Source organism: Rutidosis leptorrhynchoides, chromosome 2 (genome assembly GCF_046630445.1).
Source record: "Rutidosis leptorrhynchoides isolate AG116_Rl617_1_P2 chromosome 2, CSIRO_AGI_Rlap_v1, whole genome shotgun sequence".
Classification (NCBI taxonomy): domain Eukaryota; kingdom Viridiplantae; phylum Streptophyta; class Magnoliopsida; order Asterales; family Asteraceae; genus Rutidosis; species Rutidosis leptorrhynchoides.
Window position 1 is genome coordinate 48,703,125 of NC_092334.1, and position 72,089 is coordinate 48,775,213.

Sequence of the window (72,089 nt, forward strand, 5' to 3'; positions counted from 1 at the left end):
GTTGAATCTCAAAATTTTTAAACTATTCAATTACCTTTCGATTGTTCTCAACGATTCGCGAACAATTATAGGTAAACAGATACATATATATACCATAACTTTAAAACGTAACAAAGTGTTGAGTATATGATACTGTGCATTAAACTTATTGGTTTGATTATCTGATTGATATATTTAGATACAGAGTTAAAAGATTATGCCAAACGATTGAATTGAAAGATAATTATTAAGTCCCTTAAAGATTATGATATTATTACGGGTCTCTGTTGTAAGGTCCACGTTGATTTGGGAAATCATTAATTCTTAACGGTATTCGGAATAAATGGTAAAGTGTTTGTTTAAATAATGTAATTTGGACACATACAATAATAAGAAATATCAACTGTTGGAATTAGATATATGAATAACTTGCGATATGTATTTTAAAACGTGTTTATTAATATTGATAATATATATTTAACAATACGATAAAATATAATATTAACTTAGTCATAAAAATGAATTGTTATTATATATATATATATATATATATATATATATATATATATATATATATATATATATATATATATATATATATATATATATATATATATATATATATATATATATATTAACAAATAGCGAGACGATGATTTATAGAAGTAAATGATCAAAATACTCGAAAGTTTCAGATATACTTTGAGTGGTATAGTTTAGGGATAATTTAAGGCTATATTTTGACAAAGGTACGTGACACGAAATGCAAAATACAAGTTTTCTTAGCGTACGAAAGGACATTTGAAAAACCGAAACCGGAACATAAGTCGAGTGATGACGTACGACTTATCGGAACAAAAATTACAAGTCAACTATGCATGTGAATTTAATATAATATATAATTAATTATATAAATTAAATATATTATATATATTATATAAAATTATGTCGACAATCAAAAAGTTAAAAGTTTGTGAGCTGGATCAGAGGACCATGCAATCGCATGGCCTTGAAGCACAAATCCCATGCGATCGCATGGGGTACTTTTTCAGAAAAGGTTCTTTAAATTGAGCGATTTTTGGCTCAAACTGAATCTATCTCTCTTTCTCTAGTATTATTACTCCATAATATTTATTTAATTTATTTTATTATTATTATTATTATTATTATTATTATTATTATTATTATTATTATTATTATTATTATTATTATTTATATTATTAAGATTAATATTATTATTAATCTTATTATTATTAGTATTATTAATTATGTATTATACATAAAATACTACGACGAGGTAATGAGTGGGTTATTTTCAAAATGGTTTTCAAGCGGGATAGAGCTAAGGAAATTATGGGTTATTGCCGAGGAGGTTATGGGTAATGTTCGGGGGTATATTTGTGAATCAAACTTAGTGTTTATCATCTCCGTTACGTCTACGTACTTTTCTACAATATTGAATCTCAATATTAATACGTAAGCATTTATATTTTATATTTTATAAATTAATAGTGTATACATACTAGTGCTCGAGTGTATATATTTATACATGCTTGTATGCTAAATTTCGTCATTAAACAATTTATAATAAATCACGAATTAAATACATATATTACGGGTAAAAGGTATATGATATACATGTTTTCGGAAAGCTGGCGAAAAATCAATAACTTTTCATTTAGATATCGAATAGTTTCGAGGAACGAATCAAAAGATATGGTCAACTGAATTATAATTGACATTAATTGGAATTGCTTTTTGAATCTGCAATTAATACTTAAATAACTTGTTTACGAGATTGATAAAATAGATTTTTGAATATTACCAACCGAGTAAATGAATCCTTATATAAGGTACGTCTCGTTTGTTGAACTATTGTCAAATTTGACTTTTTGAAACAACTTTGGATAACTTTTGTATGTCAATTTCGAGCATTAGGATTGTGATACACAATGACCTGACCTAGCTTGATAGACATTTATTGACCAACATATGTTCTCTAGGTTGAGATCTACGATTATTTGATATACCGAGTTTCGGTCACATTACGATGAACAACTGATAATGCTAAAAACGAACATATAATTCATAGCATTATTCCTCAAGAAAGACAAGCTTTTAGTTGCAATTGTTCTATTTACAAGTGATATTCGTTTAAATAATAAAAGGTGAAGACAAAAGACAGATTCGACGAATTGAAGACGCAAACGACCAAAAAGCTCAAAAGTACAAAGGACAATCAAAAAGGTTCCAATTATTGATAAGAAACGTCTCGAAATTACAAGAGTACAAGATTCAAAACGCAAAGTACAAGATATTAAATTGTACGCAAGGACGTTCGAAAATCCGGAACCGGGACATGAGCCAACTCTCAACGCTCGACGCAACGGACTAAAAATTACAAATCAACTATGTACATAAATATAATATAATATTTAAATAATTCTTATAATTATTTAATATATTATATATATTTATAAATCCGTCGGCAAGAAAGACTCCAAAGTATCTGAGCTGTAATTTCAAACTCCGCAACTCGCGGAGTTTGAAGGCCAAAAAGGCCGCGAGTCGCGGAGCCCCAATTTCAGAAAATCCCTATAAAGCTCGCGCATTCTGATCGTAATCATCCATCTTTTTCTTCTTCTCCTCATACGTAAAATATATATATATATATATATATATATATATATATATATATATATATATATATATATATATATATATATATATATATATATATATATATATATATATATATATATATATATATTTATAATTTATATTTTAATTTTAATTATAATTCTAATAATAAGGGTATGTTAGCGAATGTTGTAAGGGTGTAAGTCGAAATTCTGTCCGTGTAACGCTACGCTATTTTTAATCATTCTAAGTTATGTTCAACCTTTTTACATTAATGTCTCGTAGCTAAGTTATTATTATGCTTATTTAAAACGAAGTAATCATGATGTTGGGCTAATTACTAAAATTGGGTAATTGGGCTTTGTACCATAATTGGGGTTTGGACAAAAGAACGACACTTGTGGAAATTAGACTATGGGCTATTAATGGGCTTTATATTTGTTTAACTAAATGATAGTTTGTTAATGTTAATATAAAGATTTACAATTGGGCGTCCCTATAAATTACCATATACACTCGATCGGACACGATGGGCGGGGTATTTATATGTACGAATAATCGTTCATTTAACCGGACACGGGAATGGATTAATAGCCACTAGAATAATTAAAACAGGGGTGAAATTATGTACAAGGACACTTGGTATAATTGATAACAAAATATTAAAACCTTGGATTACACTCAGTCGACATCCTGGTGTAATTATTAAACAAAGTATTAAAATCTTGTTACAGTTTAAGTCCCCAATTAGTTGGAATATTTAACTTCGGGTATAAGGATAATTTGACGAGGACACTCGCACTTTATATTTATGACTGATGGACTGTTATGGACAAAAACCAGACGGACATATTAAATAATCCAGGACAAAGGACAATTAACCCATGGGCATAAAACTAAAATCAACACGTCAAACATCATGATTACGGAAGTTTAAATAAGCATAATTCTTTTATTTCATATTTAATTTCCTTTATTTTATATTTAATTGCACTTCTAGTTATCGCATTTTTATTGTTATTGTATTTAATTGCACTTTTAATTATCGTACTTTTTAATTATCGCAAGTTTATTTTATCGCACTTTTATTATTCGCAATTTCATTATCGTTATTTACTTTATGCTTTAATTTAAGTCTTGTATTCATTTTTAATATTTTACATTTGGTTTTAACTGCGACTAAAGTTTTAAAATCGACAAACCGGTCATTAAACGGTAAAACCCCCCTTTATAATAATAATATTACTTATATATATATATTTGTATTTTTATAAAAGTAAACTAATATAGCGTTAAGCTTTGTTTAAAAAGATTCCCTGTGGAACGAACCGGACTTACTAAAAACTACACTACTGTACGATTAGGTACACTGCCTATAAGTGTTGTAGCAAGGTTTAAGTATATCTGTTCTCTAAATAAATAAATATCTTGTGTAAAATTGTATCGTATTTAATAGTATTTTCTGCTAAAATTAATAACTATTTTATACCACTCCGCTACCACATCAAGTATTTTTGGCGCCGCTGCCGGGGACTATCTTAAAAGCCGGAAGCGCAACGCTATATATAAAAAAAAAAGGATTTTTACTTTTAGTACGTTTTTGTAAAAATACGTTTGAAATATTCGAAAATATAAAAAAAAAACAGAAAATTTGTATATTTTTAAGATTTTGTTAAATATTTAAGTTTTATAAAGTATATTTAGTTTGTAAAAATATAAGTTTTTATATATAACTTTTAGATTATAAAACAGAAAATTATAAAACAGAAAATAGAAAATAAAAAAAAAGAAAAAGAAAAACGCGTCGAGTTTTAAACTGTTTCAGAGTTGAAATTCTGAACCCCGCGACTCGCGGGGTTTACTGCCTTGAGTACCGCAACTCGCGGAGAAAACCTGACACGCGACAGAAGCCCTAATCCTGCATTTATTACGGGGTAATTAATTATTATTATTATTATTTAACCCTAATTATTATTATTATTATTATTATTATTATTATTATTATTATTATTATTAGTTTTATTTTAACTTTTACTTTTTAATTAATTTATGTATTTAGTATTAATTAGTTTAATTAATTTGTAAAATTAGTAGTTTTAATAAATAAATAATATAAAAATAATATTTATAAAAATTGTATTTTTTTTACAACTTTTTGTATATTTTTATATTTTGTCCCTTTTTAATCGTTTTAACGTAATATTTGTATTTTTCGCTCATATTTAATTTTAAACTTAGTTTTTGCCATAGTCATTTTTACTCCTAGATTTTTAGGCTTTGCCGTAGAATTCCTTAAGTGTTTTTTCTCCAGACTAAGATTTAGGTACTTTAGAATTTTGCGACGCCTTTTTAAGTTTTAGTTTCTTTTTAAGTTAATTCCATTTGGGATTTAGTTTTTCTTGTAAACTTTAATATTTTTAGACGACTTTTACCTATGTATCAATTATCATTCCAATTAGTAATCTCAATTTGCGATTATAATTTTAAGTTAGTTGTAGTAATAAGGTTAGGTTAGTCAAGTATTTTTAAGTTTTTATATGTTTCTTTTATTTTTCCGTCACCTTTTATTTTTCAACCATTTTTCTTTTTCAACCTTTTTCCGACGAACTCTTTTTCTTTCTTATTTCTCGCTATTCTAGTTTTAGGACATAGATTTTTATTCTACTTCTTATCTAAATTTCTTAAAATTACGAAAATTTATTTTAAGTGGTTAAATTAATAGACATCAAAATTTTCTGGTTCGTAGTAATAGTTGGATTTGTACGTGGACCGGGTTATTGGAGCCAAACAGTCCTCAATTATATTGAGACCAAACGAATCCTGCCCCTCTGCTGCATCTTTTGTTTATTCGAAACGTGGGCAAAATCAGAAAAGTCTATTGGTTGGATAACTTATTATAATTTTTCTTTCCTTTTAAAAACTAATAGGATATTCAGTGAATGCACCGAGCAAGACGTTCACCACCTTTTGTACGTTCACCACCTGTAACTAGATCAAGACATTTAGCAAATATAACCGCCGTTGATTTTTCTTTAAAATCGTCATCCAGTCGACCAAGTACTTCAGTTCAAATTTCCGATAATCCATTTTTTGAACCCGACCTCACAATTGAGAATCCGGAGAATATTCAGGAACGGTTCGTAGATCCTGAACCACTAAACTTTCCTCCGGAACCACCAATCATTCAAACAGAGATTGTTGAGGAACGAACCATTAAATCAGAATCCTCTAGTGATTCCGATTCAACAAATTCAATTATGGAAAATCTGGAACCTTTAAGTATGGAAGACCGAATGAGAGCTAAACGCACTGGCCAAGGTCACGCAATTACTCATCCAGACATTAATGCGCCAGATTATGAAATCAAAGGACAAATTCTACACATGGTGACTAATCAATGCCAATTTAGTGGTGCGCCGAAGGAAGATCCAAATGAACATCTACGTACCTTTAATAGGATCTGCACACTATTTAAAATCCGAGAAGTGGAGGATGAACAGATATATCTCATGTTATTTCCCTGGACTTTAAAGGGAGAAGCCAAAGATTGGTTGGAATCGTTACCTGAAGGGGCGATTGATACATGGGATGTTTTAGTTGAAAAATTTCTTAAACAATTCTTTCCTGCATCTAAAGCCGTAAGACTTCAAGCAGAAATTGTTACGTTTACACAGAAGCCAAATGAAACTCTATATGAGGCATGGACAAGATATGGAAAGTTGTTAAGAGGATGTCCGCAACATGGTTTAGACACCTGTCAAATAGTACAAATATTCTACCAAGGATGCGACATCACTACAAGGAAAGACATAGATATATCAGCTGGTGGTTCTATTATGAAGAAAACCGAAACTGATGCTTACAAAATTATTGATAACACTGCTTCCCACTCACATGAGTGGCACCAAGAAAAAGATATCATTAGATCATCTAAAGCAGCTAGAGCCGATTCTAGCCATGACTTAGATTCCATTTCCGCAAAGATAGATGCTGTGGAGAGATGAATGGAAAAGATGACTAAGGATATTCACTCAATACGAATTAGTTGTGAGCAGTGTGGAGGACCACATTTGACAAAAGATTGTCTCAGTATTGAATTAACAATGGAACAAAGAGAGAATATTTCATACATAAACCAAAGGCCTGGAAATAATTATCAGAATAATTATCAACCGCCAAGACCGATTTACAATCAAAACCAGAATTATAACCGAAATATTCCATACAACAACCAACAAGGTCCTAGCAATCAACAAGTATCCAATAATACTTACAATCAGCAAAAACCAAATTTTCAAAACAAACCACCACAACAAACCGATGATAAAAAGCCGAATTTAGAAGATATGATGACGAAGCTAGTTGAAACTCAAACGCAGTTTTTCACATCTCAAAAACAAACCAATGAACAAAATGCTCAAGCATTTAGAAATCAACAAGCTTCTATTCAAAATCTGGAACAAGAAGTAAGTAACCTAGCAAGGTTAATAGGTGAAAGAAAACCGGGAAGTCTACCTAGTGATACAAATGCTAACCCCCGGAATGAAACAGCTAAAGCCATTACCACAAGAAGTGGTACAACACTTAAACCACCTGAAATACCTGTAACTTCTGATGAAGCCATTCCTACTCCACAAGAACCACAACCTGATCAAGATAAGGAAAAAGAACCGGTAGTTGAAAAGGTTAATGAAGATAACACAGCTAAGGCTAAACCTTATGTTAAACCATACCAACCACCACTTCCTTACCCGAGTAAAATGAAGAAAGAGAAACTTGAAGCCGAGCAATCCAAATTCTTGGATATGTTTAAACAGATAAATGTAAATCTTCCTTTCATTGATGTGATTTCAGGAATGCCTAGATATGCTAAATTCTTGAAAGATCTAATCTCAAATAGAAAGAAAATGGAAGAACTCTCGGCTGTTACTATGAATGCTAATTGTTCAGCAGTGCTGTTGAATAAGATACCAGAAAAACTATCTGATCCAGGAAGTTTCACAATTCCATGTTTTCTGGGTAGTCTTAGTTCAATAGAAGCATTGGCAGACTTAGGTGCTAGTATAAATCTAATGCCGTATTCACTATACGCTAAACTAGACCTTGGAGAATTAAAACCAACCAGAATAAGCATACAACTAGCCGATAGATCAATAAAATATCCTAGAGGGATAATGGAGAACATGCTAGTTAAAGTTGGTACTTTAGTATTTCCAGTAGATTTTGTTGTTCTGGACATGGAAGAAGATTCTCAAGTTCCTCTCATATTAGGAAGACCATTCTTAAACACGGCTAAAGCAATGATAGACGTGTTCGGTAAGAAACTGACCCTAAGTATAGAGAATGAGAGTGTTACCTTTTCAGTTGATAGAGCAATGCAACAACCACAATCTGCAGATGATACATGTTATTATATTCAAACTATAGATGCACGTGCAGAATTATTAGAAGAATTTCCAGAATTACAAGGAACAGGAGAATGTTCTTTAGGAGAAGGTAATGAACCAATTGATGAAGCTGAAATGTTAGCTACACTTATAGCTAATGGATATGAACCAACAACGGAAGAAATTCAAATGCTAAAAGAAGAAGACAGATATCGATATAAATCATCGATAGAAGAACCTCCGAAATTAGAGTTAAAGCCTCTTCCAAACCATTTGGAATACGCTTATTTACATGGTGAATCCGAATTACCTGTAATAATATCGTCTTCTCTTACTGAAAATGAGAAATCACAACTCATTTCTGTGTTGAAAGCTCATAAACCAGCCATTGCATGGAAGATTCATGATATTAAAGGAATAAGTCCTTCGTATTGCACACATAAAATCCTTATGGAAGAAGGTCATAAAACGTATGTGCAATGCCAACGAAGACTAAATCCTAATATGCAAGATGTAGTTAAGAAAGAGATTATTAAACTGCTAGATGCAGGTCTAATTTATCCAATCTCTGATAGTCCATGGGTAAGCCCAGTTCAATGCGTACCTAAGAAGGGTGGCATGACTGTCATTACAAATGAGAAAAATGAGCTTATTCCTACTAGGACTGTAACAGGATGGCGTGTGTGTATTGATTATAGAAAATTAAATGACGCCACCAGAAAAGATCACTTTCCCTTACCTTTCATAGATCAAATGTTGGAAAGATTAGCCGGAAATAGTTACTATTGTTTTCTAGATGGATTTTCCAGATATTTTCAAATTCCAATAGCACCCGAGGACCAAGAGAAAACCACATTCACGTGCCCTTATGGTACTTTTGCTTACAAACGCATGCCATTTGGACTTTGCAACGCCCCTGCAACCTTTCAAAGGTGTATGATGGCGATTTTTCATGACATGATAGAAGAATGCATGGAAGTTTTCATGGATGACTTTTCAGTCTTCGGTGATACATTTGAATCATGTCTAGTTAATCTTAAACGAATGCTTATTAGATGCGAACAATCAAATCTAGTACTTAATTGGGAGAAATGCCATTTCATGGTTAAAGAAGGCATCGTTCTTGGACATAAAATTTCAAAAGAAGGAATTGAAGTGGATAGAGCTAAAGTAGATGTAATTTCTAAACTTCCACATCCCACCAATGTTAGAGGAATTAGGAGTTTTCTAGGGCATGCCGGTTTTTACCGACGTTTCATAAAAGATTTTTCTAAAATTGCCACCTCTATGAATAAACTCCTAGAAAAGGATGCTCCATTCATCTTTTCAGATGAGTGTATCAAATCTTTTAATATTCTTAAAGAGAAACTAACTAATGCGCCGATCATGATAACACCAAATTGGAATCTACCATTTGAACTAATGTGCGATGCAAGTGATTTTGCAATGGGAGCCGTTTTAGGACAAAGGATTGAAAAACGATTTCAACCTATATATTATGCTAGTAAGACGTTACAAGGAGCACAAATGAACTATACAACTACTGAAAAAGAACTCCTTGCTATTGTCTTTGCTTTTGACAAATTTCGATCATATCTCGTTCTAGCAAAAACGGTGGTCTATACCGACCATTCTGCTCTTAGATACCTATTTTCGAAACAAGATGCTAAACCAAGATTAATTCGTTGGATCTTACTCTTACAAGAATTTGATATTGAAATCCGAGATAAAAGAGGAGCAGAAAATCTCGCCGCTGATCATCTTTCTCGCCTTGAAAATCCCGAATTAAAAGTTCTAAATGAATCAGCCATACAAGACAACTTTCCTGATGAATATCTATTGAAGATAGATTATAAAGAAATCCCATGGTTTGCAGACTATGCAAATTATTTAGTATGTGGATTCCTTGAAAAAGGATTATCGTACCAAAGACGAAAGAAATTCTTCAGTGATATAAAACACTATTTCTGGGAAGATCCACATCTGTTTAAAAGTTGTCCCGATGGAATAATACGCCGATGTGTATTTGGAGATGAAGCTAGTAAAATATTAAACCATTGTCACACAGGACCAACAGGAGGGCATTATGGGCCTCAACTAACAGCAAGAAAAGTTTATGATGCTGGATTCTATTGGCCTACAATTTACAAAGATGCACACCTTCTTTGCAAATCCTGTGATGCATGTCAAAGGGCCGGAAAAATAAGTCAACGTGATGAAATGCCACAAAATGTCATCCAAGTATGTGAAGTATTTGACAATTGGGGTATTGACTTTATGGGTCCATTTCCAAAATCTCATAATAATCTATATATACTCGTAGCCATTGATTATGTATCTAAATGGGCGGAAGCACAAGCTCTCCCAACTAACGATGCACGAGTTGTAGTCAACTTTTTAAAACGTCTTTTTGCAAGGTTTGGAACACCGAAAGCTTTAATAAGTGATCGGGGTACTCATTTCTGTAATAATCAACTTGAGAAAGTTCTTAAAAGATATGGAGTAACTCATAAAATCTCCACCGCATATCATCCACAAACAAGTGGACAAGTTGAAAATACCAACCGAGCTTTAAAACGTATTCTAGAGAAAACCGTAGGATCAAATCCGAAGGAATGGTCCATTAAATTGGAGGATGCACTCTGGGCTTTTAGAACAGCCTACAAAACTCCAATTGGAACCACACCTTTTAGACTTGTTTATGGAAAAGCATGTCATCTTCCAGTAGAAATTGAACACAAAGCATTTTGGGCTTTGAAGACATGTAATCTTGATTTACATGAAGCCGGACGTCTACGATTAAGTCAACTAAACGAATTAGAAGAATTAAGACATGAAGCATACGAAAATTCGTTAATCTATAAAGAAAGAACGAAGAATTGGCATGATAAAAGAATCAGAAGTTCAAAAGAATTTAAAGAAGGAGACAGAGTTCTTCTTTTCAATTCACGATTCAAGCTATTTCCTGGAAAATTGAAATCAAGATGGTCTGGACCATTCATAGTTAAAAGAGTTTTCCCATACGGAACGATAGAATTAATAAATTCAAATGGGATTGAATTTAAAGTTAATGGTCACAGAGTTAAACATTACATACATGGTCCGATGGAAGTCGACAACGAAGTTAATCACAATTTCGACACCACAGCTAACTAAGTGTGGGGAGAATCAAGTCTTTAAAGGATAATATGTATTTCTGTTAGAGTTAGATTGTCTGTTTTCGTGTAGTTCTCAAAAATGAAACCCGAATGGTCTTTCCCTAGCAGACCCTAAAGAACTAGTCTTCTCCCCCCATTCTGAATTTTTATTTTTTTAGGTTTTTACAAAATGAAGACTGCCTGTGAACTAAACCATGGTCTAATGCTACACGCTTTGATCACTAAACGTAATAATGACATACTCCCGAGTGAATTAGTATTAGTAATCAGAGAAAGAATGGACGGAGTTAGAAAAGAATCCAGATGCGAAGATAATAAGTTACAATTTGGTAAAGGAAAATCAAAATCCGCAGCGAAAAGAAGAGCACGACACCTAGAACGATGTCACAAATGCGGAAAATGGTCACATGGAGGTAAATGTTCAAATAATCAAACCTATTCAAATACCGAATTTGTTACTTTATGCAGAGACGGACCGTTCATATGTTTAGAAGAAAAGACACTGAATGCTCGAGGTTACGCCTATGTAGCCATGGAAAACCAATTAAACCGACTATCTTATGAATGAGATAGATCATATAACTAAGAAATCTATTTCACAGGTATGTCTGTACAGTTTTTATTTTTATTTTTATTTTTAACCTTTTGATAATAAACGCTAATTTGTTCGCTAAAAAGTATTAAATTGGTATTGAATAAAATTAGGTTTGGCAACCGAAATTATTGATATCATTCAAAAATTTATTACATCACTGCGAAATTTAACGTTTATTCTTAAGGTATAAATATCTTTAAACAATCAACCCAAAATATTTCAAAAATTCGTCATGAGTTAAATTAGGTTTTGGAACCGAAATTACTTTACCGAAAAGAGGGGTGCATATTTTTGATAATATTTGATTGATTAAAGTGGGATAAAAAGACAAAAAGATTTTTAATTTTATTTTTACCATGTTTTTAAAATTAATATTTAAATCTTAAATTAATATTGTAAACTTTGTAAAAACAATATATTTAAAATTGTAAATATTTGAAAAATTAATATAAGTTTGGTGTGAATTTATAATATGAATTTTTAAATTAAGTTTGGTGTGAATTTTTAAAATATGAATTTTTAATTTTATGCATTTCAAATTTTAAGTTTGGTGTGAATTTTTAATATTAATTTTGAATTTTATATTTAAGTTGTGTGAATTTTAAAACAAAAATTTACTTTATCTCATTAAGTTAAAAATATGATTTTTAAAATTCGTCGTAAGTTGAAGACTAGGTCTTTGAACCGAAATTGCTTTACCCGAGGGAGGGACGAGAACTTTTATTATCATTGTTTTTAATCTTATTGAATTAAAGTATGTCAAAAACATTAAAAAAAAACCCAAAAATCTTAGCTTAATAGCTACAAAAAGAAAAATTTTAAAAATTTTGTCGAGGGACGGACTAGGACATCGATCCAAAACGACCTCGTCCTAAATAACAAGGGAAACAAAATTTTAAAATTAAGTACTTAATTGTTTTATAAGTTAATGATTATAAAAAAAAAAAAAAAAAAAAAGCAAACTCCGCGAGTCGCGGAGGTTGAAGGCTTAATAGGCCGCGACTCGCGAGAGGACCGGATTACAAAAAAAAAAAAAAAAAAAAAACGAGCTGAAACAGCTCAGTTTCACTCCCCAAAACCGAAAACCTGCGAAATACTCCGAAAAAAATACCTAAAAACACCCCCAAAATCACAATTTTTAACCGTTAATCACCAAATCTTTTACTAAAATCATGTTGAGAAAGATGCTATCTAGGAATTACTCAAGAAAAACGGTAAATTTCTACACCTAAACACCATTTAATCCGAAATTAGTGTTCTTGAGCAATTTTTTTTCCCAATTTGATTTTGATGCTTTTTAGTGTAATTAGGCTTAAATTGTTTATGTATTATGCTTGTATAACCTAGATTGATGCTGTTTAACATGATTAGAAGCCTTAAACTTCAAATTTTGAGTAATCTAGGGTTTGTGTTCTTGAGCAAATTTGGGGCTTTTTGATATAAACAGGTTATGGCCGATTTTTGTCATGAATTGTTGCTAAATTAAGTAGTGTAACATGTCTAGGTAGTTAAATGATCCAAACTTTGAGCCTAAACATGATTTTGAGAATTAAAGTGGACTTTTTCAAGTCTAAAATTTATGAACTTGATTTTTGAAAGATAATGCCATTTGAAACTTGTTTAATTGCTAGTAATGATTATTTTAACATGTTATTTGAGTTGAATGCTTATGAACTTGGCGAACATTTTCGTATATGCTTATTTGAAAAAGTGTAGATTTGATAAAAATGTGAAAATGAGCTTAAGTTTGATATAAATTGATCATGTCATTGTAATTATTTTGATTGATGATTTTGCTAACACTAATGCATATTTGGATGCACAAAAATTGTGTTTGATGTGTTTTGCAGACTGAAAGGGGTGAATCTTCATCCCAAGCTCGCAATGCTCCTGCTGAGAATGCAGGACAACAGGAAGTGGATAACTACTACAAGCAGGATATACCTCATCCAGTCATGACCTTTTCTGATATGCACTTGGAAGAGTTGCACCCGAACCTGAGATTTGACAGACTTTGGATAGATTATCCAAAATATCAAAGGGGTTTGCATACTCTTCATTCTAAGGTTGTTGAGGTACCAAGGGTCATAGAATGGGGACCCTTAGAAGCTGTAGAATTGGCCGGGCCAATTAGGGAATTACTTGTACAGAGGTATGGTAATTCTTCTTTTAATGACTGGGTACGTTTATTCACCATGCGTAGACCTGTATATAAAGTATGGTGTGAAGAATTGTTATGTAGTATAGAGTTGAATGATCGGGTAGCTAGTTTAACCGATCGTTCTTTTATTAGATTTTTGTTAGGCGGTTCGATGCGCCACATGTCTTTACTGGACATGGCTCAGGCTTTACGTATATATACGCCTGAGGAGTTAGCATCTGCCGATTGTAGATGGTTGATACTAAACGGTAGAAAGATAGATGAAAATTTTGATACACACGGTGTGTGGAGTCAAATGACAAGCCATCACCGTTTCAAAGGGGGAAATTACTCTTATTTGGATATAGATAGAGCCGAATTAAGAGTGATTCATAGGTTTTTAGCTAATTCGATTACACAAAGGGGTAAAAACAAGGAAAAGGTAAATGAACAGGATTTGTTTTACCATATGTGTATTCGAGACCCACAAAGCGCTGTAAGTATACCGTATTGTGTGGGTTATTATTTATCAGCTATGGTTCGGGGGATGCGACCGCATAGCATAATAGGAGGTGGTATTTTTATTACTTTGATTGGTGAATATCTCGGTGTGGATATAAGTCGGGGGGGATTATTAGTAGAAGAACCAGAACCCCGCGATACTATAGGTTTAAATGTATACCATGGTGCGAAAGTTTTGAAAAGGCGAAATAACGCCGCAGTACCATACCATGGTAGACATCCACAGGTTGAGAGAAACCAACAGCAAGGTAATGTAGGAGGGGGGAATGAGATGCAAGAAATGCAAAGGTTTATAGCTTCTCAGGAGTACGAAAATGCTAGACAGAGAGCATTTGAAGATTGGCAAGTTCATCAGAACCAAATCATAGCTCATTGCCAACATATAGGTAGAAACTATATTCCTACACCGAAACCCATCTTCCCTCCCTGGTCTATAGAGATGCAGCCACCGTATCCTACGTATGACCCTGCCGAAGCATTCTATAGCACCTATGGTTATGCCTGGAACACCTATTGGTACCAGTATCATCCCTAGTATACTTAGTTTTATTTATTTTGTAATTTGTAATGATTGATACGTTTAATACTTTTGTTAATATTGTAATAGTTTTTATAATTGTCTAACTTTTATTCTTAGATTTTAATAATTTTTGAATGTGGGGTAATATACCAAACTTCAAAAATATGTATATATGTTTGCAGTTTATCTTATGTACACAACAGGGTAAAACAACGCATTTTGAAAGACTGGCATTAAGTTCAGCAAAAGCAACTAATTTTGACGACAAGATGCAAAATATATGTGAAATAACAACAAGACGGAATGAACAAATGATGTGCACCATTTATCATTCAGCAAACAAACGCCAATATATTTGGAAACTTTGGTAAAAATTTAATGATTTTCACACAAATCACCCTCAATAATTTAAATTATTCCTGATTTCTTGCAAATGAGGGCATTGCAAGATCTTAAGTGTGGGAAGGGGTTAAACTCTTTCGGATTTTAAAATTTTTTACTTTATACACTTGGTTACCATTAAAAATACTAGTAAAGCAGTAGTTGTATTAGAATCTAGTGCTCTCTGATAATAAAGAACAGCCCTGGTCTTATATACTGACTACCCAATTCTAGTAAAATTTTTCAAAATTTTCAATTAAATGAACTCAAAATCACGTTTATACATATTTATGAACGATAAAACTAGGTTTTAACACCGAAATTATTGTTACCTCGGAAAGGACATAAATTGAGAAACAAACCAAAATGTTAAAATTCATTTAAAATGGAATAGAGGACGATAAAAAGGAAAATAAAAGCCAAGTGTGGGAAAATTTACCAAGTTATCTTAAACATATGTCACATATATCTGTAACAAATAACTGAAAATACTTTTGCTTTGGACTAAACTAAACTGTTTTACCCGATGAAAGAAAAGAAGAGATGGATCTACACGATGAATCAATTCCATCATTAAAAGGAAGTAAAGTCTTCCAAAAAAGAAACGCGCTTCTTGATTTAGGTCATGAAGTTGTCGTCCAGGCCAGCTGTAGGTTGACAAAAAATCCAGAAAAGTCATCACTAAAATCAGCAGGAAATCCACGGACTTCAGCATTAAACATGGTCGCCAAGTGGTCAGATTTATCCTAACCATGAGAAGGATTTATCTCGTACAATGGGGGGGCACCATGCAAATTAGCTGGATAAGACTAATGAATCAGATCCCCAGAAAGGATAATCTCCTTAAAGATTAAAAATCAGCTTTTAAGACTGATATTACTCAATCCTAGAGATTGACCTTAAAGATTGAGAATTCAAACTCATGGAATTCAATGATATCTAAACTCGAGCTTGAACGAGAAAATATTTTGATCAAAATTACAAACCGATTTGTTTTCTGAAAACCCTATTTTCAATGCGTTCATTACCATTGAACGTAAAATCCTAGGAATTCACCTGGAATTCATTAGGTCACCTGAACTAAATCGGGTGTCAACCGTAAGAACGGTGGTTGCATAGCATGGTCAACGACAGGACCTTGTGCCATACCGAAAAAAAATTATAAGGGTGAGCTTTACTATTGCTCCTACCAAGGATAGTGATTGCGTCCGACACGTTATAGACCATAATTAAAAGCATGTCAGGGGACATTGCCTTAACAGTTGCTTGTTCAACGCTTTCCTTTACAACCGGACGGTAGTTTACCAAAAGGTAATATACGGGACAAGTAAACTGGACGTGTTGCTTTCCAAATACAAGGTTAGCAAGTGGGTGACACAAAACCGCAAGTTTTGAGCTAAAATTTTCAAATCTGAAACCCACCAAACCCACAAAAATATTTTGCAAACACCGGTAAAGGGTTATTCCGGAAAACTTATCTAGGGTAAAAACTAGATTTAATTTTCAAAAGATCAAATGTTTTCATAAAGATCCAATTTCCTTAATGGATCTAAATTTTTATAGTCATGTGGGACTGTAAACCATATCGTTACTACCATTGTTTATACCGCCGTATAGAAAATCACTTATGTACAAAGTGTGAAGAATAAAGAAGTGATTCTAGTATTTCAAGACGATATTGCTTGAGGACAAGCAACGCTCAAGTGTGGGAATATTTGATAATGCTAAAAACGAACATATAATTCATAGCATTATTCCTCAAGAAAGACAAGCTTTTAGTTGCAATTGTTCTATTTACAAGTGATATTCGTTTAAATAATAAAAGGTGAAGACAAAAGACATATTCGACGAATTGAAGACGCAAACGACCAAAAAGCTCAAAAGTACAAAGGACAATCAAAAAGGTTCCAATTATTGATAAGAAACGTCTCGAAATTACAAGAGTACAAGATTCAAAACGTAAAGTACAAGATATTAAATTGTACGCAAGGACGTTCGAAAATCCGGAACCGGGACATGAGTCAACTCTCAACGCTCGACGCAACGGACTAAAAATTACAAATCAACTATGCACATAAATATAATATAATATTTAAATAATTCTTATAATTATTTAATATATTATATATATTTATAAATCCGTCGGCAAGAAAGACTCCAAAGTATCTGAGCTGTAATTTCAAACTCCGCGACTCGCGGAGTTTGAAGGCCAAAAAGGCTGCGAGTCGCGGAGCCCCAATTTCAGAAAATCCCTATAAAGCTCGCACATTCTGATCGTAATCATCCATCTTTTTCTTCTTCTCCTCATACGTAAAATATATATATATATTTATAATTTATATTTTAATTTTAATTATAATTCTAATAATAAGGGTATGTTAGCGAATGTTGTAAGGGTGTAAGTCGAAATTCTGTCCGTGTAACGCTACGCTATTTTTAATCATTGTAAGTTATGTTCAACCTTTTTACATTAATGTCTCGTAGCTAAGTTATTATTATGCTTATTTAAAACGAAGTAATCATGATGTTGGGGTAATTACTGAAATTGGGTAATTGGGCTTTGTACCATAATTGGGGTTTGGACAAAAGAACGACACTTGTGGAAATTAGACTATGGGCTATTAATGGGCTTTATATTTGTTTAACTAAATGATAGTTTGTTAATGTTAATATAAATATTTACAATTGGGCGTCCCTATAAATTACCATATACACTCGATCGGACACGATGGGCGGGGTATTTATATGTACGAATAATCGTTCATTTAACCGGACACGGGAATGGATTAATAGCCACTAGAATAATTAAAACAGGGGTGAAATTATGTACAAGGACACTTGGTATAATTGATAACAAAATATTAAAACCTTGGATTACACTCAGTCGACATCTTGGTGTAATTATTAAACAAAGTATTAAAATATTGTTACAGTTTAAGTCCCCAATTAGTTGGAATATTTAACTTCGGGTATAAGGATAATTTGACGAGGACACTTGCACTTTATATTTATGACTGATGGACTGTTATAGACAAAAACCAGACGGACATATTAAATAATCCAGGACAAAGGACAATTAACCCATGGGCATAAAACTAAAATCAACACGTCAAACATCATGATTACGGAAGTTTAAATAAGCATAATTCTTTTATTTCATATTTAATTTCCTTTATTTTATATTTAATTGCACTTCTAATTATCGCATTTTTATTGTTATTGTATTTAATTGCACTTTTAATTATCGTACTTTTTAAGTATCGCAAGTTTATTTTATCGCACTTTTATTATTCGCAATTTCATTATCGTTATTTACTTTATGCTTTAATTTAAGTCTTGTGTTCATTTTTAATATTTTACATTTGGTTTTAACTGCGACTAAAGTTTTAAAATCGACAAACCGGTCATTAAACGGTAAAAACCCCCCTTTATAATAATAATATTACTTATATATATATATATTTGTATTTTTATAAAAGTAAACTAATATAGCGTTAAGCTTTGTTTAAAAAGATTCCCTGTGGAACGAACCGGACTTACTAAAAACTACACTACTGTACCATTAGGTACACTGCCTATAAGTGTTGTAGCAAGGTTTAAGTATATCTGTTCTCTAAATAAATAAATATCTTGTGTAAAATTGTATCGTATTTAATAGTATTTTCTGCTAAAATTAATAACTATTTTATACCACTCCGCTACCACATCAACAACTTTATGTGCTGCTAAGGTGAGTTTCATTTGCTCCCTTTTTAATTGCTTTTGCAATATATATTTTTGGTCTGAGAATACATGAACTTTATTTTAAATGCAATGGATACAAGTACATACTAAATTCTACACTGAGTTTGAATCGAAAATCCCTTAGCTTTGGTAACTAGTAATTGCCAGTTATAAGAACTGGTGGGCGCGAGTATTAGTATATGGATCCATAGGGCTTGATATCCCCGTCCGAGCTAGAGTGCTAGCCTTTTAACGGACGTATGCTATTTGATAAGCGTACACGTTGGTTTGCGTGTATTATTAAGATGATTATACAAAGGGTACAAATTATATATACGTTAAGTTTAGTTACCAGGGTGCTCAATTTTGTAGAATATTTTGATAAACGTTTCGGATGAAACAACTGAAATCTTGTGATCCACCTTTATATACAGATTATACGATACATTAAAACTATGAACTCACCAACCTTTGTGTTGATACTTGTTAGCATGTTTATTCTCAGGTTTCCTAGAAGTCTTCCGCTATTTGCTTATATGTTAGACAAGCTATGTGCATGGAGTCTTACATGGCATATTTTTCAAGGAAACGTTGCATTCACCAAATTATCACCATGTATCTTATTTTGACTGCATTGTCAACGGAAGTACTATTGTAAACTATTATTTACGGTGATTGTCTATATGTAGAAATCATGAGATGTCGAAAACCTTTGATTTAAATATTCATTTATGGTGTGCCTTTTCAAAAGAATGCAATGTTTACAAAACGTATCATATAGAGGTCAAATAACTCGCAATGAAATCGATGAATGATGTGTTCGTCCATATAGATTTGGAGCGATCGTCACAAACTCTGCCCAAGATAACCCCATGATGTGTGCGAGTTGTACTAGGAAATAGTATTATTTTTACAAGGAAATACTATTAAATATGATACAATTTTACACAAGATATTTATTTATTTATAGAATGGATATACCTAAACCTTGCTACAACACTTATAGGCAGTGTACCTAATCGTACAGTAGTGTAGTTTTTAGTAAGTCCGGTTCGTTCCACAGGGAAATCTTTTAAACAAGCTTAACGCTATATTAGTTTTAATTTATAAAAATACAAATATATATATATATATATATATAAGTAATATTATTATTATAAAAGGGGGGTTTTTACCATTTAATGACCGGTTTGTCGATTTTTAAAACTTTAGTCACAGTTAAAACCTAATGTAAAATATTAAAAATAAATACAACTTAATTTAAAACGTAAAGTAAATAAAGATAATGAAATTGCGATAAATAAAAGTGCAAAAATTAAAAAGTACGATAATTAAAAGTGCAATTAAATACAATAACAGTAAATAAAAGTGCGATAATTAAAAGTGCAATTAAATATAAAATAAAGGAAATTAAATATGAAATAAAGGAATTATGCTTATTTAAACTTCCGTAATCATGATGTTTGACGTGTTGTTTTTAGTTTATTCCCATGGGATAATTGTCCTTTGTCCTGGATTATTCGATATGTCCATACGGATTTTTCCATAATAGTCCATCAGTCATAAATATAAAGTGCAAAAGCCTTCGTCAAATTATTCTTATTCCCGAAGTCAAATATTCCAACTAATTGGGGATTCGAATTGTAAGAAGGTTTTAATACTTTGTTTAATGAATACACCAGGTTATCGACTGCGTGTAAACCAAGGTTTTACTACTTTGTTAACAATTACACCAATTACCCTTGAATGTAATCCACCCCTGTTTCAACAAGTCTATTAACTATTAATCCAGTTCCTTGTCCGGTAAAATGAACAATTGTTGGTATTTATAGATATCCCGCCCACCGTACCCAGTCAAGCGTATGTGGTTATATATAAATATGTCAAATTATAAGTCTATATATTAAATTAACGAGGTATCATTTAGTTAATATAAAACCCATTAATAGCCCATAGTCTAATTTCCACAAGTGTCGTTCTTTTGTCCAAACCTCAATTATGGTACAAAGCCCAATTACCCAATTTTAATATTTTTTAGCCCAACATCATGATTACTTCATTTTAAATAAGCATAATAATAACTTAGCTACGAGACATTAATGTAAAAAGTTTGAACATAACTTACAATGATTAAAAATAGCGTAGCGTTAAACGGACAGAATTTCGACTTACACCCTTACAACATTCGCTAACATACCCTTATTATTAGAATTAAAATTAAAATTAAAATTAAAATTAAAATTATAATATATATATATATATATATATATATATATATATATATATATATATATATATATATATATATATATATATATATATATATATATATATATATGTTTACGTATGAGTAAGAAGAAAAAGATGTGTTATATTGAACCAAAACACGCGAATTTATAGGCATGTGGCCTGTCACCTACCACCATGCGATCGCATGGCCCCTTTTTCCAGCTCACATGAGTTTGTTTCTTTGTATGCCGACGGTTTATATATAATATAATATATATATTAATTTTAAGAATTAATTATATATTATATTATATTCATGTGCATAGTTGACTCATAATTTTTAGTCCGTTGCGTCGAGCGTTGAGAGTTGACTTTGGTCCCGGTTTCGGATTTTCAAACGTCCTTGCGTACAATTTAATATCTTGTACTTTGCGTTTTGCTTCTTGTATTCTTGTAATTTTGAGACGTCTCTCATCAAAAATTGGAACCACTTTGATTGTATTTTGTACTTTTGAGCTTTTTGGTCGTTTGTATCTTCAATTCGTCGAATCTGTCTTTTGTCTTCACCTTTTATTATTTAAACGAATATCACTTGTAAATAGAACAATTGCAACTAAAAGCTTGTCTTTCTTGAGGGATAATGCTATGAAATATATGTTCGTTTTTAGCATTATCAAATATTCCCACACTTGAGCGTTGCTTGTCCTCAAGCAATATAGTCTTGAAATAAAAATACTAGAATCACTTCTTTATTCTTCACACTTTGTACATCAGTGATTTCTATATGGCGGTATAAACAATGGTAGTAACGTTGTGGTTTACAGTCCCACATGACTATAAAATTTAGATCCTTTAAGGAAATTAGATCTTTATGAAAACATTTGATCTTTTGAAAATTCAATCTAGCTTTTGCCCTAGATAAGTTTTCCGGAATAACCCTTCACCGGTGTTTGCAAATTGTTTTTGTGGGTTTGGTGGGTTTCATATTTGAAAATTTTAGCTCAAAACTTGTGGTTTTGTGTCACCCACTTGCTAACCTTGTATTGGGAAAGCAACACGTCCAGTATACTTGCTCCGTATATTACCTTTCGATAAACTACCGTCCGGTTGTAAAGGAAAGCGTTGAACAAGCAACTGTTAAGGCAATGTCCCCTGACATGCTTTTGATTATGGTCTATAATGTATCGGATGCAATTACTATCCTTGGTAGGAGCAATAGTAACGCTCACCCTTATAATTTTTCGGTCTGGCATAGGGTCCTGTCTTTGACCGTGCTATGCAACCACCGTTCTTACGGTTGACACCCAATTTGGTTCAGGTGACCTAATGAATTTCAGGTGAATTCCTAGGATTTTACGTTCAATGGTAATGAACGCATTAAAAATGGATTTTCAGAAAACAAATCGGTTTGTAATTTTGATCAAAATATTTTCTCGTTCAAGCTCGAGTTTAGATATCATTGAATTCCATGAGTTTGTAATTCTCAATCTTTAAGGTCAATCTCTAGGATTGGGTAATATCAGGCTTAAAAGCTAATTTTTGATCTTTTAAGGAGATTATCCTTTCTGGGGATCTGGTTCATTAGTCTTATCCAGCTAATTTGCACGACGTCCTCCCCATTTTACAAGACAGATCCTCTCATGGTTAGGATAAGTCTGACCACTTGATGACCCTGTTTGATGCTGAGGTCCGTGGATTTTCTGCTGATTTTAGAGATGACTTTTCTAGATTTTTCGTCAACCTACAGCTGGTCTGGACGACAACTTCATGACCTAAATCAAGAAGCGCGTTTCTTTTTCGGAAGACTTTACTTCCTTTTAATGATGGAATTGATTCATCGTGTAGATCCATCTTTTCTTTCAAATATATTACAGTAAATTGGGTAAAACTGATTAGATTAGTCCAAAGCAAAAGTATCTTCAATTATTTGTTACAGAAATATATGATATATGTTCAAAATAACTTGGTAATTTTTCCCACACTTGGCTTTTATTTTCCTTTTTATTGTCCTCTATTCCATTTTAAATGAATTCTAACATTTTGGTTTGTTTCTCAATTTATGTCCTTTCTGAAGTAACAATAATTTCGGTGTTAACACCTAGTTTTATCGTTCATAAATATGTATAAACATGATTTTGAGTTTATTTAATTGAAAAATTTTACTAGAATTGAGTAGTCGGTATATAAGACTAGGGCTGTTCTTTATTATCAGAGAGCACTAGATTCTAATACAACTACTGCGTTACTAGTATTTCTAATGGTAACCAAGTGTATAAGTCTAAAAATTTTAAAAATCCGAAAGAATTTAACCCCTTCCCACACTTAAGATCTTGCAATGCCCTCATTTGCAAGAAATCAGTAACAATTTAAATTTTTAAGGGTGATTAGCGTAGAAAAATGATTAAATTTTACCAAAGTTTCCAAACATATTGGCGTTTGTTTGCTGAATGATAAATGGTGCACATCATTTGTTCATTCCGTCTTGTTGTTACATCACATTTGTTTTTTCGTTTTGTCGTCAAAAGTACTAGCTTTTGCTGAACTTAATGTCAGTCTTTGAAAATGCGCTGTTTTACCCTGTTGTGTACATGAAATAAAATACATACAATACAAATATAAACATGCATGGTAATTTGAAATGGGACTTAAAATCCCACTTTCAAATCAAATATAAATATTAGTACAACATAATAAAAATATAAAACAATACATTAATGTATCACAATATCATAAGTTTAAACATAAATAAACAGAAATAATAAAAATATAAAAATCATAAAAATTACCAACAGGAACTAAATCAATCATGGATAGGGGTTCCAGTTCATGTCATCGTCCGGGTTCCATGGTTGGTGATAGGTGTACTGGTATGCATGGTTGGGGTCGTAGAGAGTGAATGGCGGTCTCATCTCGGGCAGATGTAGAGGATAGTAAGCTGGTCGGGTCGAAACGTAGTGCTCCTGAGGTGACAGCCGGCTCATAATCTGACGCTGATGATAGTCCCATCTATCATGCTGTCATTGCCTGGAATGCTCGTAATCATTCCGGGCTTGCCACTGCTCCATCCGATGAAATCTCTCCGCGTTTGTCATATCTACCTCCTCTACACGCTGGTAGACATCAGTCATAGCCTCCCGAATGATATCCCTAATGTCATCTGCTTCCTCCATCTCCTCGTCTAAGCCTCTCTCTACCTGAGGATGACTACCTACATAGGGTATTGCCTGGTTACAGCTACTCTTCAATACCTTAGCACCTGCATAAACCCTCAATCCTAAAAGCTCAACCTGTTCCCTACATTCCATAAGTGGACCCCCTTGGTCCTTATCTACACCTAAATACTCTCCAATGAGAGTAACAAAAATACCTCCTCCAATTATCCCCCCTTCCTGTATTCCTTCAACCATCTTAGATAAATAAAAACCAACACAGTAGGGGATATTAACAATGCCTCTTGGGTCTCGAATACACTTTAGGTAAAATAAATCATGTAAGGTCAATTTTTCCTTGTTGTGACCTCTCTGTGTAATCGAGTTAGCCAAAAATCTATGAATTATACGAAGCTCGGCTTTGTTAATATGTAAGTAGGTATGTGTTCCTCCCCGCCCAAAAACATTATAATCTGACATACGCCTCCAGACGGCGTTCGCATCAAAATTCCTATCTACCCTTTCACCACGATAAATCAAACTCATACAATCAGGTAGTAGTAATTCAGCTGGCGTATGTATCTGTAATGCCCTAGCCATGTCCAGCATGGACATCCTGTACATTCTACCGCCAAGTATAAACCTAAGAAAACTTATATCATCTAATCTATCTACATCTACATTTAATGCTATAGTACTCATAAGTTCTACACACCATTCCTTATATACAGGTGTATGAATGGTGAATAATCGTTCCCAATCTGTAAAAGAAGAACTGCCATACCTTTGTATCAAATGCTCCCTAACACGGTCAGCAAGTTGGACCCTTTCCAAAGGACCCCAATCAATTACCCTAGGCACCTCTACATCTTTCGTTATTAATTTGAATTTATTACTTTGATATGCTGGGTAATCTCTCCATCGTCTATCGAATCTCAGATTAGGATGCAACGTGTGTTCAGGAATCGTTGGGTATTCTACAGGTGGATGCATCAGAAATACTATGAATTCATTAGGTAACTGTAGCGGGTCATAATAAAGTACATGCTGATCAGGCTGATGTTGTGGTTCCTATTGTGGTTCTTGTTCGGGTTCATATTGCATTTCTGGTTCAGGTTCTGGAGCTGGAGCGGGTCGTCTAGATGATGACGATGATGAACCTCCAGTATCGGCTCTCTGCAAAACACATTAAACACAAAATTTGTGCATCCAAATATGCATTAGTGTTAGTAAAATAACAACTTAAAACAATCACAATAACATGTTAAATCAAAATTAAACTTATACACATTTTCACAATTTTTACAATTCTACACTTTTTCAAATAAGCACATATGAAAATGTAGACAAAGTTCATAAGCATTTAACTCAAATAACATGTCAAAATAATCATTACTAGCAATTAAACAAGTCTCAAATGGCAATTATATCAAATTAATCAAGTTCATGAATTTTGCAACTAAAAAGTCCACTTTAATCTCCAAAAATCATGTTTAGGATCAATGTTTGGATCATTTAACTACCTAAACATGTTACACTACTCAATTTAGCAATAATTCATGACAAAAATCGGCCATAACCTGTTTATATCAAAAATCCCCAAATTGCTCAAGAACACAAACCCTAGATTTCTAAAATTTTTTGAAGTTTTTGGCTTCAAATCATGTTAAATAGCATCAATCTAGGTTATACATGCATAAAATACTAACAATTTAACACTAATTACACTAGAAATTAACAAAATTAAATTATGAAAAATATAGCTCAAGAACACTTAAAATCAAATTTAAAGAGATTTAGGAGTGAAATTGTTACCCTTTTTGATAAACTCCTTAGCAAATTCATGATTAGAGCGAGAAATTTGGTGAATTTTGGTGTTAAAATGGTGAATTTTGGGGTGGATATGTGTGTATGTTCGTGTGTGTTGTGTGTGTTTTTGTGGTGCAGAGACAGAACTTGCTGCCTTTTCATTCTGGCCAATTTTCTAGGGCCATGCGATCGTATGGCTGCAAAGGCCAAACTCCATGCGATCGCATGGAGTTCGGGTACAGTGACTTTGGCCTTTTTTTTTTATTAAAACCTTATAACTTATATAACATATAATTAATAAAATTCTAAAAATTTGTTTCTTTTTAGGATGAGGGCGTTTCGGATCGATGTCCTAGTGCGTCCCTCGACAAAATTTTAAAATTTGTCAATTCAAAGCGCGGTTTTTAAAAGTAAAGATTTTTGGGTTTTTTAAATGTTTTTGGCATACTTTAGTTCAATAAGATTAAAAATAATGATAATAAAAGTTCTCGTCCCTCCCTTGGGTAGAGCAATTTCGGTTCAACGTCCTAGTCTTCAACTCACGACGAATTTTAAAAATCATATTTTTAACTTAACGAAATAAAGTAAATTTTTGTTTTTAAATTCAAACCAAACTTAAATTTAAAATGCATAAAATTAAAAATTCATATTAAAAATTCACACCAAACTTAAATTATATTTTTTTTTATACATACAAACTTATATTAAAAATATTAATTTTTCAAATATTTACAATTTTAAATATATTGATTTAAAAAGTTTACAATATTATTTTAATATTAATTTTAAAAACAACGTAAAAATAAAATTAAAAATCTTTTTGACTTTTATCCGACTTTAATCAATCAAATATTATCAAAAATATGCGCCCCTCTTTTCGGTAAAGTAATTTCGGTTTCATAACCTAGTTTACCTCATGACGAATTTTTGAAATATTTTGGGTTGATTGATTAAAGATATTTATACCTTAAGAATAAACGGTAAATTTCGCAGTGATGTAATAAATTTTTGTATGATATCAATAATTTCGGTCATGCATACCTAATTTTATCGAATACCAATTTAATACTTTATAGCGAATAAATTAGCGTTTATTATCAAAAGGTTAAAAATAAAAATAAAAATAAAAACCGTACATACTTACCTGTGAGATAGTATTCTTAGTGATATGCTTTAGCCCACTCATAAGATAGTCGGACTAATTGGTTTTCCATAGCTACATAGGCGTAACCTCGAGCATTCAACATTTTTTCTTGTAAACATATGAACGGTCCATTTCTGCATAAAGTAACGAATTCGGTATTGGAATATGTCTGATTCGTCGAGCATTTTCCTTCGTGTGACCATTTTTCGCATTTGTGACATCTTTCAAGGTGTCGTGCTCTTCTTTTCACTGCGGATTTTGATTTTCCTTTACCAAATTGTAACTTATTATTTTCGTTCCTGATTCTTTTCTTACTCCGTCCAATTTACCTCTGATTAATGATACTATTTCACTTGGAAGGGTGTCATTATTACATTTAGTAATCAAAGCGTGCAGCATTAGACCATGGTTTAGTTCACAGGAAGTCTTCATCTCGTAAAACCTAAAAAAAAAAAAAATTTCAGAATGGGGGGAGAAGACTAGTTCTTTAGGGTCTGCTAGGGAAAGACCATTCGGGTTCCATTCTCGAGAACTACACGAAAACAGAAAATCTAACTCTAACAGAAATACATATTACCCTAAAAAAAATTCGAACCTCCCCACACTTAGTTAGATGTGGTGTTGAAATTGTGATTAACATTATTTTCAATTGGACTATCAAAAATTTGTATATCTCTGACTTTTTCTTCAATCCATTTGTTGATTTCCTCCGTAGCTTTCACAAATTCAACTAACATCGCCTTTTCTTTTGGCGATAAATTAGACAGTAATCGGTTACATAACTTAAAGTTTCCCTTAATCTTAGCATCGTGAGTCCGTTTATAGAGTTTCTTCGTTGAACTGTTAAAGACGGGTTCATCTAATTTCTTATCATCAACGGGGTTCTTTGTGATCGGATCATCATTAAGTGTTTCTTTATCTTCCCCACACTTATGCATTGTTATTGGTTTAACAGTTTTGGTTGGTGGAGATCTAAACTTTAGATTCACAAAGGTGATCGATTTATCACCATCCCTAAGTGTCATTCTACCTTCTCTTACATCAATGAATGCCTCGGTGGTTGCTAAAAATGGGCGACCTAAAATTAGAGGAATATCGAGATTTTCCTCCATATTAATCACTATGAAGTTTGCAACAAAGGTCAAACTTCCCACGTTAACAAGTAAATTATTTGCTATTCCAACCGGGTGTTTAATGGTTAGGTCAAATGATTGAACACCTATTTTGGTTGGTTTTAATTTACCCATACCTAATCTTTTGTATAATGAAAGAGGCATAATATTTGCACTTGCTCCTAAATCTGCGAGTCCATTATATACAGCACCATCATTAAGCAAGCAAGAAATTATAAATTCACCCGGGTCTCCTGCTTTAGTAAGTCGAGTTAGTTTGTAAACCTTTTTCGGGTGTTCTTTTCTTGGTTCTTTTACTTCTATTTGAACTTCTTGTTCACATTTTTCTTCGTTTCTTGGAATGAGAGGTTTGTATAAGAATACTTCTTCATCACTCCAATCTGAATCCTCCCTATTTTCCAATTTTGATTTTTCATATGTTGTTGATAACATATTTATGTTTTCATTTTGAAGGTTTTCTTGGGTGGTGAAATTATGATTGACTTCATTGTCAACTTCCATTGGACCATGTATGTAATGTTTAACTCTGTGACCATTAACTTTAAATTCAATCTCATTTGAATTTATTAACTCTACTGTTCCGTATGGGAAAACTTTTTTTACTATGAATGGTCCAGACCATCTTGATTTCAATTTTCTGGGAAATAGCTTGAATCGTGAATTGAAAAGAAGAACTTTGTCTCCTTCTTTAAATTCTTTTGAACTTCTGATTCTTTTATCATGCCATTTCTTCGTTCTTTCTTTATAGATTAACGAATTTTCGTATGCTTCTTGTCTTAATTCTTCTAATTCGTTTAATTGACTTAACCGTAGACGTCCAGCTTCATGTAAATCAAGATTACATGTCTTCAAAGCTCAAAATGCTTTGTGTTCAATTTCTACTGGAAGATGACATGCTTTTCCGTAAACGAGTTTAAAAGTTGTGGTTCCAATTGGAGTTTTGTAGGCTATTCTAAAAGCCCAAAGTGAATCCTCCAATTTAATGGACCATTCCTTCAGATTTCATCATACGGTTTTCTCTAGAATACGTTTCAAAGCTCGGTTGGTATTTTCAACTTGTCCACTTGTCTGTGGATGATATGCGGTGGAGATTTTATGAGTTACTCCATATCTTTTGAGAACTTTTTCAAGTTGATTATTACAGAAATGAGTACCCCCGATCACTTATTAAAGCTTTCGGTGTTCCAAACCTTGCAAAAATACGTTTTAAAAAGTTTACTACAACTCGTGCATCGTTAGTTGGGAGAGCTTGTGATTCCGCCCATTTAGATACATAATCAATGGCAACGAGAATATATAGATTATTATGAGATTTTGGAAATGGACCCTTAAAGTCAATACCCCAAATGTCAAATACTTCACATACTTGAATGACATTTTGTGGCATTTCATCACGTTGACTTATTTTTCCGGCCCTTTGACAAGCATCACAGGATTTGCAAAGAAGGTGTGCGTCTTTGAAAATTGTAGGCCAATAGAATCCAGCATCATAAACTTTTCTAGCTGTAAGTTGAGGCCCATAATGCCCTCCCGTTGGTCCTGTGTGACAATGGTTTAAGATTTGACTGGCTTCATCTCCGAATACACATCGGCGTATTATTCCATCGGGACAACTTTTAAACAAATGTGGATCTTCCCAGAAATAGTGTTTTATATCACTAAAGAATTTCTTTCGTTTTTGGTACGATAATCCTTTTTCAAGGAATCCACATACTAAGTAGTTTGCATAGTCTGCAAACTATGGAATTTCATTATAATCTATCTTTAATAGATATTCATCAAGAAAGTTGTCTTGTATGGCTGATTCATTTAGAACTTCTAATTCTGGATTTTCAAGACGAGAAAGATGATCAGCGGCGAGATTTTCTGCTCCCTTTTTGTCTCGGATTTCAATATCGAACTCTTGTAAGAGTAAGATCCAATGGATTAATCTTGGTTTAGCATCTTGTTTCAAAAATAGGTATCTAAGAGCAGAATGGTCGGTATAGACCACCATTTTAGCTAGAACGAGATATGATCGAAATTTGTCAAAAGCAAAGACAATAGAAAGGAGTTCTTTTTCAGTAGTTGTATAATTCATTTGTGCTCCTTGTAATGTCTTACTAGCATAATATATAGGTTGAAATCGTTTTTTAATCCTTTGTCCTAAAACGGCTCCCATTGCAAAATCACTTGCATCGCATATAAGTTCAAATGGTAGATTCCAATTTGGAGTTATCATGATCGGCGCATTAGTGAGTTTTTCTTTAAGTATATTAAAAGATTTGATGCATTCATTTGAAAAGATGAATGGAGCATCCTTTTCTAGGAGTTTATTCATAGGAGTGGCAATTTTAGAAAAATCTTTTATGAAACGTCGGTAAAAACCACCATGCCCTAGAAAACTCCTAACTCCTCTAACATTGGTGGGATGTGGAAGTTTAGCAATTACATCTACTTTAGCTCTATCCACTTCAATTCCTTCCTTTGAAATTTTATGTCCAAGAACGATGCCTTTTTTAACCATGAAATGGCATTTCTCCCAATTAAGTACTAGATTTGATTGTTCGCATCTAATAAGCATTCGTTCAAGATTAACTAGACATGATTCAAAAGTATCACCAAAGACTGAAAAGTCATCCATGAAAACTTCCATGCATTATTCTATCATGTCGTGAAAAATCGCCATCATGCACCTTTGAAAGGTTGCAGGGGCGTTGCAAAGTCCAAATGGCATGCGTTTGTAAGAAAAAGTACCATAAGGGCACGTGAATGTGGTTTTCTCTTGGTCCTCGGGTGCTATTGGAATTTGAAAATAACCGGAAAAACCATCAATGAAACAATAGTAACTATTTTCGGCTAATCTTTCCAACATTTGATCAATAAAAGGTAAGGGAAATGATCTTTTCTGGTGGCGTCATTTAATTTTCTATAATCAATATAAACACGCCATCCTGTTATAGTCCTAGTAGGAATAAGCTCATTTTTCTCATTTGTAATGACAGTCATGCCACCCTTCTTAGGCACGCATTGAACTGGGCTTACCCATGGACTATCAATTAAACCTGCATCTAGCAGTTTAATAATTTCTTTCTTAACAACATCTTGCATATTAGGATTTAGTCTTCGTTGGCGTTGCACATACATTTTATGACCTTCTTCCATAAGGATTTTATGTGTGCAATACGAAGGACTTATTCCTTTAATATCATGAATCTTCCATGCAATAGCTGGTTTATGAGCTTTTAGCACAGAAATGAGTTGAGATTTTTTATTTTCAATAAGAGAAGACGATATTATTACAGGTAATTTAGACTTATCATGTAAATAAGCGTATTCCAAATGGTTTGGAAGTGGCTTTAACTCAAATGTCGGTGGTTCTTCTATAGATGATTTATATCGATATCTGTCTTTCTCTTTTAGCATTTGAATTTCTTCTGTTGTTGGTTCATATCCATTAGCCATAAGTGTAGCTAACATTTCAGTTTCATCAATTGGTTCAGTTCCTTCTCCTAAAGAGCATTCTCCTGTTCCTTGTAATTCTGGAAATTCTTCTAACAATTCTGCATGTGAATCTATAGTTTGAATATAATAACATGTATCATCTGCAGATTGCGGTTGTTGCATTGCTCTATCAACTGAAAAGGTAACACTCTCGTCCTCTATACTTAGGGTCAGTTTCTTACCGAACACGTCTATCATAGCTTTAGCCGTGTTTAAGAATGGTCTTCCTAATATGAGAGGAACTTGAGAATCTTCTTCCATGTCCAAAATAACAAAATCTACTGGAAATACTAAGGTACCAACTTTAACTAGCATATTTTTCATTATCCCTCTAGGATATTTTACTGATCTATCGGCTAGTTGTATACTTATTCTTGTTGGTTTCAATTCTCCAAGGCCTAGTTTAGCGTATAGTGAATACGGCATTAAATTTATACTAGCACCTAAGTCTGCCAATGCTTCTATTGAACTAAGACTTCCCAGAAAATATGGAATTGTGAAACTTCCTGAATCAGATAGTTTTTCTGGTATCTTATTCAACAGCACTGCTGAACAATTAGCATTCATAGTAACAGCTGAGAGTTCTTCCATTTTCTTTCTATTTGTGATCAGATCTTTCAGAAATTTAGCATATCTTGGCATTCCTGAAATTACATCAATGAAAGGAAGATTTACATTTATCTGTTTAAACATATCCAAGAATTTGGATTGCTCGGCTTCAAGTCTCTCTTTTTTCATTTTACTCGGGTAAGGAAGTGGTGGTTGGTATGGTTTAACATAAGGTTTAGCCTTAACTGTGTTATCTTCATTAACCTTTTCAACTATCGGTTTTGTTTCCTTATCTTGTTCAGATTGTGGTTCTTGTGGAGTAGGAATAGCTTCATAGGAAATTACATGTATTTCAGATGGTTTAAGTGTAATACCACTTCTTGTGGTAATGGCTTTAGCTGTTTCATTCCGGGGGTTAGCATTTGTATCGCTAGGTAGACTTCCCAGTTTTTTTCACCTATCAACCTTGCTAGGTTACTTACTTCTTGTTCCAAATTTTGAATAGAAGCTTGTTGATTTCTAAATGCTTGAGCATTTTGTTCATTGGTTTGTTTCTGAGATGTGAAAAACTGAGTTTGAGATTCAACTAGCTTTGACATCATATCTTCTAAATTCGGCTTTTTATCATCGGTTTGTGGTGGTTTATTTTGAAAATTAGGTCTTTGCTGATTGTAAGTATTGTTGGATACTTGTTGATTACTTGGACCTTGTTGGTTGTTGTATGGAACATTTCGGTTATAATTCTGATTTTGATTGTAGATCGGTCTTGGCAGTTGATAATTATTCTGATAATTATTTCCAGGCCTTTGTTTTATGTATGAAATATTCTCTCTTTGTTCCATTGTTAGTTCAATACTGAGACAATCTTTTGTCTAATGTGGTCCTCCACACTGCTCACAACTAATTCGTATTGAGTGTATATCCTTAGTCATCTTTTCCATTCGTCTCTCGACAGCATCTATCTTTGCGGAAATGGAATCTAAGTCATGGCTAGAATCGGCTCTAGCTGCTTTAGATGATCTAACGATATCTTTTTCTTGGTGCCACTCATGTGAGTGGGAAGCAGTGTTATCAATAATTTTATAAGCGTCAGTTTCTGTTTTCTTCATAATGGAACCACCAGCTGCTATATCTATGTCTTTCCTTGTAGTGATGTCGCATCCTAGGTAGAATATTTGTACTATTTGACAGGTGTCTAAACCATGTTGCGTACATCCTCTTAATAACTTTCCAAATCTTGTCCACGCCTCATATAGAGTTTCATTTGGCTTCTATGCGAAAGTAACAATTTCTCTATGAAGTCTTACGGCTTTAGATACCGGATAGAATTGTTTAAGAAATTTTTCAACTAAAACATCCCATGTATCAATCGCCCCTTCAGGTAACGATTCTAACCAATCTTTGGCTTCTCCCTTTAAAGTCCAGGGAAATAACATGAGATATATCTGTTCATCCTTAACTTCTCGAATTTTAAATAAAGTACAGATCCTATTAAAAGTACGAAGATGTTCATTTGGATCTTCCTTCGGCGCAACACTAAATTGGCATTGATTTGTCACCATGTGTAGAATTTGTCCTTTGATTTCATAATCTGGCGCATTAATGTCAGGTTGAGTAATTGCGTGACCTTGGCCAGTGCGTTTAGCTCTCATTCGGTCTTCCATACTTAAAGGTTCCAAATTCTCAATGATTGAATTTGTGGAATCTGAATCACTATAGGATTCTGATTTAATGGTTCATTCCTCAACAATCTCTGTTTGAATGATTGGTTGTTCTGGAGGAAAGATTAGTGGTTCAGGATCTATGAATTGTCCCCGAATATTCTCCGGATTCTCAATTGTGATGTCGGGTTCAAAAAATGGATTCTGGGAAATTTGAATTGGAGTACTTGGTCGACTGGATGACGATTCTAAAGAAAAATCAACGGCAACAATATTTGCTAAATGTCTTGATCGAGTTACAGGTGGTGAACGTACAAAAGGTGGTGAACGTTTTGCTCGGTGCATTCACTGAATATCCTATTAGTTATAAAAAAGAAAGAAAAATTATATAAGTTATCCAATTAATAGACTTTTCTAATTTTGCCCATGTTTCGAATAGCCAAAAGATGCAGCAGAGGGGCAGGATTCGTTTGGTCTCAATATAATTGAGTACTGTTTGGCTCCAATAACCCGGTCCACGTACAAATCCAACTATTACTACGAACCAGAAAATTTTGATGTCTATCAATTTAACCACTTAAATTAATTTTTCGTTTAAATTTAAAGAAATTTTAGATAAGAAATAGAAAAAAAAATCTAAGTCTTAAAACTAGAATGTCGAGAAATAAGAAAGAAAAAGAGCGCGTCGAAAAACAAAAATAAAAGGTCGAAAAATAATAGGCGTCAAAAAATAAAAAAAAAATAAGAAAGTAGCGCGTCGAAACTTAAAAAGGAACTAAAAATTAAAAATTAAAAGTTGCGTCTAAAAATATTAAAGCTTAAAAGAAATACTAAATCCCAAATGGCAATAACTTAAAAAGGTACTAAAACTTAAAAAGGCGTCGTAAAATTCTAAAGCACCTAAATCTTAGTCTAAAGAAAAAGCACTTAAGGGATTTTACGGCAAAGCCTAAAAATCTAGAAATAAAAATACTATGGCAAAAACTATGACTTGAAACTAAATACGAGCGAAAAATACAAATATTACGCTAAAACGAATAAAAAGAGACAAAATATAAAAATATACTTAAAGTTTTTAAAAAAAAAACAATTTTTATAAAAATATTATTTTTATATTATTTATTTTATAAAACTATTAATTTTATAATTTATTAAAACTAAATAAACTTAAAATTACAAATTAATAAAAAAAACTTAACTAATCAATTAAATACTAAACCCTAATTAGGGTTATAATAATAATAATTAAATATACTCCGTAATTAATGTTGTATTAGGGTTTACTGTGGCGTGTCCGGTGCCCTCATGCGATCGCATGAAAATCTGCCTTCGGGCTCATGCGATCGCATGAGCTAGGGTTTCGGGCCAGATTACAGGCTGCTACAGTACTGGGCCTCGAGAGTTTTTTTTCTGTTTTAATAATTATATAAAATATTTTTATAAATTAAATAAAAATTAAATTTTTATAAAATAAAAATAAAGAAACTTTATAAAACTTATATGTTTAGCAAACTCTTAAAAATATTTATATTTTTGTTTTTCTTTTTATATTTTTGAATATTTAAAACGTATTTTTATAAAAACGTATTTTTATAAAAGTAAACTAAAAAATCTTTTTTTATATATATTAGCGTTGCGCTTCCGGCGTTTAAGCAAGAATGATCCCCGACAGCGGCACCAAAAATACTTGATGTGTGCGAGGTGTACTAAGAAATAGTATTATTTTTACAAGGAAATACTATTAAATACGATACAATTTTACACAAGATATTTATTTATTTATAGAATAGATATACCTAAACCTTGCTACAACACTTATAGGCAGTGTACCTAATCGTACAGTAGTGTAGTTTTTAGTAAGTCCGGTTCGTTCCACATGGAAATCTTTTAAACAAGCTTAACGCTATATTAGTTTTAATTTATAAAAATACAAATATATATATATAAGTAATATTATTATTATAAAAGGGGGGTTTTTACCGTTTAATGACCAGTTTGTCGATTTTTAAAACTTTAGTCGCAGTTAAAACCTAATGTAAAATATTAAAAATAAATACAACTTAATTTAAAACGTAAAGTAAATAAAGATAATGAAATTGCGATAAATAAAAGTGCGAAAATTAAAAAGTACGATAATTAAAAGTGCAATTAAATACAATAACAATAAATAAAAGTGCGATAATTAAAAGTGCAATTAAATATAAAATAAAGGAAATTAAATATGAAATAAAGGAATTATGCTTATTTAAACTTCCGTAATCATGATATTTGACATGTTGTTTTTAGTTTATTCCCATGGGTTAATTGTCCTTTGTCCTGGATTATTCGATATGTCCATATGGATTTGTCCATAATAGTCCATCAGTCATAAATATAAAGTGCGAAAGCCTTCTGATAATGCTAAAAACGAACATATATTTCATAGCATTATCCCTCAAGAAAGACAAGCTTTTAGTTGCAACTGTTCTATTTACAAGTGATATTCGTTTAAATAATAAAAGGTGAAGACAAAAGACAGATTCCGCAAATGACCAAAAAACTCAAAAGTACAAAATACAATCAAAGAGGTTCCAATTATTGATAAGAAACGTCTCGAAATTACAAGAGTACAAGATTCAAAACGCAAAGTACAAGATATTAAATTGTACGTATGGACGTTCTAAAATCCGAAACCGGGACATGAGTCAACTCTCAACGCTCGACGCAACGGACTAAAAATTAAAAGTTAACTATGTATATAAATATAATATAATATATAATTAATTATATATATTATATATATATTATATTTATATATTAAAACCGTCGGCAGACTAGGATCCAAACTTGTGAGAGCTGGATTTACGAACTCCGCGACTCGCGGAGTTTGTAGTGCAAAAATACCGCGACTCGCGGAGATACCCTGGAGAAAAATGCCTATAAAAGCTAACGCATTTTGATCGTTTTATAGATCCAAAATATCTATCTCTCTATATATGTAAACGTATATATATATATATATATATATATATAATTTATATTTTAATTTTAATTTTAATTTTAATTTTAATTTTAATTTTAATTTCTAATAATAAGGGTATGTTAGCGAATGTTGTAAGGGTGTAAGTCGAAATTCTGTCCGTGTAACGCTACGCTATTTTTAATCATTGTAAGTTATGTTCAACCTTTTTAATTTAATGTCTCGTAGCTAAGTTATTATTATGCTTATTTAATACCAAAGTAATCATGATGTTGGGCTAAAAATATTAAAATTGGGTAATTGGGCTTTGTACCATAATTGGAGTTTGGACAAAAGAACGACACTTGTGGAAATTAGACTATGGGCTATTAATGGGCTTTATATTTGTTTAACTAAATGATAGTTTGTTAATTTTAATATAAAGATTTACAATTGGACGTCCCTATAAATAACCATATACACTCGATCGGACATGATGGGCGGGGTATTTATATGTACGAATAATCGTTCATTTAACCGGACATGGGAATGGATTAATAGTCACTAGAATTATTAAAACCGGGGTGAAATTATGTACAAGGACACTTGGCATAATTGATAACAAAGTATTAAAACCTTGGGTTACACGCAGTCGATAACCTGGTGTAATTATTAAACAAAGTATTAAAACCTTGTTACAGTTTAAGTCCCCAATTAGTTGAAATATTTGACTTCGGGTATAAGGATAATTTGACGAGGATACTCGCACTTTATATTTATGACTGATGGACTGTTATGGACAAAAACCAGACGGACATATTAAATAATCCAGGACAAAGGGCAATTAACCCATGGGCATAAAACTAAAATAACACGTCAAACATCATGATTACGGAAGTTTAAATAAGCATAATTCTTTTATTTCATATTTAATTTCCTTTATTTTCATATTTAATTGCACTTCTAATTATCGCACTTTTGTTTATTGTTATTGTATTTAATTGCACTTTTAATTATCGTACTTTTTAATTATCGCAATTTTATTTTATCGCACTTTTATTTATCGCAATTTCATTATCGTTATTTACTTTACGCTTTAAATTAAGTCTTCTATTTATTTAATATTTTACATTAGGTTTTAACTGCGACTAAAGTTTTAAAAATCGACAAACCGGTCATTAAACGGTAAAAACCTCCTTTTTATAATAATAATATTACTTATATATATATATATATATATATGTATTTTTATAAATTAAAACTAATATAGCGTTAAGCTTTGTTTAAAGATTTTCCCTGTGGAACGAACCGAACTTACTAAAAACTACACTACTGTACGATTATGTACACTGCCTATAAGTGTTGTAGCAAGGTTTAAGTATATCCATTCTATAAATAAATAAATATCTTGTGTAAAATTGTATCGTATTTAATAGTTTTTCGTTGTAAAAATAAAGCTATTTTATATACACCTCGCAAAACATCAAGTATTTTTGGCGCCGCTACCGGGGAACGCCGAAGCGAAACGCCACACATAAAAAAAAAGATTTTTATTAAGTTTTATTTAGTTTTTGTAAAAATACATTTTAAATATTAAAAAATTTAAAAATTTAACAACCGAAAAAGAAAAAAAATATATATATATATATATAAATCTATTTTTAAGATTTTTATTTATAAAATTATAAAGTATTTCTATTTTTTATTTTAGTTTTTAAAATATAAGTTTTTATTTATTATATTTTATAAAAACAGAAAAATATATAAATATAATTTAAAAAAAAACTACAGAACCTGTCGAACGAAACTTGTGCATTTAAAATTTTAACCTCCGTGACTCGCGGAGTTTTCTGGTACGTGGCACCGCAACTCGCAGAGTCGCCCTGATGCGTATGACCAGAACCCTAATTTGCATTAATTACGGAGTATTATTTATTATTATTAATTAATTTGTATTTAGGGTTAAATATTTAATTCATTTAGTATTAAATTTAAGTTTTAATTAATTTGTAATATTAAGTTTAATTAGTTTTATTAATATATAAAAATTAATACTTTTATAAAATATAAAAATAAAAATATAAAAATAATATTTTTATAAAATTAAATAATTTTATCAATTTTAATCTTATTTTTATTCTTATTTTTTTAATCGTTTATTCGTAATTTTTGTATTTTTATCATTCGTATTTAGTTTTAAGTCATAGTTTTTGCCATAGTTATTTTTACTTCTAGATTTTTAAGTTTTGCCGTAAAATCCCTTAAGTGCTTTCTCTTTAGACTAAGATTTATGTGCTTTAGAATTTTGTGACGCCGTTCGACGCGCTACTTTCTTATTTTTATTTTTCGACGCCTTTTACCTATGTATCAATTATCACTCTAATTAGTAATCTCAATTTGCAATTTTAATTTTAAGTTTGTGATAGTAATAAGGTTGGGTTAATCGAGTGTTTTAAAGTTTTATAAGTCATTCTTTTTCTTTCTTATTTCTCCAATTTTAATACCGATGCGCTCTTTTTCTTTCTTATTTCTCGTCGCTCTAGTTTTTAGGACATAGATTTTTATTCTACTTCTTATCTAAATTTCTTTAAATTACGAAAATTTATTTTAAGTGGTTAAATTGATAGACATTAAAATTTTCTGGTTCGTAGTAATAGTTGAATTTGTACGTGGACCGGGTTATTGGAGCCAAACAGTACTCAATTATATTGAGACCAAACGAATCCTGCCCCTCTGCTGCATCTTTTGGCTATTCGAAACGTGGGCAAAATCAGAAAAGTCTATTAATTAGATAACTTATATAATTTTTCTTTCCTTTTAAAAACTGATAGGATATTCAGTGAATGCACCGAGAAAGACGTTCACCACCTTTTGTACGTTCACCACCTGTAACTCGATCAAGACATCTAGCAAATATTGTCGCCGTTGATTTTTCTTTAGAATCGTCATCCAGTCGACCAAGTACTCCAATTCAAATTTCCGATAATCCATTTTTTGAACCCGGCCTCACAATTGAGAATCCGGAGAATATTCAGGGACAATTCATAGATCCTGAACCATTAATTTTTCCTCTGGAACCACCAATCATTCAAACAGAGATTGTTGAGGAACGAACCATTAAATCAGAATCCTTTAGTGATTCAGATTCAACAAATTTAATCATGGAAAATCTGGAACCTTTAAGCATGGAAGACCGAATGAGAGCTAAACGCACTGGCCAAGGTCACGCAATTACTCATCCAGACATTAATGCGCCAGATTATGAAATCAAAGGACAAATTCTACATATGGTGACTAATCAATGCCAATTTAGTGGTGCGCCGAAGGAAGATCCAAATGAACATCTTCGTACCTTTAATAGGATCTGCACACTATTTAAAATCCGAGAAGTGGAGGATGAACAAATATATCTCATGTTATTTCCCTGGACTTTAAAGGGAGAAGCCAAAGATTGGTTGGAATCGTTACCTGAAGGGGCGATTGATACATGGGATGTTTTAGTTGAAAATTTTCTTAAACAATTCTTTCCGGCATCTAAAGCCGTAAGACTTCAAGGAGAAATTGTTACATTCACACAGAAACCAAATGAAACTTTATATGAGGCGTGGACCAGATTTGGAAAGTTATTGAGAGGATGTCCGCAACATGGTTTAGACACCTGTCAAATAGTACAAATATTCTACCAAGGATGCGACATCACTACAAGGAAAGACATCGATATAGCAGCTGGTGGTTCTATTATGAAGAAAACCGAAACTGATGCTTATAAAATTATTGATAACACTGCTTCCCACTCACATGAGTGGCACCAAGAAAAAGATATCGTTAGATCATCTAAAGCAGCTAGAGCCGATTCTAGCCATGACTTTGATTCCATTTCCGCAAATATAGATGTTGTCGAGAGACGAATGGAAAAGATGACTAAGGATATACACTCAATACGAATTAGTTGTGAGCAGTGTGGAGGACCACATTTGACAAAAGATTGTCTCAGTATTGAACTAACAATGGAACAACGAGAGAATGTTTCATATCTAAACCAAAGTCCTGGAAATAATTATCAGAATAATTATCAACCGCCAAGACCAATTTACAATCAAAACCAGAATTATAATCGAAATGTTCCATACAACAACCAACAAGGTCCTAGCAACCAACAAGTATCCAATAATACTTACAATCAGCAAAGACCTAATTTTCAAAAAAACCACCACAAATCGATGATAAAAAGCTGAATTTAGAAGATATGATGACGAAGCTAGTTGAAACTCAAACGCAGTTTTTCACATCTCAAAAACAAACTAATGAACAAAATGCTCAAGCATTTAGAAATCAACAAGCTTCTATTCAAAATTTGGAATAAGAAGTAAGTAACCTAGCAAGGTTAATAGGTGAAAGAAAACCGGGAAGTCTACCTAGTGATACAAATGCTAACCCCCGGAATGAAACAGCTAAAGCTATTACCACAAGAAATGGTACAATACTTAAACCACCTGAAATACCTGTAATTTCTAAGGAAGCTATTCCTACTCCACAAGAACCACAACCTGAACAAGATATGGAAAAAGAACCGGTAGTTGAAAAGGTTAATGAAGATAACACAGTTAAAGCTAAGCCTTATGTTAAACCATACCAACCACCACTTCCTTACCCGAGTAAGATGAAAAAAGAGAAACTTGAAGCCGAGCAATCCAAATTCTTGGATATGTTTAAACAAATAAATATCAATCTTCCTTTCATTGATGTAATTTCAGGAATGCCTAGATATGCTAAATTTCTGAAAGATCTGATCACAAATAGAAAGAAAATGGAAGAACTCTCGACCGTTACTATGAATGCTAATTGTTCTGCAGTGCTGTTGAATAAGATACCAGAAAAATTATCTGATCCATGAAGTTTCACAATTCCATGTTTTCTGGGTAGTCTTAGTTCAATAGAAGCATTGGCAGATTTAGGTGCTAGTATAAATTTAATGCCGTATTCACTATACACTAAACTAGATCTTGGAGAATTGAAACCAACAAGAATAAGTATACAACTAGCCGATCGATTAATAAAATATCCTAGAGGGATAATGGAGAACATGCTAGTTAAAGTTGGTACTTTAGTATTTCCAGTAGATTTTGTTATTCTGGACATGGAAGAAAATTTTCAAGTTCCTCTCATATTAGGAAGACCATTCTTAAACACGGCTAAAGCAATGATAGATGTGTTTGGTAAGAAACTGACCCTAAGTATAGAGGACGAGAGTGTTACCTTTTCTGTTGATAAAGCAATGCAACAACCATAATCTGCAGATGATACATGTTATTATATTCAAACTATAGATTCACATGCAGAATTGTTAGAAGAATTTCCAGAATTACAAGGAACAGGAGAATGTTCTTTAGGAGAAGGTACTGAACCAATTGATGAAACTGAAATGTTAGCTACACTAATGGCTAATGGATATGAACCAACAACAGAAGAAATTCAAATGCTAAAAGAGGAAGACAGATATCGATATAAATCATCGATAGAAGAACCTCCAACATTAGAGTTAAAGCCACTTCCAAACCATTTAGAATACGCTTATTTACATGGTGAATCTGAATTACCTGTAATAATATCGTCTTCTCTTACTGAAAATGAAAAATCTCAACTCATTTCTGTGTTGAAAGCTCATAAACCAGCCATTGCATGGAAGATTCATGATATTAAAGGAATAAGTCCTTCGTATTGCACACATAAAATTCTTATGGAAGAAGGTCATAAAACGTATGTGCAACGCCAATGAAGACTAAATCCTAATATGCAAGATGTTGTTAAAAAGAAATTATTAAACTGCTAGATGCAGGTTTAATTTATCCAATCTCTGATAGTCCATGGGTAAGCCCAGTTCAATGCGTACCTAAGAAGGGTGGCATGACTGTCATTACAAATGAAAAAAATGAGCTTATTCCTACTAGGACTGTAACAGGATGGCGTGTGTGTATTGATTATAGAAAATTAAATGACGCCACCAGAAAAGATCACTTTCCCTTACCTTTCATTGATCAAATGTTGGAAAGGTTAGCCGGAAACAGTTACTATTGTTTTCTTGATGGTTTTTCAGGATATTTTCAAATTCCAATAGCGCCCGAGGACCCAGAGAAAACCACATTCACGTGCCCTTATGGTACTTTTGCTTACAAACGCATGTCATTTGGACTTTGCAACGCCCCTGCAACCTTTCAAAGGTGCATGATGGCGATTTTTCACGACATGATAGAAGAATGCATGGAAGTTTTCATGGATGACTTTTCAGTCTTCGGTGATACATTTGAAACATGTCTAGCTAATCTTGAACGAATGCTTATTAGATGCAAACAATCAAATCTAGTTCTTAATTGGGAGAAATGCCATTTCATGGTTAAAGAAGGCATCGTTCTTGGTCATAAATCTCAAAGGAAGGAATTGAAGTGGATAGAGCTAAAGTAGATGTAATTGCTAAACTTCCACATCCCACCAATGTTAGAGGAGTTAGGAGTTTTCTAGGGCATGCCGGTTTTTACCGACATTTCATAAAAGATTTTTCTAAAATTGCCACTCCTATGAATAAACTCCTAGAAAAGGATGCCCCATTCATCTTTTCAAATGAATGCATTAAATCTTTTAATATTCTTAAAGAAAAACTCACTAATGCACCGATCATGATAACTCCAAATTGGAATCTACCGTTTGAACTTATGTGCGATGCAAGTGATTTTGCGATGGGAGCCGTTTTAGGACAAAGGATTGAAAAACGATTTCAACCTATATATTATGCTAGTAAGACATTACAAGGAGCACAAACAAACTACACAACTACTGAAAAAGAATTCCTTGCTATTGTCTTTGCTTTTGACAAATTTTGATCATATCTCATTTTAGGAAAAACGGTGGTCTATACCGACCATTCTGCTCTTAGATACCTATTTTTGAAACAAGATGCCAAACCACGATTAATCCGTTGGATCTTACTATTACAAGATTTTTATATTGAAATTCGAGATAAAAGTGGAGCAAAAAATCTCGCCGCTGATCATCTTTCTCGTCTTGAAAATCCCGAATTAGAAGTTCTAAATGAACCGGCCATACAAGACAACTTTCCTGATGAATATCTATTGAAGATAGATTATAATGAAATTCCATGGTTTGCAGACTATGCAAACTACTTAGTATGTGGATTCCTTGAAAAAGGATTGTCGTACCAAAAACGAAAGAAATTCTTTAGTGATATAAAACACTATTTCTGGGAAGATCCACATCTGTTTAAAAGTTGTCCAGATGGAATAATACGCCGATGTGTATTTAGAGATGAAGCTAGTAAAATCTTAAACCATTGTCACACAGGACCAACAGGAGGGCATTATGGGCCTCAACTAACAGCAAGAAAAGTTTATGATGCTGGATTCTATTGGCCTACAATTTACAAAGACGCACACCTTCTTTGCAAATCCTGTGATGCTTGTCAAAGGGCCGGAAAAATAAGTCAACGTGATGAAATGCCACAAAATGTCATTCAAGTATGTGAAGTATTTGACATTTGGGGTATTGACTTTATGGGTCCATTTCCAAAATCTCATAATAATCTCTACATTCTCGTAGCCATTGATTATGTATCTAAATGGGCGGAAGCACAAGCTCTCCCAACTAACAATGCACGAGTTGTAATCAACTTTATAAAATGTCTTTTTACAAGGTTTGGAACACCGAAAGCTTTAATAAGTGATCGGGGAACTCATTTTTGTAATAATCAACTTGAGAAAGTTCTCAAAAGATATGGAGTAACTCATAAAATCTCCACTGCATATCATCCACAAATAAGTGGACAAGTTGAAAATTCCAACCGAGCTTTAAAACGTATTCTAGAAAAAAACCGTAGGATCAAATCTGAAGGAATGGTCCATAAAATTAGAGGATGCACTCTGGGCTTTTAGAACAGCCTACAAAACTCTAATTGGAACCACACCTTTTAGACTCGTTTATGGAAAAGCATGTCATCTTCCAGTAGAAATTGAACACAAAGCATTTTGGGCTTTGAAGGCATGTAATCTTGATTTACATGAAGCTGGACGTCTACGGTTAAGTCAATTAAACGAATTAGAAGAATTAAGACATGAAGCATACGAAAATTCGTTAATCTATAAGGAAAGAACGAAGAAATGGCATGATAAAAGAATCAAAAGTTCAAAAGAATTTAAAGAAGGAGACAGAGTTCTTCTTTTCAATTCACGATTCAAGCTATTTCCTGGAAAATTGAAATCAAGATGGTCTGGACCATTCGTAGTCAAAAGAGTTTTCCCATACGGAACGATAGAATTAATAAATTCAAATGGGATTGAATTTAAAGTTAATGGTTACAGAGTTAAACATTACATAGATAGTCCGATGGAAGTCGACAACGAAGTTAATCACAATTTCGATACCACAGCTAACTAAGTGTGGGGAGAATCATACCACAGCTAACTAAGTGTGGGGAGAATCAAGTCTTTAAAGGATAATATATATTTCTGTTAGAGTTAGATTTTCTGTTTTCGTGTAGTTCTCGAAAATGGAACCCGAATGGTCTTTCCCTAGCAGACTCTAAAGAACTAGTCTTCTCCCCCCATTCTGAATTTTTATTTTTTTTAGGTTTTACGAAATGAAGACTTCCTGTGAACTAAACCATGGTCAAATGCTACACGCTTTGATTACTAAACGTAATAATGACACACTTCCGAGTGAACTGGTATCAGTAATCAGAGAAAAATTGGACGGAGTAAGAAAAGAATCCAGATGCGAAAATAATAAGTTACAATTTGGTAAAGGAAAATCAAAATCCGCAGCGAAAAGAAGAGCACGGCACCTTGAAAGATGTCACAAATGCGGAAAATGGTCACACGAAGGTAAATGTTCAAATAATCAAACCTATTCAAATACCGAATTTGTTACTTTATGCAGAGACGGACCGTTTATATGTTTAGAAGAAAAAACATTAAATGCTCGAGGTTACGCCTATGTAGCCATGGAAAATTAATTAGTCCGAGTATCTTATGAGTGGACTAGAGCATATCACTAAGAAATATATTTCACAGGTAAATTTGTACAATTTTCATTTTTTATTTTTATTTTTATTTTTAACCTTTTGATAATAAACGCTAATTTGTTCGCTATAAAGTATTAAATTGGTATTCAATGAAATTAGGTCTTGCGACCGAAATTATTGATATTATACAAAAATTTATTACATCACTGCGAAATTTACCGTTTATTCATAAGGTATAAATATCTTTAATCAATCAACTCAAAATATTTCAAAAATTCGTCACGAGTTAAATTAGGTTATGGAACTGATATTACTTTACCGAAAAGAGGGGCGTATATTTTTGATAATATTTGATTGATTCAAGTGGGATAAAAGCCAAAAAGATTTTTAATTTTATTTTTACCATGTTTTTTTAAAATTAATATATAAATATTAATTTAATATTGTAAACTTATTTAAAATCGTAAATATTTGAAAAATTAATATAAGTTTGTATGTATAAAAACAAAAATATAATTTAAGTTTGGTGTGAATTTTTAAAATATGAATTTTTAATTTTATGCATTTTAAATTTAAGTTTGGTGTGAATTTAAAAAACAAAAAAATTTACTTTATTTTGCTAAGTTAAAAATATGATTTTTAAAAATTCGTCGTAAGTTGAAGACTAGGTCGTTAAACCGAAATTGCTTTACCCGAGGGCGGGACGAGAATTTTTATTAACATTATTTTTAATCTTATTGATTTAAAGTATGCCAAAAACATATTAAAAAAAATGCAAAATATATGTGAAATAACAACAAACGAAATGAACAAATGATGTGCACCATTTATCATTCAAAACAAACAACAATATGTTTGGAAACTTTGGTAAAATTTAATCATTTTTCTACGCTAATCACCCTCAATAATTTAAATTGTTACTGATTTCTTGCAAATGAGGGCATTGCAAGATCTTAAGTGTGAGAAGGGGTTAAATTCTTTCGGATTTTTAAAATTTTTAACTTATACACTTGGTTACCATTAAAAATACTAGTAACGTAGTAGTTGTATTAGAAACTAGTGCTCTCTGATAACAAAGAACAGCCCTAGTCTTATATACTGACTACCCAATTCTAGTAAAATTTTTCAAAATTTTCAACTAAATGAATTCAAAATCATGTTTATACATATTTATGAACGATGAAAACTAGGTGTTAATACCGAAATTGTCGTTACCTCGGAAAGGACATAAATTGAGAAACAAACCAAAATGTTAGAATTCATTTAAAATGGAATAGAGGACAATAGAAAGGAAAATAAAAGCCAAGTGTGAGAAATTTTTACCAAGTTATTCAAAATATATATCACATATTTTTGTACAAATAATTGAAAATACTTTTGTTTTGGACGATAATTAACTGTTTTACCCAATGAAAGAAAAGAAGAGATGGATCTACACGATGAATCAATTCCATCATTTAAAGGAAGTAAAGTCTTTCGAAAAAGACACGCGCTTCCTGATTTAGGTCATGAAGTTGTCGTCCAGACCAGCTGTAGGTTGACGAAAAATCTAGAAAAGTCATCTCTAAAATCAGCAGGAAATCCACGGACCTCAGCATCAAACAGGGTCGCCAAGTGGTCAGACTTATCCTAACCATGAGAGGATCTGTCTTGTAAAATGGGGAGGACGCCGTGCAAATTAGCTGGATAAGACTAATGAATCAGATCTCCAGAAAGGATAATCTCCTTAAAGATTAAAAATCAGCATTTAAGCCTGATATTACTCAATCCTAGAGATTGACCTTAAAGATTGAGAATTACAAACTCATGGAATTCAATGATATCTAAACTCGAGCTTGAACGAGAAAATATTTTGATCAAAATTACAAATCGATTTGTTTTCTAAAAACCCATTTCCAATACGTTCATTACCATTGAACGTAAAATCCTAGGAATTCACCTGGAATTCATTAGGTCATCTGAACCAATTCGGGTATCAACCGTATGAATGGTGGTTGCATAGCATGGTCAAAGACAGGACCTTGTGCCAGATCGAAAAATTATAAGGGTGAGCTTTACTATTGCTCCTACAAAGGATAGTAATTACGTCCGACACGTTATAAACCATAATTAAAAGTATGTCAGGGGACATTGCCTTAACAATTGCTTGTTCAACGCTTCCCTTTACAACCGGAAGGTAGTTTACCGAAAGGTAATATACGGAGCAAGTATACTGGACGTGTTGCTTTCCTAATACAAGGTTAGCAAGTAGGTGACACAAAACCACAAGTTTTGAGCTAAAGTTTTCAAATCTGAAACCCACCAAACCCACAAAAAGAATTTGCAAACACCGGTGAAGGGTTATTCCGGAAAACTTACCTAGGGTAAAAGCTAGATTTAATTTTCAAAAGATCAAATGTTTTCATAAAGATCCAATTTCCTTAATGGATCTAAATTTTATAGTCATGTGGGACTGTAAACCATATCGTTACTACCATTGTTTATACCGCCATATAGAAATCACCGATGTACAAAGTGTGAAGAATAAAGAAGTGATTCTAGTATTTCAAGACTATATTGCTTGAGGACAAGCAACGCTCAAGTGTGGGAATATTTGATAATGCTAAAAACGAACATATATTTCATAGCATTATCCCTCAAGAAAGACAAGCTTTTAGTTGCAATTGTTCTATTGATAAGTGATATTCGTTTAAATAATAAAAGGTGAAGACAAAAGACAGATTCGACGAATTGAAGACGCAAACGACCAAAAAGCTCAAAAGTACAAAATACAATCAAAGAGGTTCCAATTATTGATAAGAAACGTCTCGAAATTACAAGAGTACAAGATTCAAAACGCAAAGTACAAGATATTAAATTGTACGCAAGGACGTTCTAAAATCCGGAACCGGGACATGAGTCAACTCTCAACGCTCGACGCAACAGACTAAAAATTACAAGTTAACTATGTATATAAATATAATATAATATATAATTAATTATATAAATTATATATAAATTATATTTATATATTAAAACCGTCGGCAGACTAGGATCCAAACTTGTGAGAGCTGGATTTACGAACTCCGCGACTCGCGGAGTTTGTAGTGCAAAAATACCGCGACTCACGGAGATACCCTGGACAAAAATGCCTATAAAAGCTAACGCATTTTGATCGTTTTATAGATCCAAAATAACAATCTCTCTATATATGTAAACGTATATATATATATATATATATATATATATATATATATATATATATATATATATATATATATATATATATATATATATATATATAATTTATATTTTAATTTTAATTTTAATTTTAATTTTAATTTCTAATAATAAGGGTATGTTAGCGAATGTTGTAAGGGTGTAAGTCGAAATTCTGTCCGTGTAACGCTACGCTATTTTTAATCATTGTAAGTTATGTTCAACCTTTTTAATTTAATGTCTCGTAGCTAAGTTATTATTATGCTTATTTAATACCGAAGTAATCGTGATGTTGGGCTAAAAATATTAAAATTGGGTAATTGGGCTTTGTACCATAATTGGGGTTTGGACAAAAGAACGACACTTGTGGAAATTAGATTATGGGCTATTAATGGGCTTTATATTTGTTTAACTAAATGATAGTTTGTTAATTTTAATATAAAGATTTACAATTGGACGTCCCTATAAATAACCATATACACTCGATCGAACACGATGGGCGGGGTATTTATATGTACGAATAATCGTTCATTTAACCGGACACGGGAATGGATTAATAGTCACTAGAATTATTAAAACAGGGGTGAAATTATGTACAAGGACACTTGGCATAATTGATAACAAAGTATTAAAACCTTGGGTTACACGCAGTCGATAACCTAGTGTAATTATTAAACAAAGTATTAAAACTTTGTTACAGTTTAAGTCCCCAATTAGTTGAAATATTTGACTTCGGGTATAAGGATAATTTGACGAGGATACTCGCACTTTATATTTATGACTGATGGACTGTTATGGACAAAAACCAGACAGACATATTAAATAATCCAGGACAAAGGACAATTAACCCATGGGCATAAAACTAAAATCAACACGTCAAACATCATGATTACGGAAGTTTAAATAAGCATAATTCTTTTATTTCATATTTAATTTCCTTTATTTTCATATTTAATTGCACTTCTAATTATTGCACTTTTATTTATTGTTTTTGTATTTAATTGCACTTTTAATTATCGTACTTTTTAATTATCGCAATTTTATTTATCGCAATTTCATTATCGCTATTTACTTTACGCTTTAAATTAAGTCTTTTATTTATTTAATATTTTACATTAGGTTTTAACTGCGACTAAAGTTTTAAAAATCGACAAACCGGTCATTAAACGGTAAAAACCCCCTTTTTATAATAATAATATTACTTATATATATATATATATATATATATATATATATATATATATTTGTATTTTTATAAATTAAAACTAATATAGCGTTAAGCTTTGTTTAAAGATTTTCCCTGTGGAACGAACCGGACTTACTAAAAACTACACTACTGTACGATTAGGTACACTGTCTATAAGTGTTGTAGCAAGGTTTAAGTATATCCATTCTATAAATAAATAAATATCCTGTGTAAAATTGTATCGTATTTAATAGTTTTTCGTTGTAAAAATAAAGCTATTTTATATACACCTCGCATAACATCACCTTCGTCAAATTATTCTTATTCCCGAAGTCAAATATTCCAACTAATTGGGGATTCGAATTGTAACAAGGTTTTAATACTTTGTTTAATGAATACACCAGGTTATCGACTGCGTGTAAACCAAGGTTTTACTACTTTGTTAACAATTACACCAATTACCCTTGAATGTAATCCACCCCTGTTTCAACAAGTCTATTAACTATTAATCCAGTTCCGTGTCCGGTAAAATGAACAATTATTGGTATTTATAGATATCCCGCCCACCGTACCCAGTCAAGCGTATGTGGTTATATATAAATATGTCAAATTATAAGTCTATATATTAAATTAACGAGGTATCATTTAGTTAATATAAAACCCATTAATAGCCATAGTCTAATTTCCACAAGTGTCGTTCTTTTGTCCAAACCCCAATTATGGTACAAAGCCCATTTACCCAACTTTAATATTTTTTAGCCCAACATCATGGTTAATTCGGTTTAAATAAGCATAATAATAACTTAGCTACGAGACATTAATGTAAAAAGGTTGAACATAACTTACAATGATAAAAAATAGCGTAGCGTTACACGGACAAAATTTCGACTTACACCCTTACAACATTCGCTAACGTACCCTTATTATTAGAATTAAAATTAAAATTAAAATTAAAATTAAAATTAAAATTAAAATTAAAATTATAATATATATATATATATATATATATATATATATATATATATATATATATATATATATATATATATATATATATATATATATATATATATATATATATATGTTTACGTATGAGTAAGAAGAAAAAGATGTGTTATATTGAACCAAAACACGCGAATTTATAGGCATGTGGCCGGTCACCTACCACCATGCGATCGCATGGAATTAAAGCTTCCAGGCCATGTGATCGCATGACCCCTTTTTCCAGCTCACATGAGTTTGTTTCTTTGTATGCCGACGGTTTATATATAATATAATATATATATTAATTTTAAGAATTAATTATATATTATATTATATTCATGTGCATAGTTGACTCATAATTTTTAGTCCATTGCGTCGAGCGTTGAGAGTTGACTTTGGTCCCGGTTCCGGATTTTCGAACGTCCTTGCGTACAATTTAATATCTTGTAATTTGCGTTTTGCTTCTTGTACTCTTGTAATTTTGAGACGTCTCTCATCAACAATTGGAAGCACTTTGATTGTATTTTGTACTTTTGAGCTTTTTGGTCGTTTGCGTCTTCAATTCGTCGAATCTGTCTTTTGTCTTCACCTTTTATTTTTTAAACGAATATCACTTGTAAATAGAACAATTGCAACTAAAAGCTTGTCTTTCTTGAGGGATAATGCTATGAAATATATGTTTGTTTTTAGCATTATCATCCCACAAAAGCCGCATCACCCACCATATCAATCTTGCCATCGAGCCAATCTTTAGCATGGCCCCTTAACAAACTAGTAGCAAGCCTTGTTTTCTTTTCGGGAGGGCACTCGGTCGTGCGAAAACAACCTTCAACATCAGAAATCCAAGCCGCACTCTTCATGGGATCGGGATCCCCGTGAAAGTGAGGAGGCTTTGTCGCCAAGAAGTTCTTATAGCTAAACTCCAACTCGCCCACATTTTGAGGTTTAGGAAACCTCCTTTCAACTTCTTCTTTAACGGCATTGGTCAACCGTTCTTGAATCATATCGACAATTTGTTCCGAAACCGACTCTTCGAATATTTGTTTAACCCTTCATGAGAAAACCGAAACATAGTTTTCTAAAGCTGCTTCTATCTTGGTAGTCATCTCATCTTCCTCCATATGAGAGGGACCACCATTGTCATTCGTATTCGTTCTGTTTCCGTCTTCATTCTAAAGATTAAAAATGGATTAGACATCACCAACAATTTAATACACATATATACCTATGCATATTACCGCACACACACCACATCTAGCTCGATACTTGTCGCACATCCTTGCTTGACTTGACTTGCAACCGTAATAGTGGTCGCGACTCACTATTACGCTCACATGCCGTGCCATGCTCAAACGTATCACAACCATCTTGTTCGATGTTCAAAACAATAACACACGATTAGTAACATCATAATATAGCATAGTTAGTCCACCTATGCATCAAAGAACTAATCAAACCCCGTACCGACCCGTAGTCCTACAAGTCTCGCATATAATTCCACAACACAAAAGTCTAAGTTTAGGCGCCTATCTCAAGTCACCTAAATCCCTTAGACCATGCTCTGACACCACTTGTAACAACCCAAACACGTAATCCATACGATAAATTTTTTTTATTTATACAACACAGTTACACGCCAAATAAATGTGTAACCCATTTCACGAGTTCCATTTAAAACGCACAACAATTAGTTGTTTACAAAAGGCACGAGGGCCACGAATAAAGTTTAGTACAAGTTTGACCCATTACAAATGATATTTTACAATCCAAACGACACTTCGAGCATGGTTTGGGACTAAACTACCCAAAACATTAGGCCAACATCAAAATTCCAACAAAACATCATCACGGGACGCCTAATGTCCGATAACCCCCTTGCCCTTAACTGCGCCTGCATCTAAAAAGATAAACAACGAGAGGGTAAGCTAACGCTTAGTGAATGCAATAATTATACACATACATATATAACCTACTTACATGCAATCACATACACCATTACCTTATACACGCTAGCAATTTAAAAGACATGCCAATGCAAGGCATAACGCTAAATCTCCAAGACCACAAGCTAGCACCACGATAACATATATAACTCGAATAATGTGAAAACACCACACAACAAACACATAGCCATGGTTAACCAATAGTACAAGGAATGGTACTTCGAATTTCCCATTGGTGTTCCCAACAACCGTTAGTGAACAACAAATTATAACACTAACCCCGGAGTGGTATCGATCGCCCGAACTTTCAACCCACTCGTCACGTGTAATGTGGTATCAAACGCCCGAACTTTAAACCCACACTACATGCCCACACACATATATGACATGGCATCGAACGCCTAAACTTAAACCCATATCATATATTGACCCGATGTGGTATCGACCGCCCGAACTTAAACCCACATCGAATCTCGTACAAGTAAATACATTATATACACATATGCATAATCATTCCACTCACCTCAAGACTCTTGTGGAAGCTAACCGAGCTTGCAAACCTTCAATGTAACGTACCTATTACATTCTGCATTCATTAACATACAATCTAGATGAATTAAATGCCAACCACAACCCTTGAGCATTTAATGACCTGTTTGCATTAAATGACTCAACTACACCAAAACCACCCATATACTAAAAGCTAGTGATTAGGGTTTAATAACATCAACTAACATAAACTTGGTGTATTTCATAACCATTTCACCCGATTAGGTCAACTAGTGCTCTTTTGACTGTTTGACTTACAAATCAAGTCAAACTTACACAATAACAACTCTTTCATTATTTTAAAAGTGCATTAATGACTAACAACATCATTTAGCACTTACAACCTCAAATCACAAGACCAAACCTTAGATAATAGTTATTTAGGGTTTCCTCTCAACAATTCAACCCAAAACCCACCCATTTAACCCTCAAATGGGTCACACTAGTTCATATGAACCAAACCCTAACTTAAACTAGTTAAAACTAAAGACTTAGAGTTAGAACTTACCAAGACTATGAACGTGTAGCTAGAGATGCGATGAACAACTTCAATTCTAGCTTCTAGGATTGATTCACAAAACTTCACCTTTAAATCTCAAGATTAAACTTAGTAGGTTTTATGTTTTGGTAGGAAAATGTGAATGAAAATGGAAAAGAAATGAGAAATGAAGAATAAGTGGTTGATATTAAAAGCTCCAACCAGATCTACACGCAAAAAGACCAAATTACCCCTAAACCCTATTTAATTTGCTTAGAATTCGGAGTCAGAACTGCAGAGGTGCCGCGGCGCGACATAAAGAAGGAAAAACGACCCTTCTTAACTCAAGTTCTGATCTGGATTTGCTTTATTTGTCGCGTCGCGGTCCCATCCCTCGCGGCGCGGCATTGGCCTGATCCTGGTCACTTCGACAACAAATCATAAAATGAAGGTTCATACAACTAGCACACCTCATTCACTATTCCTATGCACGTATAAGCTTTGCCCTTAAGTCACACACGACTCAACACCATGACGACACATTCATATACGCGTACACACACGCATTTGGATATACCCATATATATATACAGACATATACATATATGCACTCACACCTAACTAACACTTTAGTTCATTTAATCACATAACGAGTAAGTTATAAGCATACTATTAATTTAGTACGTACCTTTAGACGCGCACGGGAAAACGGGGTGATACAGGTTTGGCACCACTATTTGATTAAACAAATAGAATGTTGTGTTCCCTAGGTGTTGACAAAGTATAACCCATGTTTGCACATGCGTTAAACTTCTGCATTCCCACGTGGTCTTGTATGGTCACTTATCAGCCACCGACGCGTGTCCTTTTCCGTTCAACTTTGTCTTTGACTTCTGTTGAATAGTACCATTGATGTAGACCACTCGGGAAACTACTATGCTTATAATGGAGCATAGATGTCTTGTGTAGTAAGCTGCATTCCAGCTGTGCTGGTTTTTCATTGCTGAGACACTTGATATTCTTGAATTGCTGAGTACATATCATGTGCTGATTGAAGAACACTGTCAACCTTTTGCTGGTAGACTGAGCAGCAAACTAAACACTCGACATAGCAATATCTGCTGTCTATACATAAACAAACTTGTGCTGACCAAAGAGCCAATGGCTTGGCGGTATCGGGGTCACCCTTACAACCTTGAGGTTGAGGGTTCGAGTCCTGTTTAGGATAATTCGTGGTGTATATTTCGAGTTAGATTTAGGTGGGTGTGTGAGTTTGCCTTTAAAAAAAAAAAAAAAAAAAAAAAAAACTTGTGCTGACTGCACATAACATTTTAGTTCAAATAAATTACAGTTTTGTCATAATTAAATCCTTAATTATTTTGGGGACTCAACAATCTCCCCCTATTTGATAATGACAAAACCTATGACATAGAGAAAACACTAAAGTCAGCACCGAGGGACCTAAAAAAATAGGCAGTAAATTTGTCCCTTTTTAAGTTTGTTTTTGGGATCTTTTGCTGAGTTATCCATATCTTATAATTTGATATGATTTTAAAGATAAACTCATTTCACTTTCATTACAACATAGTATATACAGTAATTACAAGAACATCATAATGAAAAATGAAATAAACAAAAGATACAAATTAAGCACTAGAGGGCTATCTATCTTTATCTTTATCTAATTCTTCTTCAGATAGCTCCTCTTGTTTGATTCTCCAGGCTTCAGGAAACAGGATAGGTATATCAGCAGGATCAAATAAAGAAATATGAGGAGGTAGAATGATGCGATCTCTTCTTTGTGGGCCTTCACCAGTGGATTTCTTTCCTTTAGGTTTTTAAGAAAGTACTTCTTCTACGTTTACCACTGGTGCATTCCCAAATTTTGTAGCTTTGTTGAAGAGATCTTGGAGTTCTGGCTTCAATGACTTTTTAATACCACTTTCAGCTTTACCAATGAAATACTCCAATATCTCCATCCATTCACTGAATCCTAAAGATCGAAACTCATCATAATTTATCCTTCTTGAACTTTATTCTCCCTGCTGATATTGAAAGCTCTTTTTGAGCCTCTGTGCACCTTGATAATCTTGCTGGGATTTGATCTTCTGTTTATCACATCACCATACTTGCTCCTATAATAATGATCAGATAGTTCTATGGTTCGGGCAGTTTCCATAGGAGCAATAGCAGGTGCTTTCTCAGCAGCTTCTAGTTCATCAAGGGCCTTACCATGTTCCTTAACAATGGCTTTAGCTAATTTGAGGGACTCAGCCTCTAGCTTTCTATCAGTAGCTAATTTATCTTCTATCTCCTGAAGCCTTACCCTCTCGGCGAGTTCAGCATCAGCAGCCTCCCTTCTTTGAATTTCAGCTTGTAAGCCCAGCAAATATTTGCCGGCAGTAATTTTCAGGGACTTCGCTGTTTCAATCATCTTTCTACCCTCTTCAGTTCTAAGGGCAGCTCGATATTCCCTTAGATCCATACCCAGCTGAAAAGCCTCTTGAAATTGAGCTTTCTCCTCATCAGTAGAGAGCCTTTGACCACTGTTGTTTAAGTATACACCAATTTCAATGCCATAAGTCAAGGCAGTGATGTAGAGTGGCTGATCAAGAGGATGATGCAATAATCTAACTTGGTGTATCCTTTTATTAATAGCAGCTTGTCTTTGCTCAAGCAATTCTGGAATAGTGATCTCCAGCCTGTAAGCATCTCTTTCATCTGTATTCATTTTAAATAAGTCTGGCTCACCACGAGCAACTGAATCATCTTCCCAAGTTCTGCATTTACCATGATGTTTTGGGGAAGATGGAGGATACATGATTGATTCACCTATGCCAGATGAACTCACTGGAAACTGATTAACACGATTATCCTGTGTTCTGTTAAAATAAGTGAGAGTTCGGGGAGAGATAGGTAATTGAACAAATAAGTGTTCTCCACTACCCCAGACTGTAAAGTCAGCAGGATTAACCGTATCATCATCTTGATTATCACCCAGCACATCCACCTTTGCTGGGTCTTCAACACTTGTTTCACCCAGCAGCACACTACTGGCTGGATCTTCATTCACAGCACTCCTTGCTGTGTCTTAAGTACCAGCTAGCTGATTAGTATCAGCTGGCACAACTGCCTCGGTATCTTCATCAGCTGCCTTAAATAGGGGTCCTTTCCTTAGGGGCTGGTTGTCCCTAGGAGCAGATTTCACCCTTTGTTTGTCAATTGGCATGGGTTCAGCTGATGGTTCTTATGTTGATACTGGTTCTTGTGGTGGCAGGTAGGGAACAATAGCAAGATGCTCCCCCTGAAAATCAACATCTGCTGGCTGTTATTGTGTAGCTGGCTGAGTAGATGATACTGGTCGAGAAGATGAGCTGGTTTCTAACATTGCATCCAGCCATTTCATAAATACATCAGCTCTAACTCCTCCTGACCCAGTAGAAGCTAAGTAATCTTTCATCTCTTCAGAAGTCATCTTCTTTATTCTATCTGCTCGCTCAGCATACAGCTTGGCTTTCTTTTTATCATATTTGATCATGAACTTAGCATTTCTTTTCAATGTAGCCCTTTTATATTCTTTAATGCTGATCAGATCATCATCAATTTCACGCTTATCAGGAGTGAGGGTTCGCCTACGCTCCATTTTAAGTCTTTTTAGAGCAGCGTAGGCCCCAAACTTAGCGTTGAAAGCAGCCTCTAATTCCTGTTGTCTCTTCTGATGTCTTTCCATTTTTCTTTTCAATTTACGTTCAATGGTTTGAGAGACAGCAAAAGATTCAGCAACTGCCAAATCAGAAACGTCAATCGGCTTACTGCTAGAATCAATATCATCCACTGATGTGGCAGACACACTGGGTTGAGATTCACCAGCTACCTGTACACCAGCTTCAGTATGAGCGTTGCTGGGCTTAGTGCCAGTACCATCACCACCATCATCACCATCTCTCCTTTGCTGTTTAGGAGCCTTTTCATGCTCATGCTCCCCCTCAGATTGTTTTCTCTTTTTAGACTTTTTTTTAAGACTTCTTCTCCCCCTTTTTATCATCAGCAGGGGCAGAAGGGTGAGCAGGGGAGACCTGTGCATCAAGTTCACTATCCGATTGAGGAACAGAGAAAGCAAAATTATTCCAGTCAGCATCAGCAGGAGAAAGATGGGCACCAGGATCTACGCCATATTGTCTTAGGCAGAGGTTGGAAGTACGAACTTCATTTCTAGCAATACCCATGGCCATGTTTTGGACATCAGCCCTAACACCAGCTTGAAGATCAGCCATGCGTTGCATTACCTCCACCATTTGAACATAAGCTGAGGCAGGAATCATAGTGGCCAGTTGTCGTTCCTATGAATCCAATCTCTCTTCTAATACCCTGTTTTCTTCATCAAGGAAAAGAATTCTGCGATTAGCAGCATTCAAATCAGCTTAAAGACGAGCAATGTCCTCAGTATACTCATTATGAGAGATGATTTTCTTTTTTAAATCCTCCTCCTCTTCATGTTGTTTGACAATGGCTTTCACAGCTAGATCTGCAAAGGCACACACTTGTTTAAGCTTATTCTCAATAGAAGAAGTGGTAGCCTCCCCAGCTGTGCGTACTGCTTTAGACACTCTATCAATAATAGCAGATTGAATAGTGTTATGTAGATCCGGTGTGACTTCAGCCAATCTCTTATAGACAGCCAAAGTGGAGATGGCAGCCACCTCATCAGCATTGAACGTAGTATAGCTTGTTGAGGGGAGATCACTAGCAGCTAACATAGGGGTACCTCCATGGGTGGTGGAGGTGGAAGGTCAGAATATGGCTCGTCACCATGATCACCACCATTTTTACCTTCACCCGAAGGTTTAGAACCACTGGTATCCTTGTCAGCATCATTATCAGCATCATCAGTGAGATCCACTGGTTTATCTTTGGAGCCAGTCACATTATCATGAATGACTGGCTCTTCCTTACCAGTACCTTTATCAGCATCACCATCAGATGAAGAAGATGATGAGGAAGAAGTTGATAAATCAGAAGGTACTGGCGAATCAGGAAGTTGTTGCATGATGAACTTACCAGTAGTGGGATCTCAGATGAACTTGAGAGGCCTCCGTGTACCAGGCCATGGAGAAGCAGCTGGAGCCATACCAAAATAGTGATAGTATGGCTGCTCGTTGATCTGTTCTAAAGTAGCCAGCCTCTCATATACCTCTTCTCTTGCTAGACGATCAAGCTGAGACAACATTTCAGTCAGCTCCTCCCTAGGTAGTTTACTGGCTGACACCAGAGCACTTTGGGGATCAATAGTCAGCTGATCCACCAGCAAGGCAACTCTGGGAGTGATGGATTCTCCCCTATAGATGAAGTTGGGTACAACTTCATCAGGATCTGGTACCTGGCACACATATGGCTGCTGCTCAGCAGAAGCAGTAGCCTGAGATGAATCAGTAGTAGCAGTAGCAGAGGTACCAGCATCCATAATGGGTTCCGCAGAGCCAGTAGTAGCAGTAGGTGACTGTGCAGTAGGTGAAGAAGCAGCATCTGCAGCACCTTTAAAGAAAATATCCGGTGTTGATTCAGAAATCTGTAGATTACCAGTGGAATCCACAGTAATAAATTGTCTCGATTGAAGATCAGAAACATCCGAAATAACACTAGTAGCAGCAGTATCCACCTTTGGCTCTTTGGAAGCATAGCCAACATCCTGAAGAAACGAAGGCCAAGAATCATGAACAGCATGCAAGCCACCACTAGTAACCACTTCAATAGTAACATCAATTGTAGTAACAGTGGTAGTGGCAGCATCATCAATATTAAGAACCTCCTTAACAATGTTATCAATAACCTTTTCAAGTACCGGAGGAGGTTCCATTTTCATCTCATCAACCACTTTAGAATCAGTAGCTGAGGCAGCAATACCAGAGACAGTAGGAGGAGTAGCAGATATATCAGTAGTAGCTACCTCCTCATTAATAGTAAGATCAGTTGAACCAGCAACCACATTATCTCTAGTAGAGCCAGCAGTAGTAGAGGCAACAGTACTAGTGTCAGCACCACCAGTAGGCAAATCAGTAGCACCAACACCAGTAGCAGAAGCAGAGAGCTCATCAGTAGAAACATTAACATCCTTTTCTTACTCCCCCTCTGCCTGTTCATCTACCCTGCTAAGAACTGAAACAAAAGAACATTTTATGTTAACAACTGTAGAACCAAATAAATTTGACTCAACAATTGCATCTGTTATTGGTCTCTGGGGACAGATTGGTGGTTTAGTTAGCCCTTTGATTGAGACAGAGTTAGGTGTCTGTAAGTGCAGCTGTGACTCTGCTGACTTATTGGCAACACATGTTGACCCAAATAGTGTAAGAGTTGTGGCTGGTAATGAAGTAGGAGTGAGACTCTTATCATGATCCAAGTAACATATTGGCTGTGTAAAACCCTGAGCTGATTCAACACGATGAGGACCCAGCTCAAGTTTGCTTTGGGGGTCAGTTATGTGCTCTGCTGGTTGTACTGTCAGCAGAGGATATAGCATTAAGTTCAATTTAGAAAATGTGGAAGTGTCTGGCTAGAAGAGTATGGGTTGCTAAACTTCCAGATTTCTGGCTGATGCACTGGGTCAGCAGCCCAAAGAAGTAGTACCAAAGAGGTGGTATATGCTTCCTCAAAGGTGTATGAGCAATTGGTTGAGTAAACCCAATGATTTCTAGCACCTCCCTTCTAAATACATCGCTGGTTGGTGAATCGACAAATGGTCCATCTGGTAATTGAAGGGCACGACGGATGGCTTCAGCGGTGACGGAGCAAGTTAGGGTTTTAGTTACCATGCTACGAATACATGGAACATTCTGGGGAGTGGTGGCAGTGGTAGCAGTATACCAGAATCTTGCCAAGCATGTACCATAAAGGCGTGAAGGTACACCAGTGATAGCCCTAGCCAGAGGGGATTGCCAGATGTAGTCAATGAGCGTTTCATAACCCATATTAACCTTTGATTTGGGAATGGAGAGTGAATAAGCAGCATTGCCTCTTGATAGGCAAATAGTCGTGTGATCAAGTGTATTATTAGCCTTAACCAGAGCTGAATGAAGATTGAACACTGGTTCTTGAACAACCTGTTCCTCCGGTGCCAGTTGTTGTTGCTGTTGTTGTTCCTCTGGCTGGTGATCAACATGTGGTGATTGAGGTTGGTCTGCTATTGATGAAATGTAAGGATGAAAATATGAACTTGTGAAAGTTGGAAGATCTGAAGATTTTGAGAGAAAAGAGTATGTGAATTTGAATAATAAATAACCGAAGGTTATTATGGAAGATAAAACACTCTTTTAACCGTTGTGATTGAATGAAAAAGTGCAGGAGAGAGAAAATGGAAACTGTCATTAGCAGGCGCGTGGGCAGATGTGACAGACTGGCACACTTTCGAGGGGACACAGACTGTTGACTTGACGTATATACAGCTTGAACACTCATACCTCCCATTCAGCATTAAATGCAGCAGGTTTTAATTTAAAAACTGATTTAAAAACCACAAAATAAGTTTTGTATTAAATACAAAATACTTTGTTACATTTAATATGTCATGAATTTAATTTAAATCATTGGGAGTAAATGAGTTTCGGATTTAAGGAATCATTTAATTTTGTGACCTATTTATTATTTCATTTAAAAAAACATTTTGAGTAACTAAAGAATAAAAGACCTTGTTGTACTGAGTGTTTTACATGTGGGCAGAGTTAACAAATGTGACTTACTGGTTTTCCCTACATGTTGTAGAGCCAGCACACCAACAAAAATTGTCTTTTATTTAAAGTTCAAGCATACCCAGCTTAGAGATGAGATAGTTAAAACGTTTTTCATCTAAGGGCTTTGAAAATAGATCTGCTAACTGCTGGTCTATTGAAATAAAATGTAGCTTCACATCTCCTTTTTGAACATGATCCGTTATGAAATGATATCGAACGTCAATGTGCTTTGTTCTTGAATGCATCACAGGATTGTTGGTGATAGCAATTGCACTTGTGTTGTCACAGTAGATTGGAGTCTTTGTAACATGAACACCATAGTCTTTCAGCTGGCTTTGCATCCATAGTACTTGAGCAGTACAACTACCAGCAGAAACGTATTCTGCCTCATCAGTAGATGTGGACACAGTATTTTGCTTTTTGCTCGTCCAGCTGACTAACCCACCACCCAATAACTGACAACCACCAGTAGTACTTTTCCTGTCTATTTTACACCCTGCAAAGTCAGCATCTGAATACCCAATTAGCTCAAAATCCTGGTCTTTAGGATAGCAAAGACCACGTTTAGCAATAGCTTTCAGATACCTAAATATTCGTTTTACTGCTAGCAAGTGTGACTCTTTAGGATCAGCTTGATATCTGGCACAGAGACATGTGGCAAACATAATATCTGGTCTGCTGGCTGTAAGATAAAGTAGGGATCCAATCATACCTATATATTTAGTGATATTGACTGGTTCACCATTGGGATCAGCATCTATTTTAATAGATGCTGCCATTGGGGTCCCTATATCTTTTAAACAGGTCAGACCAAATTTCTTTAACATATCTTTGATATATTTATCCTGACTTATAAAAATTCCATCATCAATTTGTTTAATTTGCAATCCCAAAAAGTATTGCAGATCTCTTTGTAAGCTCATTTCATATGTCTTTGACATAAGTTTTGAAAAATCTTGACAATGTTTCTCATTTTTAGATCCATAAATAATATCATCCACATATATCTGTACCAGCAAGAGATCACCATCTGTCTCTTTTGAGAACAGAGTGGTATCAATTGCTCCAACTTTAAAAACCTATACCAGTGAGATACACATGAAGTGTCTCATAACATGCTCTTGGAGCCTGTTTGAGGCCATAAAGAGCTTTGTCTAGCTTGTAGACATGGTCTGGATATTTACTGCTTACAAAACCAGGAGGCTGTTTGACATAAACTTCTTCTTACAGCTTCCCATTTAGAAATGCAGATTTAACATCCATTTGGAATACCCTAAAGTTCATCTTAGCAGCATATGCCAAGAATAATCTGATAGCTTCCATCCTAGCCACTGGAGCATATGTCTCTCCATAATCCAATCCTTCTTCCTGTTTGAACCCTTGAGCTACCAACCTAGCTTTGTTTCTGATCACAATCCCATCTTCATCCATCTTGTTCTTGAAAACCCACTTGGTACCAATGATCTTCTTAGTTTCATCATCAGGTTTAGGTACCAATGTCCAAACCTTATTCCTATTAAACTGGGAGATCGCTTCTTGCATAGCTCCTGCCCAGCTTGGATCTTTGATTGCTTCATCAGGACATTTAGGTTCAATGGTAGACACAAAATTTAAATGCATACAAAAATTGCTGGTTGCATGCTGATGTGTGCGAGGCGTACTAGGAAATAGTGTATATTTTACTAGGAAAAACTATTAAATACGATACAATTTTACACAAGATATTTATTTATTTATAGAATGGATATACTTAAACCTTGCTACAACACTTATAGGCAGTGTACATAATCGTACAGTAGTGTAGTTTTTAGTAAGTCCGGTTCGTTCCATAGGGAAATCTTTAAACAAAGCTTAACGCTATATTAGTTTTAATTTATAAAAATACAAATATATATATAAGTAATATTATTATTATAAAGGGGGGTTTTTACCGTTTAATGATCGGTTTGTCGATTTTAAAACTTTAGTCGCAGTTAAAACCGAATGTAAAATATATAAATATAACTTAATTTAAAACGTAAAATAAATAACGATAATGAAATTGCAATAAATAAAATTGCGATAATTAAAAAGTACGATAATTAAAAGTACAATTAAATACAATGACAACTAATAAAAATGTGATAATTAGAAGTACAATTAAATATGAAAATAAAGGAATTATGCTTATTTAAACTTCCGTAATCATGATGTTTGACGTGTTGATTTTAGTTTTATGCCCATGGGTTAATTGTCCTTTGTCCTGGATTATTTAATATGTCTGTCTGGTTTTTGTCCATAACAGTCCATCAGTCATAAATATAAAGTGCGAGTGTTCTCGTCAAATTATCCTTATATCCGAAGTCAAATATTCCAACTAATTGAGGACTTAAACTGTAACAAGGTCTTAATACTTTGTTTAATAATTACACCAGGATATCGACTGCGTGTAATCCAAGGTTTTAATACTTTGTTAACAATTACGCCAAGTGTCCTTGTACATAATTTCACCCCTGTTTTAATAATTCTATAGACTATTAATCCATTCCCGTGTCCGGTTAAATGAACGATTATTCGTACATATAAATACCCCGCCCATCGTGTCCGATTGAGTGTATATGGTTATTTATGGGTATGTCCAATTGTAAATCTTTATATTAAAATTAACAAACTATCATTTAGTTAAACAAATATAAAGCACATTAATAGCCCATAGTCTAATTTCCACAAGTGTCGTTCTTTTGTCCAAACCCCAATTATGGTACAAAGCCCAATTACCCAATTTTAATATTTTTAGTCAAACATCACGATTACTTCGGCATTAAATAAGCATAATAATAACTTAGATACGAGACATTAATGAAAATAACATAAACATAACTTACAGTGGGTGTTATTAGCGTAGTGATACACGGACAGAGTTTCGACTTACAAAACCTTAAAACATTCGACTAATCGATCCTTATTATTATCACTAACTTAAAATTAAAATTACAAATTGAGATTACAATTTAGAGTGATACTTGATACATAAAAATGGGGAAAGAAAAATATATATAAATATAAAAGGTCTCCCAAAACCGTCGAATTGCATGGGCTTTTATAGAATTTTATGCTCCGCGAGTGCGGTTGATTTTACTCTTCAGGGCTCCGCGAGTGCGGAGCCCACAATTCCAGCTCACCAAACCAGGATCCTAAGCTGCCGACGGTTTTTATTATAAATATAATATAAATATATAATTTATATAATTAATTATATATTATATTATATTTATATACATAATTAATTTATAATTTCCGATCCGTTGCATCGTACGTTGAAAGCTGGTTCATGTCTCGGTTCTGGATTTTCGAACGTCCTTTCGTATAATTTAATATCTTGTACTTTACGTTTTGCGGCTTGTACTCTTGTCATTTTTAAGCGTTCCTCATTAATAATTTGAACCTCTTTGCTTGTACTTTGTTCTTTTTAGCATTTTTTTTGTTTGTGTCTTAAATTTGTCGAATCTGTCTTTTGTCTTCACCTTTAATTATTTAAACGAATATCACTTGTAAATAGAACAGTTGCAACTAAAAGCTTGTCTTTCTTGAGGGATAATGCGATGAAATTTATGTTCGTTTTTAGCATTATCAAATATTCCCACACTTGAGCGTTGCTTGTCCTCAAGTAATATAGTCTTGAATAAAAACATACTAGAATCACTTCTTTATTCTTCACACTTTGTACATCAGTGATTTCATTACGGCAGTATGAACAATGATAGTAACGTTGTGGTTTACAGTCCCACATGACTATAAAAATTTAGATCCGTTAGGAAATTGGATCTTTATGAAAACATTTGATCTTTTGAAAATTCATGCTAGATTTTACCCTAGACAGGTTTTCCGGAATAACCCTTCATCGATGTTTGCAAAATGTTTTTGTGGGTTTGATGGGTTTCAGATTTTAAAATTTTAGCTCAAAACTTGTGGTTTTGTGTCACTCACTTGCTAACCTTGTATTGGGAAAACAACACGTCCAGTATACTTGCTCCGTATATTACCTTTCGGTAAACTATCGTCCGGTTGTAAAGGAAAGCGTTGAACAAGCAACTGTTAAGGCAATGTCTCCTGACATGCTTTTAATTATGGTCTATAACGTATCGGATGCAATTACTATCCTTTGTAGGAGCAATAGTAAAGCTCACCCTTATAATTTTCCGGTCTGGCACAAGGTCCTGTCTTTGACCATGCTATGCAACCACCGTTCTTACGGTTGACACCCGATTTGGTTCAGGTGACCTAATGAATTCCAGGTGAATTCCTAGGATTTTACGTTCAATGGTAATGAACGCATTGAAAATGGGTTTTCAGAAAACAAATCGGTTTGTAATTTTGATCAAAATATTTTCCCGTTCAAGCTCGAGTTTAGATATCATCGAATTCCATGAGTTTGTAATTCTCAATCTTTAAGGTTAATCTCTTGGATTGAGTAATATCAGGCTTAAAAGCTGATATTTGATCTTTAAAGGAGATTATCCTTTCTGGGGATCTGATTCATTAGTCTTATCCAGCTAATTTGCACGGCGTCCTCCCCATTTTACAAGACAGATCCTCTCATGGTTAGGATAAGTCTAACCACTTGGCGACCCTGTTTGATGCTGAGGTCCGTGGATTTCCTGCTGATTTTAGTGATGACCTTTCTAGATTTTTCGTCAACCTACAGCTGGTCTGGACGACAACTTCATGACCTAAATCAAGAAGCGCGTTTCTTTTTCGAAAGACTTTACTTCCTTTTAACGATGGAATTGATTCATCGTGTAGATCCATCTTTCTTTCAAATATATTATAAGGAATTGGGAAAAACGATTTAGATTAGTCCAAAGCAAAAGTATCTTCAGTTATTTGTATAAAAATATGTGATATATGTTTCAAATAACTTTGTTAAATTTTCCCACACTTAGCTTTTATTTTCTTTTTCTTTGCCTTTTTATTTTCCTCTATTCCATTTTAAAAGAATTCTAACATTTTGGGTTGTTTCTCAATTTATGTCCTTTCCGAGGTAATAATAATTTCGGTGTTAACACCTAGTTTTATCGTTCATAAATATGTATAAACATGATTTTGAATTCATTTAATTGAAAATTTTGAAAATTTTTACTAGAAGTGGGTAGTCAATATATAAGACTAGGGCTGTTCTTTGTTATCAGAGAGCACTAGATTCTAATACAACTACTACGTTACTAGTATTTTTAATGGTAACCAAGTGTTTAAATCAAAAATTTTTAAAATCCAAAAGAATTTAACCCCTTCCCACACTTAAGATCTTGCAATGCCCTCATTTGCAAGAAATCAGTAACAATTTAAATTATTGAGGGTGATTAGTGTAAAAAGATGATTAAAATTTTACCAAAGTTTCCAATCATATTGTTGTATTCTTTGAATGATAAATGGTGTACATCATTTGTTCATTCCGTCTGTTGGTACATCACATTTGTTTTTCGTTTTGTCGTTAAAATTAATAGCTTTTGCTGAACTTAATGCCAGTCTTTGAAAATGCGCTGTTTTACCCTCTTTTGTACATGAGATAAACTACAAACACATATATACATATTTTTGAAGTTGGGTTTTCACACCACATTCAAAAATTATTAAAATCTAATAAAGTTAGAAAATTATAAAAGCTATTATAATAATAAAATAAGAAATAAGAAATAAGAAAATTAAGAATTAGTAACATTACAATAAAATAAACAAAAATATAAAATAAGAAAATTACGGATGAGGAGGATGGTTCCAGTATGGGTCCCAAGCGTATCCATAGATGCTGCAAAATGCTTGGGCCGGGTCATATGTAGGATATGGTGGTCGGCTCTCTAAAGTCCAAGGAGCAAATTCGGGCATAGCGGTAGGAATGTAGTTTCTACCTACGTGTGTACAATGACTTATGATTTGGCTTTGATGATACTGCCAATCTTGAAATGCTTTTTGTCTAGCCATTTCATACTCGTGTCGAGACATAAAAATTTGCATTTTCGTCATTGGATTACCCCCTCCCGGTTGACCTTGCTGTTGATCTCTCTCAACCTGTGGACGCCTGCCATCATAATGTGCTGTCACGTTGTTTCGTTTCTTTAAGACCTTAGCACCATGATAAACACGCAACTCTATTCTATCGCGGGGTTCTGGTTCTGCCATTAATAATCCCCCCCGACTTCTATCCACACTGAGATATTCAGCAATTAAAGTAATAAATATACCACCTCCTATTATGCTACCACGCCTCATACCCCTAACCATAGTCAATAAATAATAACCCACACAAAAAGGTATACTTACAGCGCTCTGTGGGTCTCGAATACACATGTGGTGAAACAAATCCTGTTCATTTACCTTTTCCTTATTCTTACCTCGTTGTGTAATCGAATTGGCTAAAAATCTATGGATTACTCTTAATTCAGCTCTATCAATATCAAGATAAGAGTATAATCCCCCCTGGAATCGGCGATGGCTAGTCATCCTACTCCATACGTCATTCGTATCAAAATTCTCATCCACCTTCCTACCATAAACTATTAACCTCTGACAATCATAAGATGCTAGCTCCTCAGGAGTATATATACGTAAAGCTCGAGCCATATCTAGTAAAGACATATGGCGCATCTCCCCTCCTAATAAAAATCTAAGAAAACTACGATCGGTTAAAGTATCTACCCGATCATTTATTTCAATAGTACATAATAACTCTACACACCATTCTCTATATACAGGTCTACGCATGTTGAATAAACGTACCTAATCACTAAAAGTAGAATTACCATACCTTTGAGTAAGTAATTCCCTGATTGGCTCGGCCAATTCCACTACCTCTAATGGTTCCCAATCTATAACTCTGGGTACCTCAACATCATTAGACACAAGGTTGTGCAGGTTCTTTTGATATTTTGGATAGTCTATCCAATATCTATCAAATCTCAAATTCGGATGTAAATCTGCCTCATGAATGTTTGAATATGAAACAATTGGGTGAGGCATATCTTGTCGGTATTGGTTATTAATTTCCTGTTGATCTGCATCTTCCGGAGGAGCATTACGAGCCTGGGATGAAGATTCACCCCTTTCAGTCTGCAAAATATATCAAACACAATTTTTGTGCATCCAAATATGCATTAGTTTTAGCAAAATCATAAATCTAAACAATTACAATGACATGTTTAATCCATATTAAACTCTATACACATTTTCAAAATATTAACAATTCTACACTTTTACAAATATATTTTTACAAAAATGTATACAAAGTTCCTTCGCATTTATCTTTTAAAACATGTCAAAAACAATCATTATAACAATTAAATAAGTTCCTCATGGCATTCATATCAATTAAATCAAGTTCATGCAATTTTGGTTCAAAAAGTCCACTTTAATCTTCATAAATCATGTTTAGGATCAAAGTTTTGATCATTTAGCAACCTAAACATGTTACACTACTCAATTTAGCATAAACTAACAACAAAATTCGGCCATAACCTGTTTATATCAAAAATCCCTAATTTTGCTCAAGAACACAAACCCTGGATTATTCAAAAATTGAAGTTCAAAGCTTCTAATCATGTTAAATAGCATCAATCTAGGTTATACAAGCATAATACACAAACAATTTAAGCATTATTACACTAGAAAGCATCAAAATCGAATTAGGTATGAAATTGTTCAAGAACACTAAAAATTCGGATTAAATGGTGTTTAGGTGTAGAAATTTACCGATTTCCTTGTGTAATTCCTTGATAATAGTCTCCTCATTGTGATTTTAGCAACAAATTTGACGATTTATGGTGAAAATTTTCGATTTTGAGAGGTTTTTGTGTGTATTTTTTGTGGAAAATGGGTGTGGTGGTGAAGGGGACTGGTCTGTTCGACCAGATATGATAATAAAAGTTCTCGTCCCTCCCTCGGGTAAAGCAATTTCGGTTCAAAGACCTAGTCTTCAACTCGCGAAGAATTTTAAAAATCATATTTTAACTTAGCGAAATAAAATAAATTTTTGTTTTTAAATTCCCACCAAACTTAAATTTAAAATGCAAAAAATTCATATTAAAAATTCACACCAAACTTAAATTATATTTTTGTTTTTATACATACAAACTTATATTAAAAATATTAATTTTTTCAAATATTTACAATTTTAAATGTAATTAATTTTTTTAAAAAGAAGTTTAAAATATTAATTTAATTTAATATTAATTTTAAAAATAAAGTAAAAATAGAATTAAAAATCTTTTTGGTCTTTTATCCCACTTTAATCAATCAAATATTATCAAAAATATACGCCCCTCTTTTCGGTAAAGTAATTTCGGTTACATAACCTAGTTTAACTCATAACGAATTTTTGAAATATTTTGAGTTGATTGATTAAAGATATTTATACCTTAAGAATAAACGGTAAATTTTGCAGTGATGTAGTAAATTTTTGTATGATATCAATAATTTCGGTCGCAAGACCTAATTTTATTGAATACCAAATTAATACTTTATAGCGAAGGATTTAGCGTTTATTATCAAAATGTAATGACCCGAAAATTTGCGACTAAATTTAAACTTAATCTTTAAAGGATTAATGATTTCGACACGATAAACAAAGTCTGTAAAACTGAATCTCAAAATTTTTGAACTATTCAAGTACCCTTCGATTTTCTCAACGATTCGCGAACAATTATATGTAAATAGATACATATATATACTATAACTTGAAAACGTAACAAAGTTTTCATTGCATAATACCGTACATTAAACTTATTGGTTTATATATCTAATTGAATATATATGATTTCAAGTTATTTAGTAAACGATAGTAACATTCGATTATTGATTTGATTGATATTTAGATAAGTTAACTAAAACGTTTAAGATGAACCAGTAAAACACTAATTTGATAAAGTATTTTCAAATTGCTACAGTACCCAAAATGCTACAGTATTTTCGAAAATCACTATTTGCTACAGTAAAATTGACTTTGCTACAGTGAAACCACTATTTCAAAATGAAAATGTATATATTATATATATATTAACAAATAGTGATACGATGATTTATAGAAGTAAATGACCAAAATACTCGAAAGTTTAAGATATACTTTGAGTGGTATAGTTTAGGAATAATTTAAGGCTATATTTTAACAAAGGTACGAGTCACGAAATGTAAAATGCAAGTTTTCTCAGCGTACGAAAGGACATTCGAGAAACCGGAACCGGGACATAAGTCAAGTAACAACGTACGACTTATCGGAACAAAAGTTACAAGTTAACTATGCACGTAAATATAATATAATATATAAATAATTATATAAATTAAATATAATATATATTATATTTAAATATGTCGACAAACTAAAATACAAAACAATGTGAGCTGTCCCTGGTCCTCATGCGAGTCGCATGGCCAGAAGGCCATTTCCATGCGAGTCGCATGACTCCAGATTTCAGGCCAGGTTCTATAAATTGCAGTTTTTGGCTCGAGATAATCACACACATACACAAATATAGATATACTCCGTAATATTATTTATTATTATTATTATTATTATTATTATTATTATTATTATTATTATTATTAATAAGATTATTATTAATCTTATTATTTTTATTATTAATGTTATTATTTTTGCGATACAAAAATAATAATGTACATAAAATATTACGACGGAGTGCTGTCCAAGTAATTTTCAAAACGTGTTTCCAAGCGAGCTAGAGCTAAGGAAAATATGGGTTATTGCCAAGGAAATTATGGGTAATGTTCGAGGGTATTTTTGTAAATCAAACCTCGTGTTTATCATCTCCGATGCATCTACGTGCTTTTCTACAATATTGTATATCAATATTAAATAGTGAGTTTCATAAGATCC